This window comes from Cucumis melo, chromosome 8, assembly GCF_025177605.1.
Source record: "Cucumis melo cultivar AY chromosome 8, USDA_Cmelo_AY_1.0, whole genome shotgun sequence".
NCBI lineage: Eukaryota > Viridiplantae > Streptophyta > Magnoliopsida > Cucurbitales > Cucurbitaceae > Cucumis > Cucumis melo.
This window is the reverse complement of record NC_066864.1, coordinates 20,557,673-20,626,852: the sequence shown is the minus strand read 5'-3', so window position 1 is coordinate 20,626,852 and position 69,180 is coordinate 20,557,673. Positions and strand designations below refer to the sequence as shown.

The window sequence follows — 69,180 nt, the reverse complement described above, 5'->3', positions numbered from 1 at the left end:
TAACTTTTCTTTCTTTTATCTTCCTTCTCGTTCTTTTGTTGTCTCCTCGAAGATTATGTTGAGCAGCTCGTTAAGTTTATCCTCGGGCAACTGTATTTTGACCCCATTAATGACCACCATCTTCAATGCTTTGTTTCATTGCTTTCTCTTACTTTGCTCCGTCACAAGATTGCCAAAATGTCTATCTTCAGTTTCTTCACCGGATTGTCTTGACTTAGATGTGGTTGTTTGATATTTCTTGAGGGCTTCAGTTAAGGCTTGCTTTCTAGACATGATTAATGGAAATAAAGGGAAATGAAATGAACTGAGAAGGGAAAGGAAGGTTTTCTTGGTATGCTGGAGATGGTGATTAAGAGGATGTAGAAGGCTCTAAAATTCTTCATAGAGTCTAAGCGACGAGAGTTTGGAATTAGGTTTTAAGGAGGATTTTCAAAACCATTTAACTGTGGTTAGGGTTTGGCTAACCACACGATTAAGGTCACACGTTATAAATGTAAAATGACCATTTCAACATGATGTTTAAGTTTTTGATGCGCGATGCAATCATGACTATTAAATTTATATTTTGAAATGTGACAGTTAGTGTCCCTCAAAACCGTAACTTATACAAAATCCTCCTCACGAAACAATTTCATTGTGCAAAATCCCATTCAACTATTTTAATGATTACGAGATACAACTTGCATTCCCTAACTTGTTAAAAGTGCTAATTAAAATTATGATGTAATGAGTGTCTGATCTCAAGTATGCTATACAAAAATTAATATACACAATTTACGGATGCAAGCTGTATTGAAGATAAGGAAGATTTATACATTACACAAGCATCCTTGCGTTTAGGTTATTTGGCAAGAAAAGTAGTGATCTTATCATGTAATGCTCTGTATAGCCATCTTAATTGCGTTGTTTTATCCTGAACTTCCTTGATCATTTGATGCATGACTCTCTGCATCTTGATCGTTCATCATAATAAGTCTCTGCTCCCAACCATTCATCGCAATATTCAAATGATCTTTTTCAGTCCCTTTATTACGTAGTCAGTTAAGACAGAATGTCTTACTAAACTTGTTGCATGGACATTTTCCTTGATGCCTTTATAAAGGATCTTAAATTAGACTGATTAATTATTCAAGAATTCAGACGTTTGAGGTTCTCAGCTTCATTTGTGACTAAACTCATCCAGTTAGGTTCCTTTTATTATTTTCCAAAAGATGCACTCAATCTTGGGGCTAGTCCATGCAATCACAGGTTACTCTAGTACCATGAACCTCTTCACGCGATCTTAGGTTGAATGCATGATTCACTAGAGTGAAGTGTTTTGCCAAAAATCAAAGTAAAATTCTATTTTTAAGTTTTAAAATCAATTCCCCGGCAACGACATCAAAAACATTTGTTGGTCAATTTGGGCTTAGTGTTTAGTTTTATGTATGTCTATATCTAGTTCTATACGGTGAGTCATTGGTCATGATCATTGCATGCAATATGCTCATTATGTTTATCTTCATCGCGTACTTACTAAGTCCTCGTTGAGTACATGTTTTTCTATTGCTTGCCCAAGTATAAGCGAAATAATAGGTTTCCTGGGTAGTCAAGGGTTGAACACAGGAAATTGATATTAAAACTTAGTTCCAAGGCCTACTTCTTCATTCATGTGATATATTTTTCTATCTATACATTATGTTATTTTATTGGAAATTGTAAATAATATTTTGGTATTTTCTTGATCAAATGAGATTAAATGGATTTATTTCCCATTATTTTAGATCAAGAAGAGATTGGACAAGTTTACAAGCAGAGGGTCTGAGCTACAATTCGTGAGTGACAAAATGATTTCTTAAAGAAAGTTTCTAAACATGTTTTGCAAGCTATTGTTTAAAGTATAATTTGAGTTAAATATTTAGCTTTATTGATTTACAAAGTATATGTTAAAACATATTTAAGTAAAGTATTTAGCTTACTGATTATTTGAGCAAAGCTTATTTAAAAATTAAGATTTACAAGAAAGCATGTTTTTGCTAAGTTTCCAAAATATTTATGTTTGAGAATAATTGTAGTATATTTTAGACTATACCTAAAATATTCTAAGATATATAGAAATCTTATGGGGGATATTGCCTGTGCACAGAGGTTTTTTTTTATGAGGGTATTTAGTAGATACCTATGTTTCCATCAATGGTATTTGTTTAATTAGATGAGGCCTCTACAGATGTATGTGCTTCCACCCATAGTGAGTGAGGGCCTGTATGAATGCTTACGGTTCCATCTTATTATAGCTATAACGAGTGAGGCACTACTAATGCTTATGGTTTTGTCTCATAAATATCATATCATGGGACAAGGACATAATTACCATCTCGTTGATTCTTGTGGTATAATAACTGAATAAGAGAGTTTAAGATAAACTATTCGAATTTGATATTTATTTATGTTAAAGTTTTAAGCTTAAAGATTTACTGTTTGAAAAGCCATATTTTATAAAACCGTCACTCATTGGTCTATTTAGCTCACCCTTTCCAAATGATTTCCACTTTTCAGGAAGAGATCGTGATTCGAAAGCTTGATCCGTTGTCACCAGTCTGTTGTGTGATAACTTGTAAAAATACAAGTTATTGTGTTCTTTTAGGTAAAATAATGGTAGTTTTTAGTGCAAATTTACAATATCACAAGAATACACTTTACATTAGTCATCACGCCTGATTAACTATGCTTCCAAGTATTTTTCTACTAAGGTTGGAAAAAAGAAGAAATGAAGTAAGGATTGCGCATGTGAACTCAGGCAAGAAGTTGTTTGGCGAGTCGTAAGGTGAGATGCTAGCACATCATTCAGCAATATAATTCACTAAAAGACAAGAGCGATGGTTAGGGTTGATGTGACAAGAAATGGATACTTTTTGTGTTGACATTTGTAGGCAAGGACAAATGTGCAGCATAAGTAAGAACGGATGTGCAGCATAGCATAATTAATTTTTTGCTTAAAGTATGCCTACAAAAGAAGTCAACTCCACCATGAACAAGACATCAGCAAAGGAGGCCGACTTTAAGGAGGCCAGTGAAGGACGAGTTTTGGAGTCCGTCACCATCTGTAATAGTTCTTCTTGTACCTCTTATCCGATCAATGTCTGAACAAGAGTGTAGAGAGAGATTAGAGAGAGAGAAGCTCACCCCACCATTCCCCTAACTTGTAAAAGAGCCAAGGAATGCATGATAATGCATTTTGCGGCTCGACACATCTCTTTACTTTCCATTTTTTTACTTTGTAATCTGTTATATGAATATTCTTATTTTTATGGCCGAGAAGCCTACATTTATGAATACAATGCATGTTTCATCTACTGTCTTTCTTCCATTTCTTGACTATTCATCTTATTGAAGTATTTTAAGTTCTTTAAGTGTACGCTATGTATTTGATAACAATTCTTTAGTTATAAGACTCATCGTGTTTAGCTTAAGCTTACCTCAATTGCTTGGCCAGTGTTAGTTGCCAACTGCTTGAAAGAGTAAGTAGCAAGGACATAGCTAAACACGTGCAGAAGGGAGTTTGGAAACAAGCTTTATTCTATCATTTTGTCTCTAATCATTTGTATTCTGAAAGCAGAACAAGTGTGGTGTTTAGGCACTGAGAGGTTGCTTGCCTTAAATAGAGAGTCAATATGATGCTTAAGTAAAGAAACCTAGATATATATCACTTAATCTATCTTTACCATTTATGTACTGAAAAGAGAACAAATGTGTTTAGGCACCGAGAGGTTGCTCGCCTTAAATAGAAGATGGTTAATAGATCTATATCACATTAAAAGCATACCGCATGACTTAGATCGCCTAGAATACAGAAATGTTCATTCATCTATCTTTTAATGCAAGTAAGTTCACATCTCATTCATTCCACTCTATTCCTTTCTACAGAATCCTATGTGTAAATAAGTAGGTTAGTATAGTTTTATACTTATCTTGTATAGAATTTATACCACCTAGTTGAGAAGTGAATATTTAGCTAAGCTTTGATAGATATTCCCCATCTTCAACCTTATTTTATCAAGAAAACCTCTCGCTTCGCTTACACATGGACAAGCGTGAAGAAAACTTGTACTAAACATTGATTATTATGCATTTAGCAATGCATAGGTAGGACACTTTTATTGCATACCCCTAGCCTAGACGCAGATCATTAGTTGCATAATTAGGACCTATCATGACATATTCATGAATGAGTTTAAAATAACATAACAAAAATACAACAAGCACTGTGCCAGTTTGTTTCTTTTGGATAGTACTTTAAGTTAAACCATGTCATGTATATATGTCTAAAGTGAACTTAGTCAAGTTGTTTGGTTTTTGTTATTTTGAAGCGTCGTTTGTAATTAACGGCTTATAGCCTTGACTTATCTTTAGAAGTTATGTAATGAAGTTTGATTAATTTAAGATTATTGTGTTGGCCCGCTGCTTAAGTTCAAAAATAGTTTAGTTGTATAGTATTTTAAGTGTTCAATAGTCAAGGTCAGCTGGTGTCATTCAAAAGGGGAGTGATATGGGTTGACTTCATGTCGTCTTTTAGGTTGAGAGTAGGTGATAAGGGAGGGGGTGTGACAGTTGGTGGGCAAGCTAGGTAATGTTATGTGGCCAGCTAAGTGTCTTTAGATCCTTTAGGTATGGAGTGTGGCAGCCAACAAGAAGCCTTAAGCAGGCATAATGGGCTAGGTGTTGAGTAAGGTTGGGCTGCTAAGTGAGAGTCTTAAAAACCTTTAAAGGGTTGTATGGTGTGGTAAGGTGTGGTAAAGAAAGGCCGATAGGCGCCCAAAGTTGTTAGGTGACATGGAAGTTAAGTCGAGACAAGCCATGTGGCCAAAAGGTTGTCTATAACCTCCGTGAAGCAAGACTAACAACAAGATAAGACATGTTATGCATTGAGGCTAGGCGAAAAGGTGTTTAAGTGACGAATGCGACCAAGTAATTAAGTCCCATTCGAGCAAAGTTATTGACCAGGTGGCTAAGTGAGTCCTAGGCATTCTAGTAGTGCTCGATGGAGCAGAATTCAAATGGCTAGGCATGCAAGGATTAGAATTTTGGCAAGCAGGATGTGTCATGAGGCGGTCATGCAAGAGTCATTATATAAGATAATTTTGAAGGACAATTTCTCCTATCTTACTCATGCAAATTGAGTGATTCTAATTGTAAATGAACCTTAGGCGAGTTTACTTTCTAAGGTAGGCTACTGGATGATGAAGAATCGAGTACGGTATTAAGTTGATGAGGAAAAGCACCAAATGTCATCTCTTGGGTGAATTTTGAGCAAGTTTGAGTGTTTAGAGGTTATAGAACGTAATACTTCGAAGACACTTCTAAGCAAATTTTTTGAAGGCAATTTCTCATTTTGAAAAGTATATTTAAAGTTATGAGCCGTAGAAGTTGGATTTTGATTATTGGATTTCATTAGGGCTTTTGAATAAAGAGATTATGTGTCACACCCCCATCTGCAATGCCACCTCCTCACTTTACGAATATGGGCCCGACCTAGACAGCCCTTGTAAACTGTAGATCTAAGAACCTTGAGTTTTCTTAAGGGTGGCTAAGACGTGGTTATTGAGGCTTTGTAGAGGCCTAGGTGTTGAAGCTAGGAGGCCATGAGGTTGGACGAGGAGGCCTTGTATGCGAGGAAGGATTGCGTGGCCAAGCAAGAAAGGTTAGCTAGGCGAGTTGGTTGAAGTTTTGGGCATGGAACTCTAAGTTTGGCAAGGTTGTGAAGCTGGTAGGCATTCAAGGCAGGTCGGTCAAGTGGTTTCCAGGTGCTCTGTACGTGCAAAGGTTAAATTACGGCAAGCAGAAGGTGTCAAGAGTTTAACATGCAAGGCTCACTATAAATAGGTAATTTTAGAAGAGGAGAACTTCCAAACCACTCATGCGTTTTGCCTCAAAGCATTTACAAAAGTTTACATTTTGAGTCTATTTTCATATCAGGGCTTCCAGTTAAAGTTGAGGCAAGGAAGATTAAGTTTGGACTAAAGAAAGAGAGAAAATTCATTTTTTGGAGGAATCTAAGTAGTCTTGAGTTCCATAAAGCTACAAGACGCATTTCTTGGATTTTTAAGCTGAAAGTTTGAGGTAAGCAAGTTAGACAATTCGAAACAACTTTTTAGAAGTAAGTTTGCTCATTTGAGTGGTAGATTTTAAGATATTAACCACCAAAGTTGGACTTAGGTTCTGGACCAGAAAGGATTTTTTGGGAAAGTTTTCAACTTGGCCGAGTGTCAAGAATGGCATGACGAGCTGGGTGTGCATTTTAGGTTAAAAGAGGTTAGTTTGGGTTCTAGAGCGTGTAAGACACAAGATAACGCACAACCAAACCATATGATGTACGTGCCTATGTCATGCAAGATATCCTGTGTGTAAGGATGCATACACTGTGTGGGGTGCGCAGCCATGATGCACGCAATGCGTCAGATGTGAGGTTAGCATGCAGCAAGACCTATGCAGGCTCTGCGCATGCGCTGTCATAATCACAATCTTTCAGATACAAGATAGACGTGTTGAAAATTAAACATGTTTTAAATAAATAAGTTATATGTGAATTAATTTATGAGAGTTAAGATATTAAAGGATATGAGAGTTAAAATGTTAAAGTTAATTTAGTAAGAGTTTCTCCTTAGTCAAATTTAGGATTTAAATTGTTGTATTTAATTATGGTATGAGTTATGCTCATGACAATCCTATAAATAGGATTGAAATGTTGTAAACTAAATCATCCAAGTGTAAGTAGAATACATAAAAAAATTCTTCAAATAAGATTTTATTTCCTCTCAAATATTCTATTTGGAGATTATTTAATTGGGATGTTCATCATACGCTTCCAACAAAGTGGTATTAGAGCTTGAGTTTGGAGTTTAAAAAATTGTTTTTGTAAATGGCAAGCAACAATTTAGTTTCCTTCCAAGTACCTCGGCTTACGAAAGAAAATTATAGCAGTTGTTGTATTCGAATGAAAGCTCTACTTGATTCACAAGATGTATGGGACATTGTTAATAATGGTTATGAAGAACCAGAAAGTGATGCGGCTTTGAGTCAAGCTTAATGAGAAGCTTTACTAAATGCAAGGAAAAAAAGATCAAAAGGCTCTCACTATCATTCATCAAGCCATTGATGATTTCAATTTTGAGAAAATTTCTGAAGCAACTATTGCACATCAAGCATGGCAAATTTTGGTGAATACGCAAAGGAGTAGATCGAGTAAAAAAGGTTTGTCTTCAAAAATTGAGAGGTGATTATGAATCACTGCATATGAAGGAGTCTGAATCAGGTTTATATTATACTTCAAGATTGCTAGCAGTAGTAAATGAAATGAAAAGATATGGTGAGACAATAAGTGATGAGCAGGTAGTAGAAAAGATACTTTGCTCATTAGATAAAAGATTCAATTTCATCGTTGTAGCTATTAAAGAATCAAAGGATTTGAGTACAATGGCCATTGATCAACTTATGGGTTCTTTACAAGTCCATGAAGAGAAGCTTCTTAAGAAGAACAAGCAGATGACTGAGCAACTTTTTTAATCAAAGTTGAAATTAAAAGACAAGGAAGACAACCTAGAAAAAGGCAATCGAGGTCGAGAACGTGATGATTTCAGGGATCGAGGTTGAGAAAATTACGGTCAAAGAAAATTTGATGAGAATAATTTAAACTCAAATTCATTAAGAGGTCGTGGAAGATAACATTATTCGAGGTCAAGTGGAGAAAGATCAAATAATGACAGGAGGTTTGACAAAAGACAAGTTGAATGTTATAATGGTCATAAATTCAGCCATTTTTCTTGGGAATCCAAAAATAGAGTTGAAGAAAATGAAAATTATGCTGAGAAAGATATGAAGAAAGCGGTAATTCATCGTTGCTTCTAGCATGCAAAAGATGCAGAAACATGTGAAAAAAGTGCATGGTATCTTAATAATGGTGCAAGCAATCACATGTGTGAAAGTAAATAAATGTTTGTGGAGCTTAATGAATTTGTTGGTGGCGATATCGTATTTAGTGATGCCACAAAAATTCCAGTTAAAAGGAAAGGTAAAATTTTGATCAATTTGAAGAATGGGAAGCATGAGTGTATCTCTAATGTTTATTATGTTCCTAATATGAAGAACAACATTTTAAGTTTGGGACAACTCTTAGAGAAAGGCTATAATATTTTAATGAAGGATTATAGTCTTTTAATAAGAGACAATCATGACAAAATGATTGCTAGAGTGCAAATGATGAAAAATAGAATGTTTCTATTAAACATTCAAACTAATGTTGCTAAATGTTTAAAGTCATGTTTAAAAGATCCAAATTGGATATGGCACTTGAGATTTGGGCATTTGAACTTTGAGGGCTTGAAACTATTAGCCAGGAAGAACATGATGAAAGGGTTGCCAAATGTCAAACATCCAGATCAATTTTGTGAAGGTTGTCTTTATGGAAAATAATCAAGGAAGAGTTTTCCACAAAAATCGTCTTCGAGAGCAAGGAGACCACTGGAGTTAGTTCACACTGATCTTTCTAGACCGATCAAACCAAGTTCTTTGGGTAAGAATAACTATTTCTTATTATTTATTGATGATTTCAGCCGAAAAACTTGAGTTTACTTTGTCAAGGAGAAATCAGAAGTATTTTTCCTGTTTAAGAGATTTAAAGCTCTTATTGAAAAACAAAATGGTTATTACATTAAAGCTTTGAGATCAGATAGAGGAGGTGAATTTGATACAAATGAATTCAAATTTTTTTGCATAGAAAATCAAATTCATCGACCTATGACAGTTCCATTTACTCCTCAACAAAATGGTGTTGTTGAGAGGAAGAACCGAACAATACTTAACATGGCTCGAAACATGTTGAAGAGTAAGAAGATGCCAAAAGAATTTTGGACACAAGTTGTTGAGCATGCAGTGTACTTGTCAAATCGTTCCTCTACTAGAAGCTTATGGAACAAAACTCCTCAACAAGCATGGATAGAAAGAAAATCATCCATTGCTCATTTGAGAGTATTTTGATGTATCACTTATGCAAAAATACCTAATCAAAAGCGTAGTAAGCCTGATGATAAAAGTGAGAAACATGTTTTTGTTGGCTATGATGTAAGCTCAAAAGGCTACAAGCTTTACAATCCTGTTACAAAGAAGACAATGATAAGCAGAGATGTTGTGTTTGATGAAGAAGTATCATGGAATTGGAATGATAAACCAAAAGACTATAAATTTTTGCTTTTTCTCGAGGATCATGATGAGCCTAGTGACATTGTTTCTCCATCAACACCACCAACATCGTCAATCACTCCACAACAAAACACACCTTTATCATCTACAAGTTCAAGTGAAGGGCCCCGTGGCATGAGAAGCTTACAAGACATATGTGATGAAACTAAAGAGTTAAGTCAAGTTTTAATAACCTCACTCTTTTTTGTCTATTTGGTGATAGTGAACCTGTGAATTTTGAAGACGCTTCACAAAAATGACAAATGGAAGATGTCTATGGATGAAGAGATAAAAGCCATAAAAAAGAATGATTCGTGGGAACTTTCTTCTCTTCCAAATGGAAAGAAAGTAGTAGGTGTCAAATAGGTGTTCAAGATAAAAAGAAATGAAAAGGAAGAAGTGGAGAGATACAAAGCAAGATTAGTTGCAAAAGGATATTCTCAAAGAAAAGACATTGATTACGATGAAGTATTTGCTCCTATTGCTCGTTTGGAAACCATCAGGTTGTTAATTGCACTTGCTGCTCAAAATAATTGAAGGATCTTTTAGATGGATGTCAAATCAACATTTTTGAATGGATATCTAGAAGAAGTCTACTTAGAACAACCTCCTGGTTATTATGTGAAAGGCCAATAGGATAAACTTCAAGGCATTATATGGATTGAAACAAGCACCAAGAATGTGGAATGGCAGAATCAACAAATATTTCCTTGATAATGGGTATTTGAGGTGTCCTTATGAACATTCTCATATTAAGACAAATGATCATGGAGATATTTTGGTGGTTTGTTTGTACGTGGATGACTAAATTTTTACAAGAAATTGTGCAAGTCGGTGAACAAGTCAACCGTACTAAATCAGAAAGTCATGGAAAAACTCACGATATGATGTAGCCTCCCAGCTTCACGTTTTGAGAGAAAATTATTTATAAAATGTGAGAGAGAAAGAAAAGCATTGAAAACATTATTAAAGAAAGCATTGAAGACTGTCAATTGTAAATAAAGCTTAGATCGCAAAGAGTACAACAAAGCTTGGTCGGTGATTCAACAAGTGGTTCTCCCCTATAATACATTTTAAACATTTTAAGGTTTAACGGGCTTGCATATGAAAATTGCAAAATGTCACACATGATGCTCAAAGGTCAACGACATCAAAAGGAACATAAAGATAAAGTGGTTTGAATATGTTTGGGCATGCGGTCATAGGCAAACCATGCTTTGGACAAGCATACTCATGACATGCACCAACCCCTTGGCGTCATGCTCTACGTGCCAGGACGCCAAAATATGCAATTTCGGGCCATTTTTAGGTGATTTTGTCATTTTTAGAAAAGTTTGGATTTTTCTAAGGACAAGAGATTAATTCAAGTTTAAATGCCATTTTTTCAGGAGAAGAAGAAATTAGACAAATTTACAAGCCAAGGGTCTAACTACCATTTGTGAGTGATAAAGCGAATTTCTAAAGAGCTTTTTATTCAAAAATAAAAACTTGTGATTCTTCCAACTAAATTTGAAGAAAATAAATCCATGTGTATGGATAGTATGCATCAACAAAGCTAAATTCAGTCCGTAATTAGATTAAAATCTTTAGTCTGCAAGCTTTTTTAACAATTTGCTTCTAACGAATTTTAAGGTTTAAAGACATGGATTTGAGGTGCCTGAGTTATGTCAACGTTGCAGTAGGGATGATGGAAAATGTGATGCACACTTTATGGTACTTCAACAACGGATGAAATACGCATTGAAAAGTTATCCATCCCCCGTTTGTTTTTGGAATGGATTGGTTTTTTCAAAAAGGGATGTTGAGTTTGTAGGGAGGTTCTAGTCCTGATGTGGTTGTCCCTTTGGAATTTTAATATGAGAAATAAGGCGATTGTATGTTTATCTGATGAATTTTGAAAAATGATTCTGGCAGAAACACTTGGAAAATAGGTGTTCAAAAATACGACTCAATCGTTAGTTAGCTGGTCCATGTTTAATTTTGTATATCAATCGGTGAATTTGAACATGTTACCGATATTAATATTTTTTTTTGTCAATGATTGTTATATATCGATCATATGTAGATCAATGATTGATAATGTTAATGATACAAATGAATTGAAGTGTGTTCTCAATACATTTTATTAAACTATCATACAATATATTAATTCTAGAGTAACTTTTTCTAAAAAAATTAAGAAAATTTCATAATTTTCAATTGGTGATGAGAGCATACCTTTCCACGTATCCCATTTTAAGCTTTTATTGGACTTCTAAATGATTTATCCAAAAAAAAAAAAAAAAAAACCATTATCAAACAAAACCTAGATAACAAAATTAATGGAAATATGCCACAAAATTAATACATGGTGCTTAATTCCTGGAATCTTTTGACATTCCACAAATTGGATGTGTAATATAACTATAACCTTTTCATTACTTTACCTCAATGGTTGTGAATCACGAGAGATTGGATTAGATTAGAATGGATCCAAAAAATCAATAGCATTCACTACCCCTTTGAAGTAGAGCCACAAATAGTGGTAGCAAGTCTATTAAGAATATATGGGAAGTAGGAACTATGAGGACAAAATTTCTTCATCCCTTCCCCTTAAGAATTTGTCAGGTAAATATTACAGAAAACTGGATGATTCTTTTCCAGTTGGTAAACAATATTGTTCAACCTGCTTTTGATGATCTTACCACAGTTGGAAGTACAACTAAATCGAGGTTTCCAGGGTAAGGAGTCCACAATCCTAATCCTTCCCTAGTCTTTATCAAACTAGTTGATGCGTTACGCTGCTTCCATTTTTTATACTCTTTCATATTGCTCACATTCCCCTTAAGTTGATCCCAATCTTTACCCACTCTATCAAAGAAGAGTATTCTCTTGTATGTGGGTGCCAAATAAAAAGCAATACTCACAATTCGATATTTGTGCTCCATTCCTTCGTATCGGTAAGTTTTCATGTGAAGATCGATAAGAGGGCGTGCATATCATTTCCTTAGTTTATTGGCATCGGCCTCATCGTAGATACTACGGTGATGCTTATGTTGAGCAATGGCAAAGGCATGCTTCCCACGCCACAAGTATCTGCAGGTTAGCATGAAAAGTAATTTAACAAGAACATTCATAAGATTTGAAAAGGTATTTGCGAATATTCGATCCTTGATCCTGAATTAGCACGTCTCAAAATCCCACTTGGTGCTTATAAAGTAAATAGACTCCCCTCCCCACACCCACAGCAGCTAGCAAAAAGCTGGCTTCATCTGATTAGGTCAAATTATACATTCTTAGGTATATTTTGAAAAGAAATGGGAATTTATTTATAATTAGAATACAAAATATATGTGTAGAATCATAAGGCTAACAGTTAATAAAAAAGTAATACCTTTCTAGAATGAGCAAAGGGTCTACTATCAACTCCATTTTACCATCCATCCAGATACTATATTGTGCTTGTGGGAATAACCGATGAGTTAATATCTTTGGAACCTTTCCATTTCTTCTTGTCTCATCATAGGGTGGATACTTTAGTAAAACATAAGGCGCCAGATACCGACCCATTTTCCTCCATCATTATCTTCCTCAATAGCAACGTTTTCTCTTATAAATTGCATAGAAATCTCATCCACCACCATAAGAAAACAGAATAGATCCTTAGAACGAACGCTTATATATATTCGAAGGCTGTCGAGGAACATCATATCCATCAAAAATTCCTGAGGCAACAACAAACCTACACTTCTTGACATACTTGATATCAGCAGGAACCATTTCAGCCCCACCATTTCGCATAAAACCACAATGGACCTGATTCGACAACAAAAGCAGTGACGAATTAGCTTACAATCAACTCCAAAAAACAGAGGAAAAACATTCAAGATAACTGGGTTAGGATATGGACAAAAAAGACATTTTGTCCCACCTTCACGGTTGGTTTTAGTTTAAAGCTTTCCTCTCTTTGTGTCCAGTTCTGAAGTCCTCCAAACAGTGGCGATGTTTGAGATCCATTTATTGAGTACTCAGCGTCAGTGATGTAGACAAGTCATTTGAAAATTTCATCTGGAGTTCTTCCTTTTGGGATGACTACTTTATCGGCTTCATCCATCAAGGGAATTGAACAACCTAAGTAAATAATAATTAAACATTACACTAAAGTTTTCTGCACATCATTTTGATATGACAACTAAAAACAAAATTCAAAACACAAAAGAGTGGATAGCACTTACTTGTGCCTTTGCCATTATTCCCATTGAGTCTAAGATCGTGAAAACCTTACTTTCTTTATTACAAATAGCTGTATATCAAGAAACAAAAAGAAATCACATTAAACATCGAGTCAGAAATTAAATGATCTTGAAACAAGACTAAAAAACACTAAAGACGCAAAGTTTTCTTTACAAATACCGGAGAAAAAAGTGATAGAAGAACGGCAAGACCAAACATGAAGGAGGGAGGCAGTGAGAATCAGCAACATCCATAAGATTCCACCCACAAGAAACAATCGAATAAACACCTTCTTCCATACTATCTTCATTGGGTAGTCTGAAGGCAATTTTTCAGGAGAAATGAAGCCTCCTTCAACATCTTCAACCATAACAACCAAAAATCTTCATTTTTCTGGAATAATTTCAATTTTATCTATCATGCAGCACAAATATCCCATACAAGACATCGAAAATCTCTCAAACAAACATCTATATCTTTTTTTTAATATTAAAAACAATTTTGGTACCCAAACTATAGTAAAATTATCCATTTAGTCAAACAATTTATTCTTTGAACATTCAAATTTGTAATAATTTAGTCCCGACCTATAAAAAGATTCTGACAATTTTTATTATTTTATAAGGTAGACTTCATATTTATAAAATTATAAAATCTCTAATTATAAATTTAAATCTTATTACAATTTCATACTAATTAATTTATACGGGTCTCTTAAAAAATATAACAAAAAGGTAAAATATTTATATTATATATAACAATTCCGAAAATAGAAAAAGCCCACAAATCCACCGTATAAAATACAAAAAATGCCCCATCAACCATGCTGTCAACAACGTGCGTAATATATTTGGTATACAATCATTTAGATTTGACTATTGTTTGGTACACAATCGTTTAGATTTTACTATTGTTTTGTACACAGTCGTTTATTTTTTCAATTCTATCGTTTAATTTTGTTACACTATTGTTTAATTTGGTTATATTTAAATTTGATTACACGATCGTTTAAATTTAGACCAAATCTAAACAATTTTTTTTTCAGAATTTGGTACACAATCGTTTTTTTTTCACACGATCGTGTAGATTTGTTTACACGATTGTTTATTTTTTCAAAATTCTTTAGTACACGATTGTTTAGATTTGGTTGAACGATTTTTTTAATTTTTTTGGTATACGATCGTTTAGATTTTTCTACACGATGATTTATTTTTTTTACACGATTGTTTACATTTGACTATTTCAATCTAAATGGTTTTATAATTTTATAAATATGAAGTCTACATTATAAAATAATAAAAATTGTTAGAATCTTTTTATACGTTGGGACTAAATTATTACAAAATTGAATGTTCAGGGACTAAAAAAGAAGAGGAAAATAAGAAAGACAAGGAAAAAAATCGCAACTAATAAAAAAGAAGAGGAAAAGAAGAAAGACGATGAAATAAATCGCAGCAAGGAGGAAGACGATGAAATAAATCTCAGCGAGGAGGAGAAAAAAGACAAAAAGGCGAACTTAGAATATTTAAAAAATGGCTAACTTCATCGCCTTTGTTACATGAGCCGTGAATAGTTTTGATGTTTTGTTACATTTATGAAAATTAACCAATTTCCACCGTAGGAACTAACCCGCTGAAATTGTTATGTAGAAAAGTTTTAAGACTAAATTGTAATGAAATTGAAAGTTCAGTAACTAAATCGTTACAAATCAAAATTTAAGAAATAAAAGTAATTTAAGAAATAAATGATTACTTTTATAAAAATTTAGATTATGGGGGGGGGGTTAGGGTTATGTAATCCAACCCCCGTTCGGGGGAAGGGTTATGTAACCCTAGTTTTAACTCCTTAACCCTTCCTCAACCCTTCTTCAACACTTCTTAACCCTTCTTCAACTTTTCCTCAATCCTTCTTCACAACATTATCATAACACTTTTTTCATAACCCTTCCCCCAAACACATCTTATCATAACACTTCCTCCATAACCCTTCCCCCAAACACATCTTATTATAATCCTAGGTTTATCTTAACACTAGGTTTATCATAACCCTAACCCCCCGTAACCCAGCCCTTCCCCCAAACGGCCCCTTAGGGGATTAAATGCGGTGTTTAACCCTTTTTTATAAGCCAAGAAACAAAAATCTTAAGCTTCAACAAAACCCACCGATCCCAACACATCTTCCATAACATAATTCACGGTTCAAATTGCATAAAATTAAAGTAGAATTGGTCTAAATATTTCTAAGTACCTCTAGCATGCAGATTTTGAATATTTCGCTCCCCTCTACGGTTTATTCGTGAAGAAAATGATCTATGTGAACTCGCTATCCATAAGTACTATCTCAACTGCTCATTCGTGGAATAACAAGACATGCAAGAAGAAAAAAAATCAACATTTATATGACATCCTCAAAATGAAGATCCCTTCACTCAACTAATCTTCCGTTCCAATATCTATTTCGTCTTCTGTTATTATCACATTCAGAAAATAAAAAGGTATAATGAAACATAAAACTCAGTTTTGGAGAACACATGGAATCAATAAAAAGGTGATATAGTGCTGAAATTCGAGCAGCAATTGTTGCCATCTCAAATCTGAAGCACAAAAGAGAAGTATGAATTTGAAGAAAACATACTCAAACTTTCTTTTGTCCTTTTTGATGGGAAACAAACAATTTGATTGATATAATAAAAGGAATACAAAAGGATGCCTTGATAATTAAAGATATTTGTTAGTGTAAAAGATGTGTTAGATATTAGTTGTACAAAGTAAAAATAGGTCTAACGTTTGTTAAAGATGTATCAAACACTTGTTATGTATATTAAATAGACATGTATAAGAAAAATAATAATTTTTACTATTGATTTTGCTACATGGACTTCGAGATATAGGACCATGCATGAATTGCTTTTTCTCTTATAGAATATGGGTATATTTTCAATCAGCTTTCAGTTGGTCCATGTTTTCCCCTCTAACCTAAGGAACTGGCTTCACACATTCTTTAGAAATCATTCTTACCTAAGAAGCATCGATACTCCTAAGATGGCCAAGTGTCAGTGTCGGACATATGTCCAAGATCGACACGCCCCCAACACGTGTTAGACACGCCAATTGCCGTATTGATTATTTTTGTTAGAATTTGTGGGATTGATCATTAGGGTATTTACGGAAAGATTATGGAAATATTTACCATAATTCCTCAATCTTTTTCGTTTTTTATTCCTTTGTGTATTCTATTTATTTTCCCTCACTTTTACCTGTTGTAAAATTTATCAAAAAATAATAAGATCACAATATCGTGGTTTTTCTCCTAGCACTCGAGTTTTCACATAAATCGGTGTGTGTTTTTTGTCTCTACTTTCAATATGCTATCAGAGAGGGACATTAAACAAGCCCTAAAAGACAACTACTGATGAAAATCAAATAGAGGAGATAGTCGTTAATGCTTGGATCAGTGCTGCCTTAGACGAATGGTTCTACCACCTTCAGACAATGCCAAAAAATGTAATCCCGTTGGTTTCACTATCGTCCGAGTTGCCAAAGACCCCTTACGCGCTGCCATGCGCCGCTGCCAAAGCTACATGTGTTGGTCCTTCCTCCTCAGACAGTGTCGACTATCCCATTTGTCCAACCCTCTTCTTCATCCATGGCCTATATTGGTCCTCATGCCCCAATTTATGTACTGCCACCTAATTTCGGTCGGCCACCATCGCTTCTATCGTCAAATCTGTATGTGTTGCCACCCACTGACCTAAATTATCATTCCGATGTTAAGAATCCTCAAATTTACTCAACATTTGAGGTTGGTGAATCTTCGACAAATTTCACCCTAACATGCAAGCTTCCTTGAGAATAGCTAAACAACAACTAGAAGGGCTTCGACAACAAATTGCAGCAATTGAGGCTACCTTAGGGACGAAATCTAATACTCATACATCGATGTATTCTAATAATAAAAAAACCTCATTTCCTACTTTATCCTCTCCTTATGTGACTAATACAGTGACTTAGTCTATATAATATCACCTTTAAGGGAAAAAGTTGAATGGTAGTAATTATTTCTCATGGTCTTAATCAGTGAAGGTGGTCCTTGAAGGACAACATAAATTTGATTTTTTGCCCTCTACCGAGCGACCCACGGGAACGATACTGGAAGGTAGAGGACTCTATACTTTGATCCATATTGATCAATAGTATGGAACCCTTGATCGACAAGCCAATACCATATGCTGCAACAACCAAAGATATTTAGGACATGACCTAGACACTTTACTTCAAACATCATAATGCCTTTTACCTGTACACGCTAAGGAAATAGGTTCATGAGTGCAAACAAGGAACCATGTGTTGGAATTAATCTCCTAAAACTTGTAGTTTGTAAATTACATTCAATAATGTGATTATTGAATTATTTATTAGTGAAATAAAATATTATAATTTTGAATCCAATAAACTAAGGTTCCAAGGCTATCTTGTAGACTTAAACTTTTATGTAGATTTATAAATGTAGATTAAGTTCGAGTTCATAGCCTAAACGGTCTATAGTATATGAATAAAGTTAGGTGCCTTATTTTGGTAATTACTCTATGGATGCGGCCTACTTTATAGTTAGTACAAACGATGTGATCCTGAATCGTTCATATAGAGACATGAAAGTAGAGATATCCTATGTAAAGAGTTTGCATAAGATCAGACCATTAAATAGCCACTTTTATGTCATAACACCGTTGACGTTTTAAAACTGACTATTTCTTTCAATTTGATGACCTAGGTAACTTAGCCTTAATCCTGAGCTAACTATGAACTCCTGTCCACATGAGACTATCCTTTGATCTGCATAGGTGAGGGTGGCTCGTCAACTCTGGACCAATATCGAAGGGATAAGAGTCCTACGCAGCGGAATAAATAACAGAAACTATAACTCAAATTAATTTAAAAACCTAAAAATATCAGTACATTAGCAAAAACTAAATTTACTTATATAAAGTTAAGCATGCTAAAAATTACATACAGAGAGGAGGAAGACACTTATATACGTTGACAACTCTGGATCTGCCAATCACTAAATTGGGCACCACCACACGAAAACCTTCATATTCTCTAAGAATGGATTTGGTTTGTGGGAACCAAAAAATTGAAAAAAAAAAGAACCTTTTGGAGAGTTTTCTTCTAGAGAGAATATAGAGAGCATAAACAGATGTCACAAAAAACTTTTGTATTTTTGCCCTAGGTATAACTCCGAGAAGTTGGAGAGAATCAGGGAACGTGGAAAAACTACTCACCTTCCCTATTAATTTAATAAATTAAAATAATAATAATATTAAATTAATTAATTAATTAAATGAATTATCAATTAAATTATATTTTAATTAATATTTCATTTAAATCATATTTAAATGAATATCTCTCACATAACCTATAGTTTTAATTTAATTAAGGTGTTAATTAATTCTCTAATTAATTAATTTCTAGATTAAATATCTTATATTTAATTTAATCCAAATTTGGATCATATTCAAATATAAATTTCTCTCATAACATTTAGTTTTACTGTATATTGTATACACATTAAATTTTAACCTATAGTTTTAATATGAATCTAATTCACATTAAATTAATATTTGAACTCATTCAAATATTTTATTCTCTTATAAGTTAATTTTGAATCACATCCAAAATTAATTTTATATAATAAAGTTTAATTAAAATATAAACATTATATTATAATTTATTTCCACACACTATATTAATACCCAAAGTAAATTTGAACATTTCAAATTACAACAAATAAAAATAATCTCATTATCCTTTACGAGTTAAGAAGGAGACCTAATGGACCTATAGATCAGAAGTTACAATGATACGAGATTAATTCGCTAAACTCATTAACCATATTAATCAATATTCATTAATTATGTATACACTCCACTAAAGACTCACAACTGAACTCTTCTCACTATAGATATATTTTTGTGCTCACGGATATAGACCAGTACCAGTAAGTTAGTCTTTCACAAGTGTTCATAACACCAATTGGGTAAAATTATTGTTTTACCCCTGGGTTACTTATAGTTCTTAAATACTAGTGCTCCTTAAATACCAGTGCTCCTCTAATGAATAACCTGTTTATGGTTCAAGCACTAAACAAAAACCTCTCTCGTTTTATAGAGAGGATAGGACCCTTTATTCAAGTCCCGGAACACCATTTAAGGGAACACTTATCTACTTACCCTAAAGTCGGGAAGGAGAGAATTCCATCTTGTATTTCACACACCATATTTAACTTTATAAATTGCTAGAGGAAAATTGAGAAACACCAAATCACCTGTAGTGGGATATGGTAAACAATCCATTTCATCCTTGACTGCAATTGGAACACCATCTAGAATTGAAAGGGGTCTTCATGTGATGAGTGAAAATAAAAAGATAAGAATGAAAGGAAAAATTGGAACTGTTTCTCACAATATACTGTTAGGTTCCTTGGCTGTAAAACACAACAATGTCAAGAAAAACAAGGAGAATGCACACCCTATTATATTTCTAGTATGACAATGAAAGCTGCCACCAAATACTTACAATGACAACAAGACTCAAACTCAAGTAATAAAAAAACAAGCTTCAAAATTCCATGTTCAACATTCATCAATTCCTTCATTTTTTAGTAGACATAAGTATATGACAACAACCTCAACTTAAATTCCAAATTCCAAAAACAAGTTCTTTTTCGATCTACTCTATTTTTAGTTATAAGAGCTTTATCAAAAATTCAAAAATAACCAACATATATATATCAACTTAAGTTGTAGATGGTAATAATTAAAATAGATTCTCCATCAACCTTAGAATCTTCTGTTAAATCAAGTTGTTTCCTCACAATTTCAACCACCTCGTTCAATGTCTCGGGTTTCGCCTGTTCAAAAATTTTACTATGTTACTAACATTATCATATCCATGCAAAAAATGAAATGAAAGAAGCCTTCATTGTTGGAATTATTGTCCTAAAACTCGTAGTTTGCAATCATATTCTTTTCAATAAAGTTGTTATCGAGAAATTGAATACTATATTCTTAAATCCAATAAACATAGACCCCAATGCTATTTTTGAGTAAACTTGAACTTTATGTAGAGACATAAACATGGATTAAGTTCGAGTAAATAGTCTAAATAGTCTATAGTATATGATTAAAGGTTGGATGCTTTATTCAAAGATACTATGGATGTGGTCCACTTTGTAAATAATACAAACGATGTAATCATGAATCGTTTATGTAGAGACATGAAAGAGGAGGCATCCTATGTAAAAGGTTTACATAAGACAGAACCATGAAATAGTCACTTTTATGTAATAACGACGTTTACCATTTAAAACTGACTATCTCGTTTATTGATGACCTAGGTAACTTTATCTTAATCTTGAGCTAACTGTGAACTTCTGCTCACACGAGATTATCCTTAGATTTGCATAGGTGAAGGCAACTCATTAGGCGTTGGCTCAATAAGCCTCCCATTTCAGGGATAAGATCAGGTGAATAGTTGGGAACATAGGGTGCAAGACGGAATTCACTCCTACCCGCTTTAGGGTTAGTAGATAGGTTGTTCCCTTAAGAACTGAATCCAAGTCTTGAATATAGGGGCCCCAACCTCTCATTGGCCTGAGAGGGATTCGGTTTATAGGTTGGGCCTTAAATCAAATGTTCAATAGTGGATTAGTAGGACTTGAAGAACAAGATGTAGTCTCAAGGGTAAAAACGGTATTTTAACCCAGCTGAGGTTACGTACAACCTGTGAAGGATTAACTTACTGATCATGGTTATCGAATGTTGATTAGCTTGGTCTAAAACGGTTTAGCCAGTTAATCTCGGATCGTTGGAGCCCATGATCTATAGGTCCATTAGGTTCCCCTGCTAGCTCATTTGGAATTAACTTAGAACAACATGTTGGAATAATTCGAATTGTTCGAATTAGGTTAAGAGAGAGAAACAAACGAATATATGTGATATAGTCTTCGGTTATAGGACTTTATATTCAAATGTGATTTGAATTTCAAGAAAATGAATGCGGATCCATGCTTGGGAGGTCAAAATTAGTCAAGATGGACAAAATGGTAAAAAGTCAAAATGTTGACTTTTGACTTGAAAAGTCAAAGTTTGACTTTTATTAAAAAGGTCAAATGACCATTTTGCCCTTGACTAAAATTAATGAGAATATCCAAAAAAATCCCACTAAATGGAATGATGAGTAATTCCACTAAATGTTAGTGGAATACAAAGTGTTGAGAAATTGTCCAACTAATTACATGCAATTTTACATGTAATTAGGTTATAAATAGTTTTCTTTTTCAAGCTGAGAAAAGGGGATTTTTGGCTAATTATTATCAAAATGTCATTCCATATCTCTCTCTAATTCCTTCATTCGACGAGTACCACAACCCGGTTCTTAGTCCGGAGTATAGCGGGCGACTTCTAGTGGTGGTTCCGAATTTGTTATCCTGAGAAGATTTGGAGCATCAGGGAGCTTCAAAGGTAAAGAATTTCTTTTAACCTTAATTAGTGTAATTAGGGTAGTCTTAAACATGTTAACTTCTAAAGTATTTGGTTGCATATAGAGTAATTTTTTCAATCTTGTTTCTGCTGCGTTTTTATGTTTTCTATCATTCATCTTCCATTGAAATACAATTTAGAGTAAAAATATTAACACTACTGAAGACTTTATTTTCATGGTGTGGATTTTAGGAATGTAGTATAATCTGTTAAAAAACCACATTAGTAGAATATTTGTTTGATTATTTGTCGTTTTTGTTTTATAAATAATCAAATCTTTTTTAAAGTAGCTCCTTCATAATAGTGAAAAAAATGATTGTTTCCAGTTCAGTCTCTAATAAACTAATACTAGTAGAAGGAAAGTTTTGATTACTTCTTTCTGAAAACCTTTTCAACTAACTCACATCTATTTTTTGTCATTTGTGTATGAGAGTTCCAGATACTCTGCTGCTGAGTATAATTGTGCCCTCAGATTCTTTAAATCCTGAAAATCAAATGTAGAAAGAGGGTAAGTAATGGATGAAGACTTGTTCTTTTTCGAAAGCCTTTGCGAAGGGCGAATGAGTACCTTGAAACAATTAGAGAAAATCAAACTGTACTTTATAGAAATCTCATCAAAATTGGATGTTTCTTTTGAGATAGCCATTGTACAAGATTTGCTTTTAGTCCAGAAAATGAGATTTGCATATAAACTACTAAATCTGCAACCATTAAATTTCAAAAGCCAAGAATCCAATCAAATCAAGCCAAAGAGAAGAAATGAAGAATCTTGCAGGAAAAACATTCATAAAAAATTCAAAACTAACTTTAGAATCCTAAAAGTTTTACACAAGAGCCTGAAAGGAAAAGCTGAACAAACAACAAAAGTATTTATTTTAGTAGAAGAGGGACAACATTCCGTTTGACAAGTTACAAGTAATTAGAATTCTCAGTTTAAATTAATAAATTAAAGAATAGTTGACTTGTTGTCTTATACATTAAACATATACCAAATTCAAATCAATCATACACATAAAAAATAAAAAAACAAAGTGTGTTGCCATAATTCAAGTAGAGAAGGAAAAAAAAACTCCCCAAAAAGATAAGCAAGGATTGTTTTTGAAAGAGGAAACGATAAAGTACTTGGAAATAAGCCTGTAGTAAAAAACCCAGAAGTTAGCATCGAAATGTAAATTTTCCATCTCAAGATCTTGGAAATAAGCCTTCTTTGAGCTCTATTTCTCCCCAAGAGCAGTTACATGGAGGAGGTGAAATGCTTTAGAGTACTTCATACATTCGTAAAGGTAACAGCCTAGTTTGAAAGCCTTCTCTAGTTGCTTTTCGAGTTTTGGGCTCTCATGATTTGAGGTCTAACAACAAGCTTATGGTCACTAACTCTTCTTTCCATTCTAAAGCAAGGGGAACTGATGCTAATGTTTATAAACCATATCCTACCGATTATCTAGTGGGTCTAGGTCGCCCAATTATTTTGTTCCTATGGGAGATTGTGCCCCATCTCCTTGCCATGAAACTTACTCAAATCTCATGAAGTCTAAACATGGTAGTGATTTATCAAAGTCCGTTGGGGACTTACCGAAGATTTTGTTAGCTCCTAAAAGTCAGGTTGTTACTGCTGAAAAGATAAGCAAGGATTAGAATTCCAAGTATTGAAAAAACGCATTATATCTGAATCTTAAAAAAAACTCAACCTATATTGAATACTTAAAACTTAAAAGCAACCCACTAAAGATAAACAAGGGAGATTTCGCTTCAGATGTTACGCGGTGGAGTAAAGAATCGATGGTAAGGGTTTCTCTTCGCTTCATATGCTATGCGGTGCACCTGCAAATTTCGACAGCGGCAGGAGTAAGGAATTGACGGATTTGGATTTTTCGATGTTACCCCTATTTTTGCATAGGGAAAAATTTTGGAGAATGTTTACATTTTTTTGCGAGAAAGAGGGAAATACATAATTTAAAATTTTTGAAATACGAAATTTAAAATTTTTGGGATTAACTTAAAAAGGGTTTCTATTTGAGAAGTTTTTTAATGACGCAATAATTTTGTCATTGATTGATAACGCGAAAATTGTGTCAAGAAAAATTAAATTGTGTCACAAAAACTGTGTCGATGAATATTTATTATTTTTTATTTTTAATGACACATTTTACCCCACTCCACCTTTTTTTTTTTAATTTTCAACGACACAATATCTTGATTAGCAGTGTTGTTACAACCCATTTTTCTAATAGTGGATTGTGCCATTGGTATGTTTTAAATAACTGTTCTCAAATAAAACCAGATCACAAGTACATTTTGTATAATCACAAGTTCATATACCCATTTACTTTTCAGTTCATATTGTATGTGACTAAGTGAAATTTCTTTTTAATGTTTGATATGAATACTAAGAAGAGAACATTTGAGCTTGATAAATACAAGAGGAGAGGATGAATTACATTTATTTAGAAGGCACCAATTAAAATTTTCTTATTGGGTTAGAGCACATGCAAGTGTTATTTTCAGCTTCAAAGTATATTTTTTTTAGTATTGAGCTATTAGTAGTTATTCAAACCTACATAACATTATGTAGATGTATTCACTACGTGAGAAAAGGTGAAGCATGTGATGATCTTTACTCCATAGCGTTGGGGCCTATTAATCAAGTTCGCACTTACAGTGGTTGCTTTATAAATGTATTACATTTTCATTCAATATAGCGTGGCAATCTTCGGACTACTCAAAGTAGTGGAATCATGGCATATGGAGAATCCAAAGTCGATGAAACAAATTAATATGGTGTATTGCAAGAGGTCTTGAACCTAATATCCTAAGTGTAGACATGTATGTCTATTCAAATGTAATTGGTTTGACATAAATGTTAAGAAGAAAAAATTTTGTTGTGATTTAGGGTTTAAACTAATCAATGCTTTCCATTTTTGGTACACTGATGACTCATACATATTAGCTACTCAAGTTGTGCAAGTTTTCTACATTGATGACCTAAAACTTCGTATTAATTGGAACATTGTGTAAATTGCAAAATAAACAAGTATGGGATGTTCCAGAAGTTGAAGAATTAGAAGATGATATGCTTAAGTTGTTAGAAGCATCTAGTTTAATTGGGGTCGATCAATCCATACACGATATCACATTTTGAAGAGGTGACGTTGAGCTTACTGTTGTTGGTCATCAAGAGATAGATAACTAAGATCAATCCCTAATCAATGACGAGTTTATAAATGATGAACCTGAACAACTAGAATCATATCTCGAAGAGAGCTCAGAAGGAATTCAATATTTTGATTCAGATGGTAGTGAATAAAAGGTATATATTATATATTCAATAAATTTACTTATGACATGTTATTTTAATATCTAACCACTAATAATTGATTTTGCAACGTAATGGTACGTCCATATCATGCATAACTGACATTGACTGAAGTTGAACAAATGAACACTCCACTAGTCGATCTTTCCACTAATCAAGACGACTCGAGAGCATCAAGTATTAATATGATATGTAAGTTTATTTCTTATATGTTATTGAAATTATCTAAAATTTGTTTTTCTTTTAGGATCTCAATCACGAACTAAAAAATGAGGCATGAGTGTGAGAGGATATGGTTGAAACATAAAATTGGACAAGTTTATGGAAAAACATGAAAAAATCAAGATTGAGATTAACAAAGATGAAGGAAAACCAGTAAGTGCTTTTGCTCCTAAAATTTCATTAGGCATTGGTACTACAGTTGGAAACACCATTCCATTAAATTTTGAGTGAAGGAATGGAATTCCCAAAGCGGAAGCGTATAAATACCGTGCAAATGAAATTCAATTTGTAAAACCCAAAAACAACAATTCAGAGAAAAAAAAAACAAAACTCAAACCTAAGCATGCTTCTATGGAGGAAAAAGGGTAAAAAAACTAAACTTTGTAGAACCTTAAACAACTCTTCTTCCAAGCTTTCAAGAACACCACGAAGCCTTACTCGTTATTCTCAAGGAAAGAATCTAACAGAGGGGTGTGGAGCTTCTGTAATTTTGGTGAGGGAAAAGTTTTGGGAGAGAATTTTTTTTCTTTTCTTTTTGGAACACAGAGCACAAAAAACAAAAGCAGAATGAGAATACAACTATCGTATATCTCAACAACTTAAGAAAGATGGAGGAAAGTTATTAAAATAACTCCTTCACTCTCTCTACACGTAAAGTAACTCCCTTGGGAGTTATCTTCTTAATTAAATATATATTAATAAAATAAAATTAATATAAATTTAATTCATATTATATCGCATATAATATAAACTTTATATTATATCATATATAATATAAGCAATGGTTTAAATCTCTCATATAATCTATAATGCTAATATGAATCAAATCCATAGTAATTTAACCTATAGTTATTTATGAATCTTATTCATATTATTATTATTATTTGAATCATATTCAAATATTAACTTCTCTCATCAAAACTTTATATTATAATATGTCAAATATATTATATTAATTGTATCATATACAATTTATTCCCTTTAATCAATTTGAACAATTCAAATTAAACCAAAATAAATTTGATTCTCATTTATCCTTATTGAGCTAACAAGGGGACCTTATGGACCTATAGATTGAAGCTCCAACGAAATAGGATTAATTAATTAATTAAACTCTTTAATTAAATTAATCTCTATTCATTAACTATTAGTCATTCCACTAAAGACATAGTTGCACTCTTCTTACTGTAGATATATTTTTGTGTACATTAAATATAACCAATCAACAGTGCAATAACCCTTCACAAATTGCTCGTAAGTACAGCTAGGTCAAAAATTACCATTTTACCTTATAATTACATCTAACTCCTTAAGTACCACTGATTCCTCTAATGAACAATAATTATAGTCCTACTATAACTGAACTCCTCTTAGGCCAAGAGATGGTGTGGCGCCACATTGTTTAAGTCTTAGAATCAGCCTTTAAGAGAGCAATTTCTCTACTTACTCTATCTATAGAGAATGAGTGAATTTCTTCTTGTGTAGCTGTGTTCCCAGCTCCCTAATCAGACAAATCCCCAAAATGGTAGGTATATTGAGTCGGCGACATAGGTCACTCTCACCCATGCAAATCAAAGGACCGCCTTCATAGGCAGGAGTTCACAACTCACTCAAGATTCAAATCAAGTCACCTATGGTCATCATAGTGCAATATAGTCTCAACTAGTAACAGTGTTAATAAGAGAGACTATCTATTTCATGGTCCGGTCTCATACAAACTCTCTGTATAGAATACCCCCACTCTAATTTCTCGACATGAACGATTAGAATCAAATCATTTGTAGCACTTTAGAACAATTGTAACAACTACAAAGCAGACTGTATTCGTAGTGTCACCAGAATAAGGTATCCAACTTTATCCATTTACTACAGACCATTTAGGTTATCACTTAAACACGATCCACTTGTATGTCTCTATATACATGTTTAGGTTACAAAAGATAACCTTGGATGTTAGTTTATTGGTTTTGTGGGTTAATGCAACTAAATGTCAAATAAAATGAAACACTTTATTTTATTAGATAAATAAAATGTTTGTATAAGATATACAATTACAAACTACAAGACCATGAGATTTAGGACATAAATCCCAACAACCTCTCACTTGTCCTAAAGCTAGTGAAATGTACAACATAAAAGTTAAAATACTATAATAGTACACAAAACAAGAAACTAGGGCATACAATACGCACCCAGTAAATCTCCCACTTGCCCTAGATTAAATGTGGCATCTCACGTAGACCCAGACTCTCTAAGTAACCCTCAAACACCTTAGCCCTGAGGGGATTTGTAAACGGATCAGCAACATTGTGTGTTGAAGCTATCTGTGTGATGATCAAGTCCCCTCGATGCACTATCTCTCGAATCAAGTGATACTTGTGTTCAATATGCTTTCCACGCTTGTGGCTTCTAGGCTCGCTAGAATTAGCCACAACCCCACTATTATCACAGTAAAGAGTAATTGGCTTTGACATGTTTGGAACTACTTCCAAATTAGTCAAAACATTTCTAAGCCAAACAACCTCTTTGGCAGCTTTCCAAGCTGCGACATACTCTACCTCCATGGTGGAGTCAGCAATACATCCTTGCTTGATACTTCTCCAAACTACAACTCCTCCGTTAAGAGTGAACACTGAACCTGAAGTAGATTTCCTAGAATTTCTATGAGTCTGAAAATCAGAGTCTGTGTATCTTGTAAGAATCAAATTCTTAGAACCATACACAAGCATGTAGTCCATCGTTATCCTAAGATACTTGAGGATAGTTTTAACGGCAGTCCAATGAGCTAATCTTGGATTAGATTGATATCTACTGACTATCTCCACAGCATAACAAATGTCAGGTCTAGTACATAACATCGCATACATCATGCTGCCAACATCTGATGCATAGGGGATATGTCTCATTTCCTCAACCTCTTGAGGTGTCTTAGGACACTGTTCCTTAGACAAAGTAACTCCATGCCTGAAAGGTAGTAAGCCTCTCTTGGAGTTTTTGCATTGAATATTTAACAACTATCTTGTCAATATACGATGCTTGAGACAACGCTAGTGTTTTGTTCTTACGATCTCTAAAGATTTGAATATCCAGAACAAACTGTGCCTCTCCCAAATCTTTCATTTGAAGTTAGGCTACTAGCCATTGTTTGATGTCAGTTAGTAAACCTACATCATTCCCAATGAGTAGGATATCATCTACGTACAGAACTAAGAAAGCTACTGAATTGTTGATGATTCTTTTGTAGACACAAGGTTCATCAACGATTTGATCAAATCTATAAGATTTTATGCGGTATCAAATCTTATGTTCCTTGAGAAGCTTGTTTCAATCCATAAATAGAACGATTAAGCTTGCAAACCTTTTGCTCTTGACCTGAAATTATTAATCCTTCTGGTTGTTGCATATAGATGGTCTCCTTAAGATTGCCATTCAAAAAGGCAGTCTTTACATCCATTTGCCAAATCTCATAGTCAAAATATGCAGCCAAAAGTATTCGAATAGACTTTAACAATGGCAACAGGTGAGAAATTCTCCTCATAGTCAACTCCCTCAACTTGGGTATAATCCTTTGCCACTAGTCTAGCTTTAAAAGTTTGTACCTTACCATCTGCACCTTTTTTTCTCTTGTAGATCCATTTACAACCTATAGGTTTTACCCCATCAGGTTAATCTACAAGATCCCAAACTGAATTGAAGTACATAGACTCCAATTCAAGATTCATAGCTTTGATCCATTCATCTTTATCCACATCCTCCATTGCCTTCTTAAAAGTCAATGGATCCTCAATGTTGCCATCAGATATGACAGTTAAGGTTTCAGTTAAACTCATGTAACGAATAGGTAAGTTTGTAACCCTCCCACTTCGTCGAGGTTTCCTAAACGATTGAGATTGATGTGTCCTAGTAGATGAACCGACATGAACAACTCTTGTTAATGTACTAGGCTCTTCAACAACTCTTGTTGCAGGTTCAATAGTTTCATTGGAAAGCTCATTTAATATTATCTTACTACGCGGTTTGTGCTCCCTTATGTGGTCCTCTTCTAAAAGTGTAGCATTTGTCGATACAAACACTTTATTATCTTTAGGATCATAGAAATAACCACCTCTAGTTCCTTTGGGGTAGCTTACAAATAAACATAATTTTGAACGAGGTTCCAATTTCTTAGGATTAGTTTCAAGCACGTGTGCTGGACAACCCAAGATTCTGAAATGATGTAAACTACCTTTACGACCATTCCATAATTTCAAAGGTGTTTCAGAAACAATTTTAGATGGAACACAATTCAAAATATCGACTGCAGTTTACACTGCATAACCCCAAACCGAATTAGGTAAGTGAGCGTAACTCATCATAGACCGAACCATGTCCAACAAGGTTCAATTTCTCCTTTTTGATACACCATTCTGTTGAGGTGTACTAGGTGCTGAGAGTTGGATGCAATTCCACATTCCATCAAATAGTTTTGGAATTTCAAATCCATATACTTTCCATCTCGATCCGATCAAAATGTTTTAATAGTTTTACTTAATGCATTTTCAACTTCAGCCTTGTATTCCTTGAACTTTTCAAGGGCTTCGGACTTATGTTGCATTAAATAAACATACTCATATCTTGAATAATCATCAGTTAAAGTGATCAAATATTCAAATCCTCCTCTTGCTTTAACATTAATAGGACCACATAGATCTGAATGTACAAGTTTTAGGGGTTCTTTGGCCCTACGACCTTTTCTTGTATTATTTATGAATCTTATTCATATTATTATTATTATTTAAATCATATTCAAATATTAACTTCTCTTATCAAAACTTTATATTATAATGTGTCAAATACATTATATTAATTGTATTATATACAATTTATTCCCTTTAATCAATTTGAACAATTCAAATTAAACAAAAATAAATTTGATTCTCATTTATCCTTATTGAGCTAACAAGGGGACCTTATGAACCTACAGATTGAAGCTCTAAGGAAATGAGATTAATTAATTAATTAAACTCTTTAATTAAATTAACTATTAGTCTCTATTCATTAACTATTAGTCATTCCACTAAAGACTAATAGTTGCACTCTTCTTACTGTAGATATATTTTTGTGTCCATTAGATATAACCAATAAACAGAACAATTACCCTTCACAAATTGCTCGTAAGTACGGCTAGGCCTAAAATTACCGTTTTGCCCCTGTAATTCTATCTAACTCCTTAAGTACCACTGATTCCTCTAATGAACAATAATTATAGTTCTACTATAACTAAACTCTTCCTAGGCCAAGAGAAGGTGTGGCGCCACATTGCTCAAGTCCTGGAATCAGCCCTTAAGAGAGCAATTTCTCTACTTACCCTATCTATAGAGAAGGAGTGAATTCCTTCTTGTGTAGCTGTGTTCCCAGCTCCCCAATCAGACGAATCTCCAAAATGGTAGGCATATTGAGTCGACGACATAGATCACTCTCACTCATGCAAATCAAAGGATCGCCTTCATAGGCAAAAGTTCACAACTCACTCATGATTCAGGTCAAGTCACCTATGGTCATCATGGTGAAATGTAGTCTCAACTAGTAACGGTGTTAATAAGAGAGACTATTCATTGCATGGTCCGATCTTATACAAACTCTTTGTATAGAATACCCCTGCTCTAATATCTCGACATAAATTATTAGGATTAAATCATTTGTAGCACTTTAGAACAATTGTAACAACTACAAAGCAGGTCGTATTCGTAGTATAACTAGAATAAGGTATCCATCCTTATCCATTTACTACAGACCATTTAGATTATCACTTAAACATGATCCACTTGTATGTCTCCACATACATGTTTAGGTTACAGAAGATAACCTTGGATGTTAGTTTATTGGTTTTGTGGGTTAATGCAACTAAATGTCAAATAAAATGAAACACTTTATTTTATTAGATAAATAAAAAGTTTGTATAATATATACAATTACAAACTACATGACCACGAGGTTTAGGACATCAACCCCAACACTATTAACTTTTCGTTAGAGTCTTGTAAAGAAGTACCCCTAAACTGGTGCGTTCCCAAATACACGAATCTAATGATTCCGTAGGAACATCCTTGGTCTTCGGTGAATCCAAAGGAACACCTAGGACAAAACTAGTCTTTCGATGAACTCGAAGGAACACCTAGGACAAACTGGTCTTCAGTGAACTCGAAGGACCACTTAAGACAATTGGGCTGTAAGTGACCCCGTCAGACCACTAATATAAATAACATCTCATAAAACTAGTGAACCCGTCGGACCATAGAGTCATAAAAAGGTGGTGATCTCGAGGGACACCCATATAGGTACTAACCTAACAGATAAAGTTAACAGAACACCCAATGCATAGCATGTAACACATCATAACATCATAAACATGACATGAATATTAATCATGTCTCTCTCAATCATGAGATTAATATTTCATGCATCAGCATTAACATAAATCAGCCATCATCATCAACATAACTCAGCCATAACTATCAGTCATCAACATACGTCATCAATACATTGTGCATTTTAGCTTCATCAACGCATAATAGAGAAATCACATGCAAGCATTTAACTTTAGTACGAGGGTCTAGTAGGAGAATCTCTTACCTCGGTTGGCAGTAAATCTCCAATTTATTCGGTTCAAAACATATACAAAATTAATTTAATTTTGTTAACCTATCTCCTCCAAATATTAAATTAGGGTTCCAAACTTACCAACAAATGAGGTTAAAACCAATTTAACCTTTGAGGCAGAATTTCTCAGATAACTACTCTAAAAATTAAGCCAAAAGATCCTTCAAGAAAATAATCAAACCTTAAGGAAATAATTCAAAAATTAATGTTACTTGCAACAATAATTTATTTAGAGTCCAAAATTAATCTTTAATGGAAGATAAATTGTTTCAACAATTGTTCCAATAGACACCGATAGTCTCCAATTTGCTTCCTTAAAGAAAACCCAAAAGATCAAGATTAATATTTGAGCTCAAGGGTAAATAAGAAAAATTACAACAAAACCCAACAATCGCCAACTCACTGAATCCAGCGACTAACAGCAGTTGGTGATGGGTGCGGAAAGGTGATGGGTGGTCGTCCAGTCTTCAAAAGGACAGTGAAGAATGAAGGCTTGATGGACGAAGACTTGCGTTGGTTGGGCATGCGACGCACGAAGAAAAAACCCAAACGATAATAGGTAAACACAAACGACAGCCGAAAACTTTGACAGAACTGGCGAATGGGCGAAAGAGTTGGTGCAATTAAGTGGTGGTCGGAGATGAGGATAGTGGCGGCTAGAGTTTACTAATGGAGAAGAAGGAAGGTTGAAGAAGATGATAAATAGTGCCCCTATTTAAATTATTGTTATTATTATTATTATTATTATTTTACTTTTAGTTTTTCCTTTTACTTTACAAATAATATCAAATCCTCTTTCCTCATTTAATCCAATCAAAACAACTTTTTCTTTTTTCAAAAGTAATAATAAATCATTTTCTCTTTCTTATTTAATACCCTATCAAATCATCATTTCTATCATCTTCCCCAAAACACAATATATTTCCTCAAATAATTATATTATCTCCATAATATAATTATTCTTAACTTTCATAAATTAATTAATTGTATAATCGGATACATATAACAATCCATAATCTCACCAATATAAATCAACCCATATCAAAAAATTTAAATCAAAATTTTACAACACCAAAAAAATCCAAATCTCCAAACTAATTAAATATTCTCCTAAAATATTTAATTAATCCTAATTTTCACATAATCAAATAAATTCTCAAATTATCACAATTTAAACCAAGATAATTGAAAATAAAATTACCTTAAATTGTGGGGTGTTACAACATTTTAGGAATCTCAAGGTATGACCAAATGGAAGAGACCGCGGGATGTGTTGTCACCTTAATATTGATCCATGCAAACACTCTTCGAAGGGAGTCCGCTCCTATGCACGACCCAAAGCCCTTCATGGACCTCACAGTATGAACTCTTAGGGATGTTGGAGCTAAAAGTACACTACTTTTCTCTAGTTGAAGTATTCTAAGATGGTTTTAAAGGGTACTAAAAAAATAGGATCATATTTAGGCTAACTTAAAAATATCCTAAGTCTAGGTGAAACATCCAAGTTTAACCCTTATACTGGATTTCAAACTATAATGTCTAGGTGATAAACCAATTTTATTACCTCACATCTCTCATGCGTGCTCATAAAACTAGGCTAAAAAATTGATTACGATCTCCAGGTAGCAGGTGTTTCATAAACCGTCAACTTAAGAACCTCAAACTTAGTCATCTTCTCTGACTTGCTGACAAGATCAAATCAGGTAAACCTCTTGTAACTAGTTTTAAACGATATCGACCTAATTCTATGAAATTTGGAAGATATGTTTAACCTAGGTGAGAATGCAACTTATCTTTGTTATAAATTTTAAATGTCTAATTCATCTTATAAAACTTATAAAAAAAATTAGACAAACCTATAGCATCCATCTAACAATATAACCATTATATAAACGAATTAATTAATATAGATTTTTTTATTTATTTAACTTTTAATTAAATCTTATTTAATTAAAATAAATAAATCGATAATTAATTAATTAAATTAATTAAATCATATTGAATCAAAATTAATTTAATTAATTAATCATATTAATTAGTTAACATGCATACTATACATTATAACCATCATAACATACTCTCAGTACTTGAACATGTTAACCTACAGTGGAATCTTAAAACTATATGGCATACTATATGTACATACAATCTAAATATTAACTAAAACATCCATCAAATGCACAATTAATTAAAATGTCCTAAAATAGACTGGTTTTGGCTTCTAAATTAAACTAAAAAGCTAAATTATTAGGATAATAATTTGGTGGAGTACAACTTCCGAACAACTCAAACAAGCAGGAAAACCACCGAAACAGCACTGATCCGGCCCAAAAACTCTTGAACCGGCCCAAAACTCAGCACTTGGGCTTGAACCGGCCAGCCCAACATAATATGTTTCAGGCACACGCGGGCCGGGTGAACAGGGTCAAACCCTCGTCGGAATGAGTAGGCTTACGCAAGCAAACAGGAGATGGGCCGTCAGACAAAAAGGGCCGGGCCAGGCGGGCGAGACGCGGGTTGGAGCGTGTCCTCAGGCGAAACCGGCGCGGGGTTTGGCGTGGGCTATCTGGGCTGAAACGGTAGTGAGCCGCGCACTGGACTGGGCTAGGCATTTAAACGACGTGACCTGCACGCGAGGTGTGGGGCCGAACAGGTACACGATCGCAGCTGAAGGGTTCACGACGGGTCCGGGCCTGGGTTTGGGTCAACATCCGGGTATGAAGTTTTAGGGTAATTACAATGGGTAGAATTTTTTAGAATAATTATTAAGTATATAGCAATATTTTAAAAAAATTGCAAATATAGCAAAATCTATCAGTGATAGGCTTCTATCGTTGATAGACTCTTATGGTTTATCAGTGATAGACCAACATTTGCTACATGGTCTATCAGTGATAGATTCCTATCATTGATAGATTTTGACAGATTTTGCTATCTTTGCAATTTTTTAAAAATGTTACTATGTACTTAATTATTTTGAATATAGTTGCTACATTTGCAACTATCCCTTAAAATTTCGGGTCTGTCCTCCTTTTTCTTCCATTTTTTAGCTTTTCTCTCTCCCGATTGAAGCATTTACAACTTAATTTCTAACTATAATGACTCCAATAAAATTATAGAACCTTTTCAAAATTAAAAAAAGCTACAAATCGGATAAATTACAATAATTTATATAAATTTAAACCTAATTTAGATCAAAACCATAATATATCCATTTTAGTTTAAACTACAACAAATTATCAAATAAATTGAAATACCCACCACAAGCAAATGGGTAAAATTAGCATTCTCTAATACCACATAATGGAAAAGCAAGATATGCACAGCAAAAGAACGAATTAAAAATTACTCTAGATGCATCTAAACTAATTTAGAAGTTAACATGCCTAGTAATTACCTAATTACATTAATTAGGGTTAAGAGAAAATACATATCTTTGTAGCTTCTTAACTTCTCAAAATCTCCTCACGATCACGAACAAAGACCACCACTAGTGTTGACCCACTATTCTTCGGACTAAGAACCGGGTTGTGAGACTCGTTAAGTGAAGGAAATAAAGAATGAGGAAGATGAAATTAGGAAGGAAGAAACCAACAACTTGGTTATGTGAGAGAGGTGAGAAAATTTTGTTAAAAATTTGAATAATTTCTAAAATTCTCCCAAAACTCTCCAAAGAATTTTCAAAACATATTTTTCTATAACAATTACATGCAAAATGCATGAAAAATCTTTACAAAAAAACACCTCCTCCCATTTCTCTTAATCTTAGTTGGCTTGTTATTTACATCATATGTAAACACTTATCCCACTAAGTGTTGGTGGAATTATTCAACAAAATGTTGGATTTTCCTACTAATTTTAGTTCAAGGGCAATATGGTCGATCATATGACAAATTAAGTCAAAGGCAAAGTCACAAACCTAATGGATCAATAGATAAGTATAAGACTAGATTAGTAGCAAAAGGATTTAGGTAGAGGGAAAACATAGACTTCTTTGATACTTTTTCCCCGGTCACTAGAATCACCTCTATTAGAGTGTTGATATCTATAACTGCCCTAAACAATCTCTTAATCCATCAGATGGATGTTAAAACAACTTTCCTAAATGGTGATTTATAAGAAGAGATTTACATGGAACAACTTGAAGGTTTCATAGTTCACGGCCAAGAATCCAAAGTTTGCAAACTAGATAAATCCCTCTATGGCCTAAAACAAGCTCCCAAGCAATGGCACGAAAAGTTTGACAACTTACTCATGCCAAAAGGATTCAAAGTAAGTGAAAGTGACAAATGTATCTACTATAAGACTGAAGGTAGGCTATGTATTATCATATGCCTATATGTAGATGACATGTTAATCTTTGGATCAAACTTGCACGTCATAAATGATGTAAAATCTATGTTGAATGCAAATTTTGACATGAAAGACCTAGGTGAAGCTGATGTAATCTTAGGCATCAAAATTACAAGAACTGAAAAATGGAATTTTCTTAGATCAATCTCATTACATAGAAAAGATTCTAAAGAAGTACAATTACTTCGATAGTAAACCAGCTTGTACACCTTATGACTCTAGTGTGAAATTATTCAAGAACACTGGTGACAGTGTTGACCAAACCGAGTACGCTAGTATCATAGGTAGTTTGAGGTATTCTGCTAATTGCACTAGACCACACATAGCTTACGCCGTAGGATTACTATGTAGGTTTATTAGCAGACCCAGTCTAGAACATTGGAATGCGATAGAGAGAGTAGATACCTTAAGAAAACCAAAAACCTAGGATTACATTATAACAAGTTTCCCGTTGTACTTGAAGGTTACAACGATGCTGATTGGAACTCTCTCTCAGATGACTCAAAGACTGCAAGTGGCTATATTTTTAATATAGTAGGAGAAGCTGTGGCTTGGAAATCCAAGAAACAGACAATCTTAGCCCAGTCAACAATGGAGTCAGCGATGATAGCACTAACTGCTGCTAGTGAAGAAGCAAGCTGGCTTGGAAGCTTGTTATCAGAGATTTCCACATTGGAAAGACTGATACCAGCCATACTAATCCATTATGATAGTACTGCAGCTATCACAAAAGTTCAAAACTGTTACTATAATGGTAAGAGACGACAGATACATCGTAAGCATAGTACCCTTAGAGAATTGCTCACTACTGGTGCAGTGATAGTGGATTATGTACGGTCTGACGATAACTTGGCTGATCCTTTGACGAAGGACTTGCTAGAGAAAAGGTTTTTAAAACCTCAGAAAGAGTGGGACTCAAGCCTATTAAAACTTGAATTACTATGAGGTAAACCCAACTTGAAAGACTTGAGATCCCAAGAAACAAGTTTAATGGGTAATAACTGATCACAAGTAATATGATAAGAATCATGCTAAATATTTAAAAGTCTAATTCTTATGGTTTAGTGATTAGCATGACATTCTGAAGTGTATGATGAGGCTGAACTTTGTTCTTAATGAAATCTATACTTGATATCAAGTAGGGTACCTAGATACACGAGTACTCTTGATAGATTCACCTTTGTGAATGTGGAAGTGAGGGTCGCTTCCTATGGAATTATGGGCAGATTCCTAGATCATTTACTAAGCTGTGATATACGTGTAAGGCCATAAAGCACGGACTATTTTTAGAATTTCACTCAAATAATGCTGTGTGTGCAATAGCATTACAAGTAAAGTTCAAAACTACGAGTTACTTTACAATACTCTAAACTATTGTCACTACGTAAAGGTTCAAGTCAACCAGACATCTTTACTTAAGCACAACATTATAGAGACAGACATAGCTCGATGAAAATGTTTTTAAAAAATTTTCAAGTGCGGACTGATAGTAAAAATATTTCAAGTGGGGGATTATTAGATAAAAATTATAAGGAATTATGAAACGTTTATTACAAATTAATTTTTTGACCGTTAAAAGTTTTATTATAATAAATTTGTAACGTTTCACAATTAAATTTTTTTGATCGTTACTAATCCTCCACAACTATAAATAGATCATTCACTCTCATTCTCACAAAACACAACAAACAATCTTCTCTCAAATTCTCATTCTCTTAAAACTTTTCCGAGTTGTTCTTTTTTTAGTATTTCGGTTCCAATTAGTTTCTGTACAAAACTAATTGACGAAAAAAGGTTTTTTTTTTTTATCCTGGGGACGATGAGACATAATTCTGTTTGCACGATTCAGAGCAGAGCTGCGAAACGTCTTAAAGACAGCGTGTTTCGTGACTCAGCCTTTCACTAATCAAGTTTCTGTTTTGCAGTCTTTGTTTTTTTTTTAATAATCCGTTCAGTTGCGGCCTCGTTTCTTTCATCATTATTTGCCAGACTTGGACAATTTTTTGCATTAAAGACCGAAGTGCACAACAGGGTAATTTACGTCAATGGAGATGAAGAAGATGAATGAAAGAAGGTTTTGGGGATTTGATGGCTTTTAAGTGCTTTGAAAGTTTTGGTAGGGTAAAATAGGAGAGAGCTGAAATAATTGTGGTGAGGAGTGTGATTCAATTATGGGGGTATTTTGGGTTTTACAATAATTGTATTTGAGATGAGAGGTTTTTTTTATTAGAGTAAGGGCATTTAAGATATTTTTGTAACAGTCTTTTTTTCTATTTTTTTTATATTTTAGTATATTGACAATTTAAATTAGTTTTTATCATTTATCCAAAACAAACCTATAAATTAACTATTTTTTTGGTCAGCCCTCCATTCACTACTAGAAAAAGACCCTTTCTTGACGGTTGATTTTTTCTTTTCTTGACGGTTTCTTGAAAAACCGTCAAGAAAGGGGATGTTTAATGAAAAAACCGTCAAGAATTTTGATTAAAAGGCGGAGGGGAGGCAATTTACAGAATTCTTGACGGTTTTGAAACGTCAAGTAATATGCAATGTTTCCTTGACGTTTTGGAACCGTCAAGTTGTTTATTTTACATTTTTGACATTTTTAAAACGTCAAGAATTATCATGAGTTTGATATTCTTGACGTTTTTTTAAAACGTCAAATGTATATATTTATCCTCGACGTTTTAAAACTGTCAAGAAATGTCGTTAAATTCTTGACGTTTTAAAACGTCAAAAAATTTCATTTTCAAATTTATTGATATTTCTTGACGTTTTAAAAACGTCAAGAATGTTTTTTAAAAAAACCTATTTTTTTAAAAATATATTATTATTTTATTATTATTTTATATTATTTTTTAAATTTTTTAAATTTTATTATTATTATTAAATTTATTTATCCAAAAAAAACCCTAGAGGCTTCGCGTGGCTTTCATTCTTCTTCTTCCTCATCGCGAAAGGCCACCGCCTCGCGCCATTCACCTCCGCGTCTCTTCGACGACGACGAAACCTTCGACGACGAAACCTTCGACGACGACGACGACCACCGCCGTATCACCTCTGCGTCTCTTCCGATTCGACGACAGCAGCTTCGACTACAACCGCCGCGTCTCTTCCGCCGCATCACCTCATTCATCGACGACTACCCAGCCGTAAGTCATTTTATCATAGTTTTGATTTCTGAGTTTGAGTTCAAAATTGAAGTTACTTGGCTGCCATGGTTCTGATTTCTGAGTTCAAAATTGAAGTCATTTTATCATAGTTTTGATTTCTGAGTTTGAGTTCAAAATTGAAGTGACTTTGCTGCCATGGTTTTGATTTCTGAGTTCAAAATTGAAGTCATTTTATCATAGTTTTGATTTCTGAGTTTTGATTTTGAGTTCATAGTTCATTTTATCATACTCATTTTGTCATTTTATCACAGTTTTGGAAGGATTTGAAAGAGAGAAGAAGAAAAATGATATGGATGAATTGAGATAATATAAACAGAATAACAAAGAAAAGGGAATGAATGCTGTGATTTCTCTTTTTTTGGTTGAAAGAAAAAGGTTGTTTATAGAAAAACCAAAACATAAAAATGAAAATGGAGAATTTGAACTGAAGGTGAAAGAAATAAACCGTGTCTTCTTTTGGAGTTTTATATAATCTAACACAAGCAAAAAATCTAAGCATTATGTTGGAGACCACATTTCTTGAATCTTATAATAACCAATCCAACCAATTGAAAATTTTTGAGTTGGTCCAAATTCTCTAAACTCAAATAAACCTTTGCACAAAGTATAGATACAAGAATGGGCCATGGTCCAAAAATGCTGAAGTTTTATAAAAAGAGAAAAGGAAAAAAGAAAAAAGTAAATGCAAGTTCTACCTCTCATACTCTAAAGTTGGGTTTGGAACTAGTTAAAAGTGGTTAAACAACAATAATTTAAAATTTGAGTATAGTTGAAAGTAGTTAAAAGAAAATAATTGGGATGATAATAATAATAAAGATGATGACGAATGAATATGGTTTTTTTTTTTTATTTGTTTTACTCTGCTTCTTTTTCCTGATGAAGATGAGAAGGATGGGGAGATTTATAAATGGACGAGGGAATGGAGGATTTGTGAAGATTAAGGTTGTTGAAGTGTTTGGGCTGGGCTGGCCATGTTTGTAGCCCTAACCGATCATTTTACTATTTTTTGTGTTTTATAACCTAATTGTTGGATTTTGACTTTTCTAAATTCCTAAATTTAGGTTTATTTGTTTAAGTTAGTTTTTTGCTTTTTAATCTCAAGGGCACCCACATGGCTTGCTCACCAATTGAATGGTTGAAATAAGGTTACTATGAAAAGGAAAAAAAAAAAAGTATTTAATCTGTGAGATTTTTCTATGACTTTTATATACATGAGAGAATTTGGGTAGAAACAAAGTTTACGTTTATTTGAATGGTAAGAAAAGTATTATAAATACATTTTATATAATTTGTTGTATATAAAGGATTTAACGATGAAGTAAAAACGGTGACTTGTTTGTCAATTAGGTCGTTAATGGTGCATATGAAAGTTTTTATTTTCCTAAAGTAACTCCGTTTATTTTCCTAAAAGTTAATACATGAGAACTTATCATGAAGTGCATCTTTTTTGAAAATTCAAGAGGACAAATAAGGAATTGAGATACAATCCTTAAAGACCATAATGTGTGGAATCCTTAAAGACCATAATGTTTGAAAGCCATAGTTTTACAACTTATTTATATCACAAAAGAGGTAAACAAAAAACAGATATGGACCTTATTTCAACAACATAAATCATAAAATTTGAAATATTTATTTATTGATAAGTTTTAGATTAATAGATTTTGAACTTTTACTTTTATTTATAGTTTTGAATGAATAAAGAATGATTGATTAGTCCGTGGTATTATATATGTTAATTAGCATTAATTGCAGTGTAGTCTCATGTTTATTGTTTCTATCTATTATATATTAGTATGGTAGTGTAGGCAATAGAGAAGAGATGTTTGTTTGTACCTATATGTGGCAATAACAAAAAGATTACTTAAGACGCCACTAATGTAAACTTTTTTAAATGGAAATTAAACAGCTAATTAATTGTAATAATAATAATAATAATAATCAATATCCCAAGAATTATTTATTAATGGATGTGATAATTAAGATGTTAATAACTTAATTTTGGAAACTAACTTTAAAAGAAATTAAAAGCCAAAACACAAAAAGTTATCAAAATTACTTTTTATATGTGTGTGTGTGAATTTATTCTAAAGCTGATTGAGAAAGTGTAATTTAAATTGGTCATGATAATAACTTTTTTCCCATACAGAAAAGTTATTTTCTTTTTCCTCCTAAGATCTAACTATTGTAGATTAAGATTCCCCCATTCATTTATATCTTTTTCTTACTTTTTGACTTTTGTATATATATAGATAGTATATATAAAAACCACAAGTCAACACAAAATTTGCGAGAGATTAAAATCAATTTACATAACTTTTTTAAAAACACAATAAACAATTACAATATACGGGAAGTCATTGCTAGAATAATAAGTAACGATTTAAAAAATTATCGAATATAACAACAACATATGACGAAGAAAATTGAATCGCTAATAGTGTTAGAGGGGATTGAAGAGAAGGGTAAGAGAATAGAAGTGGAGTTGTTGGACAAACCAAAACATAAGGAAAAGAAAGGGAAGGAGGTGATGAAGATGAATGAACCAGAGTTGGACGTCTTGAAGGTATGTAATCCACTATTAAACTCGAATGTCTAATATTGTACGTCTTACTGAATTTGGATGTTCTTGAATTAGGAGAGGGACTTAATAAAAATGCCTACAGAAGTTGTATGTGAATCGACATCAACTTTGCCATTAGCGTTGAAGTCGATTCTCAGATATGCTGAGAAGGTAATGGAGAAAGATTCCAGCATCACTTTTTCACTACCTGCTGACCTTTTTGGCGTTAGTCGAAAGACTTCTGTGCTTCGAGAGGAGATCGTTGATCTTTGTAACATGAACGAAGTGAAAACGTTTACATTGGTGGCCTATATGATGTAAGTCAATTTCATTCCTTTGCATCTAAATTTATGTATCTCTTTTACGAGTTTATATATTTTGTAGGTACTTGTATTCGTCTGTTAGTGGTTCGAAAGAAAATATGCAGTATGTCTTTGTAGATCCGTCCCTGATCTCTTCTGGAAACACACAAGAATCTCGAATTCGAAACTTGTGTAGTAGATTGATGGTGTCCAAACCCGACCAAGTAGTTCTTGCTCCTTTTAATCCCGGGTAAGTTTAGTTAGGGTATTGGTTGCATTTACAATAAAATAGTACTTACATTTTTGTATAATTAGGGGTCATTGGGCACTGCTTGCTATAAATGCGTATGAGGATACAGTGTTTTACCTTGACTCGCTAAGGACGACATCAAAAGCAACTACAAGATATGTAACCGACACGTAAGTTTAATCTTTTATATCATGCAGTGCTCTTAATTCTAATGCATGTACAATATTCTAAGATATGTGCAATCTTATCTTGGCAAAACAGAGCAATAGCAATATTTCACTCGCAAAAGAACATTAATAAAAGCAGGAAACAAACTTTATGGCGAACAGTAAAGGCAAGTATAAATATTTAAATTCAATTGTATTTTGTAGATAACTAGCAATTAAGACTAGTCTGTTATTCTAATTTATTGTTTTTATAGTGTCCACTACAAGTCGGGAGCACTACGTGTGGATACTATGTCATGAAGTATATGAGAGAAATTGTAAATAGGGGAAGCATTGTCATCTCGGATTCGGTATGTTATATATCAAACTATTTCTTTTGTACGTATAATAATTTTCATGAATATTAATTCATTTATTTTGCATGTCTACAGATTGATACACGAAAATCATACTCACAAGCCGAGTTAGATGAGGTGCGGGTTGAGTTGGTAGAGTTTTTGGGTTCGTACATGTGATCTAGGACTTATGACGTCATCTCTGCAAAAGGAAATTAACTTTATTTTTTGTGGCTGATTTTTTGAAATGTTCATATGGAGGGTAGAGGTTAATTGATATACTTTTGAGACTTTGTAGAGGATTAGAGTTTAGGTGAATTGTTGATAGGTGAACTGTTCATATATGTAGGGGGTTGCCATTATGAAAGTTTACGGATTGGGGATGATATACTTTTGGGCTAGGTTAGTTAAATAGATGATGTTTAGTTCAATTCTTGGAAATCTGTTGAAATTGTTTATATATATATATATTGGTTTTGTAAATGATATATGAATATGATGCAAAGTTTTGGAAATGATATTGAATGGATGATGTTTAGTTGCCATTTGATGTATATTTGTTGTTTATATGTAGTTGAATTTTTGGACCAATGGGAGCATAATACAGGAAGAATAATATAAAATAAATTACAATTAAAAAAAATGAAAAGTTGCTTGACGGTTTTCAAATGTCATTAACAATATATTTCTTGATGGTTTGCAAATGTAATAAATAACAAAATTCTTGACGGTTCTAAAATGTCATTAAAAAGCACTCTTGACGGTTCCAAATGTCATGGCAAAGAGTACTCTTGACGGTTATTAAATGTCATGAAAAATGAATTCTTGACGGTTTGTAAATGTCATGAAAATTGAATACTTGACGGTTTTAAAATGTCATGAAAAATTTACTCTTGACGGTTTTGAAATGTCATGAATAATCGTATTCTTGACGGTTTTCGGGCTTCATCATCTCATTCTTGACGGTTTAAAACAGTCATAAAAACGTATTCTCTTGACGGCTCTCAACTGTCATGAAAAATTGAATACTTGACGGTTAAAAAGTGTCAACGATATCAATTCTTGACACTTTTTACAACCGTCAAGAAAATGGCCTTTCTTGACACTGGATTCAACGACAGTTTTGAAAACGTCAAGAATACTCATTCTTGACAGTTTAAAACCGTCAAGAGAGTCAGTTTTTGTAGTAGTGATTGTAAGATCTTTTATGCAGAAGCCCCTGCGAAGATAATACAGAACGTGTCTTGTGAAGGAGTTTTGGGCTCCCTTTTTCTAACAATTCATGGATTTTGAAATTTTAATTTAAATCATACGAGTCCTATATTAGAATATCATTTTAATTAATATTTCTCCCAAATTGTATTATTTTTAATTCAAATTAAATAATTTTATGCTACATATTGGACAATTTAGAGAATATAGTAAATTGCAAATGCATAAAAATAACTGGTATAAATATATTTAGAGTGAAATAAAAGATTTTCCAATTCCTTGCTTAATTAAGTACACCAAGAAAAAGCTGTAAGGGTTAAAATTATATCAATACATTGTCTTGAAAGGCTTATAAACCTTGAGATCAAGCATGACACCACTAATAGAGCCCACAGCTGCAGCAAGAGAGATCAAAAGGCATCCCATGCTCATTGTTTGCACACAAATCCACTTCACACTCCATTTAGGTACCTTCTTTTGAACAACATACATCTGGACTGGAAAATAGACGGTCATCGGCCAAAATTGAAGTGCCCCGATGATCCCAACGATGTCGTTGAAGAAAGGGAGCAACATTGCGACGATGGTGGTGAAGCAGACGAAAAGAGTTCTCCATACCAGTCGAAAGAGGTTGATGTTGTAGAAGCGAGAGGAGAAGAGAGAGAGCTTGTACTCTTTGGTGAAGAAGGGGGTGTCTGGCCATGTTTGGACGACCTTCTTCTCTACAAAGGCATAGACGGGTTGGCTAAAGACTTGGTAGGCACCAACGAGGTGAACAACAATGGAGACATTGGCGATGTCGAGGAGCCAAAAGGGGTTGTAGAAGCCAAAGCCAGTTAAAAGGTTACCGGGGGCAGTGTTGCCAAAGGCTGCATAGCCCATGCATCCACATAGTATGTAGAATATGGTGGTTAATGTAATGCTGAATCCTGCTGCTTTTTTCATTGTCTTTGCTTCTGAAGGTGGACATCTAATTGTGTCCTATAAATAAAATTATTTCAAAACATGTATTTCAAAAATTCAAATTTTAATAAAATTAAATTTTGATGTACGATTTTACCGTACCGAATTATTAGAAATTAACATTTATAAGTAAAAAATTGTATTTGAAAGTAAAAAATTTAAAACTAAATTAACTTCAAGTATACTTCGGAATGACTGTACTTTAAAAACAATAAATTGTAAGTGAAGGTTTGGCTTTTGAAGTAAATTCCCTTACGATAATATTATTTATTTAGCAAAATAATTAAAGGAAAGCGACCATACAAATTAATATAATATAATCCACTTGAAGGATGTTAAATCTAAAAGCAATTTTTGTTAGGTTTGGTGGTCAACTGTCAACTAACAAGCAGTAATTTTAAATTTTTAAAAACATTTTTTTTTCTTGCAATAATACACAAAGATTTAATTAATTCTACTCACTTAAATTTGTACACTTGAACAGGTTAAGCCTCTTTGTTAATTTGGAATATCCTGTTCTGTATTTTTCATTAAAAACAAAAAAACTGATAATGAATTTTAAAAATATTCTATATTTTATTTTTATAGTAAAAGAGAAAACAAGAACTTTCACGCTTAGAAATTAAGCTCTTGATCATGAGTATGCTTTTATGGATCTATTTTAATTATAAATGAATTGTAACGTTATCTTTTAAGATTTTATTCTCTCATATCTATTCTTTTAATGATAATTGTTTTTAAAACAAAACTTAGCTAGAAGTATTTTTAGCTATAATAAAATATCAATAACTATTAATGAAAGATACAAATACAATGTGTGAAGCTCATCGTCTGTGATTTAAAATTAAGTTCAACACCTTTGACCTAGTAACACTATACATTCTTAACTTGTCTTTATTAAATTCTCATTCAAATTTATATTGTTTCTTGAAAAAATTTCCAGAAGGTCATCTAACATAAAATTACTCGAAGCTAAACGCTTAATTTTGAAATTTCTAAAAATGATTCGTCAAAAAAGGAATATGTTTTTTTATTGGCATAGATAGTATCTTTAATTCATTTTTGAACATTTATAACTATACTTTTTTATGTCTTCGTGAGGACATTCTATACTTTAATAAACAAGTTTTATGTGATCTCGATAATTTTATGTTCGCTCAAAAATTTGTATCATTCCACTCAGGCATTTCATTATATTTAAAGATAATTGTTTTTCGCAATATATATTTTTATTTTCTTATTATAAAATATTTTTGTTAAATTTTATTTGGTACTTAATCACATCAAGTTGTCGCGATGTGTGCGAGAATCAAAGCAAACAATTCAATTAACTTTTCTCTTTATATTCCTCTTTATTAATGTCTTTTATTTTTGTATATTTTTTAGATTTTGCATTAAAAGTATAAATTATTTTACTTAGTCTTTACGTTGACTGTACTCAATTTAACTTAAGAATATTTCATGTAATCTATTATTCACGTAATAGTTAGATGTTCATAAATAATATATATATATATATATATATATATAGATAATGAAACCTTTTATTGTATATTATTATACACTAATAAGATTTTTTTAAATATAGAAAGCGAGTCAAACAATTTACATTGCGTAACAAAATTTCTACATTCCTTATAGTTTAGAAAAACGCTGATCGGTGATAGACGTTCGTCTATTAGTACTTATTAACTGGCAAAAATCTATCATTAATAAAAGCGAATAGAAACAAGTTTAATAGAAATGAGTAGAAGTTTATTATAATGGATACCACAAGTGATAAAAACTGATGTAAGTCTATTGTTTATAAAAGTCTACAAGTCTATCAATATATATGTTTATATTTATATATTGTTATTTTTGTTGTGTTTTTATGGAGCTTATTATCATTATTATTATTATCAGTATTTGAAGCACTATCTTTTGACCATGGAGCATATGTCAAAATTAAAGTTTAAAATTTCAATCAATTCAATTTTATAAGTGTAATGAAGTTAAACTATTTTTTTTATATATATATTTTGAATGTTTTAAATAGATTCTATTACATTTTTTTCGTATGAAGTTTAATTAGTGTCGAAAAAGTAAATTAAAAAGTGACTGATAATTATATATAAAAATAAAATTAAAACAAAAAAGGGTCGAAATTTTACCTGAACTTCAATAAGGACAATTGCAAAAGAATAAGCAAAAGCAATATCGCCAAGTGCTTGGAAACTTCTCCATATCTTTTCACTTTGAGTTACTGTTCCCACAGTTATTCCACTAAGTGTTCCTTTAAAAACCCCACTTTCTACACATAATATCAAAATTAATTATTAACAAAATTTCAAAATACAAAAAATTAATTACATTAGAAAAAAGGAAGTTTGAAAAGGTTTGTTTTAGTAATAAATTAATTACTTATGATTCTTTTACTTTTATAAGTATTTATATTTTAACAAATCACTTTCGTGCTCTAAATTCTACACTCTTAAAATTTTAAATTAAAAAATTCTTTAGATAATAAATTTTATTTAATAGCATCCACTGCAAAAAAAAAAAAAAAAAAAATCTATTTAGTTTTAAATATATAATTTCACTTTAAAAGTTATTCCAAAACATTAAGTTATTCCAAAACATACACTATTTTAAATCTCTTCTTAAAGATGTGACAATATAAAACATATTTTAAATATCGAATAATGCATTTTTAATATTTTTTATAAAATAAATAAAAAAATCTACATAATACACAAACACACATGTAATACTAGTTTTATACTCAATTGATATTTGTTTCATCCAAATTTAGTAATGTTTAGACGTTCATATTTAACGGAATATTCTTTTTCTTTTTCGTTACAATCAAATTAAATGCACTTCCAAATATGTTTTCTAATAGATAATAAACAAGTAAAAGAATAAATAAACAATATTCTTTTTTGTTATAGTAATATTGATCCGATGGATGAAAGGTTCCATCTCCATTATGATAATTGTTAAAGTTAAATAAGTAAAAAAAAAAATTGGAAATGGAAAGGATGGTTGTGTTGGAAGTAAAAATATCAAAAGATTATTTTTCTATTTTTAAAATGTTAATATGAGCTCGCATGCTTGTACCAAAAACCGCGAAAGGTATCGGATTTAAATCCCTCCACCCCAGAGTTATATTGGTATATCTTCTAAAAAAACCTTTAAAAAATATATATTATTTTTTTTTTCTAGAGAATGGAAAAGGATCAAACCTGCGACTTTGGCTATGCCAAGGGTAAGGCCAATGGAAGAATAGGTAAAAGACATGATAGCAGCAACAATGGAGAGCCACCAAATCTGATCAAAATTTGGAATTTGAGATAAAATTATTTCCACAATTCCGAAGGACAACATGAACGGATTGCTTGAAATATGACATGGATTTTTTCCTCCACTGCTATGAAAGCAATTTGACCGTTTAATTGCCCTGCCAAACACCACCAACAACAGAACAAACTACTATCACTAAACTTCAACAACATCCCCTTCCTTTTAATTTCTTACACATACACACAGTTGAATCTTTAGCTGAATCTCAAAAAAAAAAAAAAAAAAAAAAAAAAGTTTTTGAAAACTAATAAATAAAATTAGATAATCTAAAAAATTTAGAAGTAGAATGAATGTTTATAGAGTTAATTTTAAAATACTTAAGAAAAATTAAAGATGGTAAAGTTATATTTATCGAAGAGGAGGTAAAATTTTTTCTAATTGAATGACTTGTACGCTCTTTTATTTTCTATAAATTAAACCAAGAATTCGAAAGTTACTTTTGTTATTTGGTAATCATTTATTTATTTATTAATTTACAAACCCCTAAGCATGCACTTTTGTTGTTCTTAACAATGGTTTTCGTCAGTTTAAATTAAAGACATAGTTGCATATTGTTACTCAAACTATAGGAAGAAAAAAGGTTGTCTAGTTAGTAACATAACAAACAAACTTATGGTAATGATGTGCTCATTAAGCATAGTTTAAAAAAACAAGAAATGATTTCTTAACGACTATAAGTGTATCAAATAAATTATTTAAGTTCTATTCTTTTTTTAACCATTTTAACTTTTTGGTGTTGTTTTTAAAATTCTATGTTTGAATTTTTGTTTATTAGAAAAAAAGTAATATATGTTTGAGAAGTGATTTTGCTTTATGTTGTTGTGTATGTTTTGAAAGTTTCTTTTCTTTTTTCTTTTCAATTTTCTTTCATAATTTTAAAAACAAGTTTTTTGTTTCAAAGACCAAAAAGTGAATTAGTTAGTTAACCTACTTATTTTTTTTTTTTTTAAAAAAAAACAAAACAACAAAAAATTAATGGATTATAAGACATGCCTTCGATTTTTAAAACTTGACCTAATTATTTAAAACGTGTGGTAGAAAATATATAACAATACCTTGAAAGGAATAGGACTAAATGTATAGTTTATAGGCATAATTTTTAAAAACTAAATATAATGTTTATCCAACAAACTGTCTAAAAGTATAGTTTCTTGTCGAGTCTCGAACTCACATCATGCTGATTGACGATGCAATTGTATATCCGATTGTTATTCCGATCAGGTTTATGTACTGCATTATTCCACATGCCACCATGTGTGTTTCACCTTTATTGAAAAAGAGAAAGAAAAAAGAACTCAATATTGTTCAAAGGAACATTGATTGATCAACAACATCATGCTTTTAATTCTTTATGTCTTTGTTTATATCCATACCAAGGAGGGAGCGAACTGCATGCATGTAAGTGGGGTTTCTCTTGCCACTGACCGGGTCGCCGGACCGATAACAGTCGGCGAGCAAACAAGAGGTATAGTAACCGATGAAAGAAAACAGCAACATCACTGAAGGACCAGCGATCCATCCGAGTTGCGCAATCGCCCATGCCAATGACAACACCCCCGAACCAATGACCGCAGTTATTATATGAGCACTTGCCGTCCAAAACGTACCTAAAACATATCGTAAACAAAATCCCAAAGAAGAAATTGAGAGCATGTTTGAACTTACATACAAGCAAGATTTTATGAATGAAAAATTTGAGAAAGTCCGGTGGGTCATATTGTACCGGTTCGTTTGGGGCGACCATCATCATCAAAGCTAGCGGAGTCATTGACGGGAAGCACGGCCATGGCCGCGGAGTTGAGGAGAGTGGAGGGTAGCCAAGGAAAGAGTGTTTGGAGAAGGGAAAGGGAGAAAGGTGTGATGGAGGGAAAGGGAGTGGAGGTAGCTGTGTTTATATAAAGTTTCGAAAAGGAAAAATAATATTAAATAAAAAAATAAAGAAAAAAGAGGAAATTAAAATAATATAGAGAAAAATACAAGTTCTAAGAAGGATCCCAGTTTATGAGATTTTCTATACTTCAATTATTACCATTAAAATCAGGAAGTGAACAAGTCAATATTTTTCTTCTCTTTTCGAAGGTTTATTGGGTTGGAGAAAACTTTCTGACCCTCCCACTACCATCATGATAGTTTGAAAAGAAAATTAAAAACCCAAAAAAACTTTGTAAATAATTGCACCAATACAAAATATGTGTTAGATCTTTGGTTTGAGTTTGACTATTCTTATTTTAATTGACAAGAACTTATTTCTTAAATAAGAGGTTTCAAGTCTCTATATATGCTCTACATTCGTTAAGATAAATAATAATTTTCAAAATAATACACCCTAATTCTCAACAATTAGCTAGTCTTAGAAATTTTGGAATAATTTTGCGGGTTAAATAAGTTCTCAATTAATCTTCTTAAAGTTAATTTCAAACTCATACCAAATGTCTTTAGCTTTTTATCCCTTTGAGTCCTTACTTTAGATCAAATATGTCAGAAATTTGTTGACAAAAGGATATGCGGTGAAAAAATTAATTTACTACTTTATTACTTGGATTGATATGATATTGTATTATGTGTTTTAGATTGCTAAAATATCAACCTGCTATAATCCTAAATTTGAGTATAATTCAATTGGTCAAGGAATAATATATTATTAATTACTGTTTAAGTTTTTGATATAATATAAAATTTATTTTCATTCGATAACACATAAGACATGCATATTTAGAGTGATTTTTTAATGACCAACATCACTATTGGCATACATAGAATAACATTTTTTTTTTCTAAAATTTATGTAGTTTGACAATGACGAGAAAGTGATTTTAGAGACATCCCCGTATGACACTACAACAGATTAGGCTTTCAATAACATTTTTTAATAACTTGTATTATAAAATGTTATAAAAAAAATAAGAAAAGCGGGCGCGAGAGAAAAAAAGAGTAAAGAAATAAAAAAAGATAACCGAAATGTTATTAAAAAGAAAAATAAAAGAAAAGCGGGAAAGATTTGGGCGAAAAAATTAATTTGGCTCTCTATCGTCTTCTCCGTCGTCTTCTCCATCCTCTTCTCTCCATCGTCTTCTTCATCGTCTTCTTCATCGTCTTCTCCATCGTCTTCTCCCCATCGATCGTCTTCTCTCCATCGATTGTCTTCTCCATCATCTTCCTCCTACTTCGTCTTCTCTGTTCTCTTCAGTCCATCACCTTCGTTTCAAAGCTCCATTTATTTCTGTAAGTCTCCCTGCCTATCACGAAATAATAAGGTAGAGTAGCATAAGTTTGACGTGAAGGGCTCTTTCGGATTATCAATCCATCTTCATCTGGTATGCTCAATCATCTTTCTGTTGCCCTAATTTGTCTATTCTTTGACTATCTTTTTTCTGTTTGTGGTTGTTTGATGTCTGTGGTTGTTTGGTGTTTGTGTTGAATATAATGTAGGTTATTTTGCCTTTAGTTGTTTGATGTTTATGGAAAACCTTTCAATTGATGTTTAAGTATTGGCAAGGATATTTGTGAAAAAAAATTAAGTTGATGTTGATTATTCCCAAGTCTTCTGTCTGTATCAGTTTATTTTTTCTTGAACCCTTATGGAAATTAGGTATGTATATGTATACATAGATGACTGATTTACGAAGAATGAGGCATTAAAACTATCTCCCTTTTTCCCTTGTGTTGATCTTCTCATCTCCCTCACCTCATCTCACCGTCTATCTCTCTCACAGTAGTTCTTTCATTGCAGTTCATCAATTTCTAGTGGTAGTGAAATTTCACTCTTCCCTTGCTGTCTTTCTCTGTTTTCTTTTTCTTTTTCTTTTTTTTTTTCTTTTGTAGATCTCATTTCTGGATTTTTAAACTCTCTCAGAGCCTTTCAATGAGTTTTCTATGATTTACATGTTTGTCTCTTTACTGGGTATTTGTTAAAGGGAGAGTCTCTACCTTGAGTTGTATTCTTTTAACTAGCATTCTTTACTTCCATTGATAGCTACTCTGCAAGTTTTTGCACTATGGTAAGTTATTTTAAAAAAATTGGAGTTAGGTTGAAGAAGTTTGATATTTGATCTTTAATATTTATATCAATTCCTTACTTCCATTCCTTAACTAGTCAAAAAAAAAAAAAAAGGGAAGAAGAAAAGCACAAGCTTCTGATTATAAAGACATCAAAATATCAAGTTTGGTTTTGGTCTCACCATTAATAATCTTTTGGTAGGATTTGTTTGTAGCTGTCTTGTTTCAGATTTTTTTTTTAATCTTTGGTCGAAATTAAGTGTAACAATATTTAGATGACGTTTTCGTTTGTTTTGTTTAGCTTAAGATTTGAATTTAATCAAATAGTTTGGTGCTCCCTTCGTCAACTATTTTAATATACAGATTTTTTGCTTTGATTTGCTTTTGCAGTTTGCAAGAGCATGATTTTTTAGTATAAAGATTTCTATTTCATCCTCGTGTTACAACGTACCTTAAAATTAAATCAGACGTTCAAAACTTACAAATTTAAATGATCTTAATCACACTAAAAGAGAGTGCCCTTTCAAATCTATTTGTAGAAAAACTATAATGATTTTACTGAACCTTTTTTTTTAAAAAAAATAATGTGTTTTTTAAAACCATTTTTGGAAATTGTCAATAGTTTTCCTTCTACATTACTTTTGAAAAAACACATTATTTAAAAAAGAAAATCATTTTAAAGAAACAATTGTTTTGCATAACTGTTAAAAAGTATTTACAAAATATCTACCACTAATTTGCAATTTAGTTCATTAAGCTACAAACATTCCACTAGAATTTGATAACTATTTTACATATAAATTCATTACAAGTATTCAATATCATTCTAGTATTCAATATTTCATTATTAAAAGTATAACACCAACCTCACTTCATATTTCACATAATCCACAATATTTGATTTCATTAATTGCTCCTCAATTCCTTGTAACTGCACAACCTGAATCATTATCCAGAATAGAGTAGGCTATTTCATTAAAATTACATTATAGAATAACTGTTGGATGTAGATTTTTGAAACTATATATGTGTGTGTTCTGATATTTGTTGTATTTTAGTTTGGGATACATTATGTTTAATCTCTCTTTTATGTCTTCCAATTGCATTGTCTGATTTTGGACTTGAAATGATGTAATCAATGTTTTATATGTTAACAATATTTGGGACAAAATGGGAAGACATGTTTTGTTAGGTAAGCTTAGTCTCATATTTCATTTTTCAACGTTATGGTGATGTCGAATATCTATAACCCATCGTATGGGCCAATATCAATGCTTCTATTTTTCCTTTTCTCACTTATTTTAAATCTCTAAATCTAGTTTTATAAAAAAGTCGAGACTTCAATTGAGGGTAACGATAACCTAAAATGATATGATTGTACCTTGCGTTTTAATTTTTGTTTAACATTGTAGTGAATTTCTACTTTAAAAGTAGTTTTGAAATGTTTATACAAGGTTAAAGGTTAAAAGTAATGTTGCAACTTTGAAAGAATATGAGTACATCATATGAAAGAAGGAGGGAAAAGTTAGATAATTATCTTTTTTAATTTAGTTGACAAAGTATTTTCAAAACAATGGGATAACGATAATCAATCACTTTTGTTGTTTGGTGTAAACGTAGTCCCATATTGACTAGGAAGAAGAGAGTGGTCATAGGTATGAGGTTTTCTGAGTGGTTCCAAAAGCAAAGTCACAAGTGTTTATGTTTAAACTGGATATATCATACAATTGAAATGTGGAGGCTTCGTTGCGTTTCTATGATGATTATATCCATGAAGTATGCTACAGCCTATCATTTTTCACCTTTTAGATTTTCTCTATTAAAAGGTTACAAGTGGTATGTAACTTTCTTACTAGAAAATCCTAGTTATGCAGCTGACCTTAGCATGATTCTTAGTTCTCGTATACCCCGCTATATTGATTTTGCATATTGTTATCATTCATATGATTGATAGTTTTAGTGTCATGTTTTAGTACTAAAATGCAATTTGTAGTCATTGCAAATTTCAGCTTCAATTTCACCTTAGGTAGAGTTGGTTCTTAATTACATTTCACATTAATATTGTAGCAATAAGTTGAAGATATAATGTTTCAAAAAGATTGGGTTCATTTGAACAGGTAAGGGAATGTCAATTTTTTAAGTAACTAAAATAGATTAATATATTTAGTTATATTAATTGCAAAGTTGGGTCTTTTTAATAGAGCAAGCAAGGAATATCTGAAGGGAGCATGGAACTTTGTGAAACAAGTAGAGAACATGTTGGGTGGAATAGACAAAATTCCGTGTCCATGCAAGACATGTAGGAACATGAATCATCAAACCTTTGATGTTGTATATGAACATTTGGTTATAAAAGGAATGGATCCTACTTATAGGTTTTGGTACCATCATGGTGAAGAAGTGCCAGTAAAGTGTATGTTTGATGGTCAACCCTTTTGTAGCAGTTCTTTCATGAGCGACGAAAAGGTTGATGAACCATGCGTAAACGATGATGTTAATGAAAAGGTCGTAGATGCAAACACTTCCTTGTATCCTCATTGTACAAAATATACAAGAATGTAAGCTTCGTATCTTTATATAAGGTAAAGGCTACGAACGATTGGACCGATAAAAGTTTCACAAGCCTTTTAGAGCTATTGCATGATATGCTACCCCCTAACAATGTTATCCCAAAATCTACTTACGACGTAAAGAAGTTCTTAAAAGTATTTGATCTAGGATATGAAAAGATTCATGCTTGTGAAAATGATTGTTGCTTGTTTACGAAAGAGAATAAAGATTTAGAGACATGCCCAATTTGTGAACATTCTCGATGGAAGGTGGATAAACGCACGAAAAGAATGAAACGGGGTGTTCCAACAAAAGTATTAAGATACTTTCCGTTGATTCCAAGATTGAAACGAATGTTCCAAATGCATGATGTAGCTGAATTATTGACATGGCATATGAACCATAAAAATAGTGATGGGAAGATGCATCATCCAGTTGATTCTGTTTCATGGGACTCAATTGATGCAAAGTGGCCTGACTTTTCGAATGATCCACGAAACTTGAGGTTCGGTCTTGCAACCGATGGTTTCAACCCATTCTCTAATCTTAGTAGTCGATACAGTTGTTGGCCAGTCATGCTTGTGACATACAACCTACCTCCTTGGTTATGCATATCGAAAGAAAATATAATGCTAACTTTACTGATTCCTGGTCCTAAACAGCCTGGCAATGACATTGACATTTTCTTGCAACCATTAATTGATGACTTGAAATTGTTATGGGATGGAGTTGAAGTTTACGATGTAGTTAGCAAATCAAACTTCAATTTGAGAGTTGTGCTTATATGGACAATCAATGACTTTCCTGCTTATGGAAATCTTGCTGGGTGTACAACGAAGGGTAAGACGGCTTGTCCAATTTGTGGGGAGCACACACATTCTCAGTGGTTGTACCACAGTAAGAAATTAGTCTATATGGGTCATAGACGCTTTTTACCTCCATCTCATCCGTATAAAAGAAAGAAGTCATGGTTTGATGGCAAAGTTGAAGATCGACAAGTTCCTAGGATTGCAAATGGGAATGCAATCGATACCCAACTTAAAGATTTTCAAAATTTCTTTGGAAAAGTTGATAAGAAAAAACGAAAGAGACAAAAAGAGTTGAAAGGAATGTGGAAAAAACGATCCATCTTCTTTGACTTACCATATTGGAAGGTACGTACATTTTGTCACTAATGTCGTTTAATTGACTAGTCTTCCATTGTACATTAGGTAATGCACTGACGTGTTTTACGCTAATGTAGGAACTTGTATTACGTCACAACTTAGACGTCATGCATGTTGAGAAAAATGTATGTGAGAGCATAATAGGCACATTGTTGGATATTAATGGAAAATCAAAAGATGGATACAATGCTCGTAAAGATTTGCAAGACATGAATATACGACATGACTTACACCCAGTAGAACACGAGAGTCGAGTATACCTTCCTCCAGCTTTACACACTTTGTCTAAATTAGAGAAACAACTGTTTTGCAAGAGGTTATACGAGTTGAAAGTACCTGATGGTTATAGTTCAAACATTTCTAACTGTGTTTCAGTGGAGGAAACCAAAGTAATGGGATTAAAATCTCATGACTATCATGTGCTAATGCAACAACTTCTACCGGTTGTCATTAGGGGAATGCTTCCAAAGGGCCCGAGACATTCAATAACACGAATCTGTGGATTCTTTAATAAAATCTACCAACGTGTAATTGATCGAGAAAGTATGTTGGAAATTGAAAAGGAGGTAATCGAAACACTATGCCTTTTTTAGAGGTATTTTCCTCCTTCATTCTTTGACATCATGACTCATTTGGTCATTCATTTGGGTCGTGAAGTTCGTTTGTGTGGACCCGTTCAATTTTGTTGGATGTATCCATTCGAAAGGTATGTTATTTTCATAACATACATTATTATAGGTAACATACAGCTAAACGTCTTAAGTATCTTATAATAGTTATGATATTAACCTTAGGTACATGAAGACTCTAAAAGGGTTTGTTAGAAATCAGTCACATCCAGAAGGGTGCATTGCAGAGCGTTATTTAGCCGAAGAATGCATCCTCTTTTATAAGAATTGTGTTCAAGGTTCAACAAGACTTGATGATAAACAACGTCGGAATGAAGAATTTAATAATGATATCATTCTCGAAGGACGTCCAATATCTACTGGAAAGGAAATTACATTATCTGATGAAGTGCTCAACCTTGCACATCAATATGTCTTGTTCAACACAAAAGCAGTTGAACCATACATAGAGTGAGTGATGTATCAATTATACACTATTTATCATCCTTTGAAGATTGTATTCGAATGTTAATTAGTGATACATCAAATATTTTAGAATGCATAGGAACGAGTTGATCCTTTCAAATAAAAGACTTGCAAATGATGACACTCAAGTAATGAAGGTTCACTCAGAACAATTTCCTATTTGGTTGAAAGAGAAGGTAATGTTTTGCTTACTTATGGTATTGGTCTCAATCATGAATTCATCTAAATATATAGCTTTTCATTGGAACAGATTTCATTGGATGTTGGTAACAGAAAAGACTCAGATATATTGAAATGGCTTGCAAATGGACCTCGCAAGACCGCAATGTCATTTTCAGGTTATATTATAAATGGTCAACGGTTCCATATTAAAAGCATAGAAAGATCGACTCAAAATAGTGGTGTTTCAATTGATGCAAGTGCAATATGTAGATCAAGTGATGGAGATGGATCTCCAAAGTTTGATGTGGTTACATATTATGGAGTCCTAACCGAAATAATTTTATTAGATTACTATGTCTACCGACTTCCAATGTTTAAGTGTGATTGGGCAAAAATCCATAATGGTGTTAAAGTTGATGATGGATTTACACTTGTTAATTTGCATTAAAACCAAAGTCAATTCTCAAGCGAGCCATACATTCTTGCATCACAAGCTAAACAAGTTTTTTATGCAAGAGAAAATGACAATTCTCCTTGGTATGTTGTATTGAAAGCACCACCGAGAGGATTTCATGAATTAGACAAATATGATGAGAATGTTGATACAAGCTTTGTGGGTGACGGATCCTCCCTAGTGCTTGATGATATTGATGATGAGTTTGAATGTCGCAACAATTCACGGGACGATTGTGAAGGCATCTTATTATGATAACTTATGACTTAAAGTTATTTTGTAAATATGCACTAACACGTCACTTTTGGCTTTTTTTTGTGAATATAGTGCTAGCCATTCATTTTATAATATTAGTTGGTTTTTTGTGAATGTAGTGTTAGCCATTCATTCTCTAAATATGTACAGATAATTGCTAGGTTGTGTGCATTATGAACTATTTCAATTTGTAACATTCTACAGATATTTTATATGGATAATCAATATATATAAGTGTTCTCTTTATTCTATGACTTGTACCGCTTTACATATATTTTAAACTTGAACCATCACTATGCATGCTAGTGTATTTTTATTTTCAGGTTGTGTGTGAACTATTTGAGTCGAGGAGCTTCAACCATTGACTAAGACATGAAGTCAAATATGCATGTAAGTTATCTTTAAATATATATTTAGATAGAAAATATCATATATGTACATATATTATTATATTAATTTCAATGTTTTATGTTTTAGGATTTTGAGAAGGAAAAAAGTGGACAAACCGTTGGTAAGAAATCGAAAAAACCTCGTTCCACAACACATATATTAGAATGGCGACGATCAGATCGAACCTTGGTCAAAACATCATGGAGATTTGCAAAGTCATTCAGTATGGACTTAACTCAACCTTCTACTGATGACGAGGAGAATGAAGGAGAAGCTCTTCATTTGAGAGAGAAAGAGATTAGGGAAACATCACCTCTTCCTGACCCACTTCCTGAGGAAGCTACTACTCCACTTCCATCTTCACATGTTAATGCAACCATTCATCCACAGTCTAAAAGACCACCAAATAGGCCGTTAGACTCACCTGCTGGTTGTACTAGATCAGCTGTTCGTAAATTACCCGTTGAAGAGGTTGAATCTCAGTTGGAAGAAAATGAAAATGTGGATTGTGAGGAAGTTCATACGAAGGAACCAAGTCCCAAAAAGACTAGAGGTCGTACGAAGATGCAAACAATAGCTATGGAGCCAGAAATGAAACTAGATATAAGGTACAATGGATATGGACAACCTATTGGAGAAACATCAGTTGGGTTGTCCTCATTCTTGGGTACATTAGTCAGAGAAGTGGTGCCAGTGAATATTGAAACTTGGAAGAAAATTTCAACGAGACAAAAAGAAATATTGTGGCATTCTATTCAAGTATGTAATTTATAGTTATATATTTATATAATGAGTTTTATATGATCACTACCTAATTGCTTTTATTATTCAGGCACGATATAATGTTGATGAATGGCAAAAGAAATTTTTATTCCAAAAGATGGGTGGACTATGGAGAGCAAGCAAATCTCACCTAGTGAGTAAGATTGGGGAAGCCTCAAATGACGAGGAGTTGAATAAACTCAAACCGGATAACATTTCTTCAATGCATGATTGGAATGACTTCATCAAACATAAAACTAGCGCAACCTTTAAGGTATGTTTGTAGTATGAAAGTGGATGCCATTTATTTCTTTGGTTCAATGTATAGAAACAACTTGTCTTAAAATCTTCATTCATATCTCGTTGAGTATGATTTTCAGGCAAAGAGCAAGAAATTTAAAGATATGAAACAGAAGCAACTTCCTCACACATGTAGTCGTAGAGGCTATGCTCGACTAGCTGAAGATTTGGTATAATTTTATGTAATTAATAACTTTATTATATTTAGCATATATATGTAGCTAATATATAACTTACTATTGTGTTTCAATGTAGAAAAAGTCTTCTTCAACTCCGATTACACGAGTAGATGTTTGGACGAAGGCACATGTGAAGAAAGATAGAACACCTATGAACTCGCAAGTGGCCGACACTCTGGTTGGTTTATCTTTTGTTTGTTTATAGTTGCTGCCATACTTCATAGTGGCTACCATTTTCTTAATATGTTACTGCCATATTTTATAGATGGGTAACTACATCTTTTGCATAGTTAATATTATGACCAAGTGTTATTGCTGCCATTTGTTGTGACTGTCTTATGCCCCTCCACTCACCCCCATCTACCATGACTTTTGCATAACTTTTGCATACTTAATGTAATTTTTGGTTAAGCGCATATTGAGTAGTGTTGCTGCTGCCATTTTTTATGTTTAAACACTTGTGAGCTTGCTGGCCATTGAGTAGTTGTTGTTCATTGAGTAGTAGATTGTTTCCTTTAAGTAATTTGCTTGTTGTGATTGTCATATTCCCCTCCACCCACCCCCACCATGACTTTTGCATACTTAATGTGATTTTTGGTTAAGCGCGTATTGAGGAAAATCGTATGGCTTCTTTGAGTAGTGTTGCTGCTGCCATTTTTTATGTTTAAACTCTTGTGAGCTTGCTGGCCATTGAGTAGTTGCTGTTCATTGAGTAGTAGATTGTTTCCTTTAAGTAATTTGCTTGTTGTGACATTCTTATGCCCCTCCACCCACCCTCCATCCACCATGACTTTTGCATACTTAATGTGATTTTTGGTTAAACGCGTATTGAGGAAAATCGTATGGCTTCTTTGAGTAGTGTTGCTGCTGCCATTTTTTATGTTTAAACTCTTGTGAGCTTGCTGGCCATTGAGTAGTTGCTGTTCATTGAGTAGTAGATTGTTTCCTTTAAGTAATTTGCTTGTTGTGATTGTCATATTCCCCTCCACCCACCCCCCATCCACCATGACTTTTGCATACTTAATGTGATTTTTGGTTAAGAGCGTATTGAGGAAAATCGTATGGCTTCTTTGAGTAGTGTTGCTGCTGCCATTTTTTATGTTTAAACTCTTGTGAGCTTGCTGGCCATTGAGTAGTTGCTGTTCATTGAGTAGTAGATTGTTTCCTTTAAGTAATTTGCTTGTTGTGACATTCTTATGCCCCTCCACCCACCCTCCATCCACCATGACTTTTGCATACTTAATGTGATTTTTGGTTAAACGCGTATTGAGGAAAATCGTATGGCTTCTTTGAGTAGTGTTGCTGCTGCCATTTTTTATGTTTAAACTCTTGTGAGCTTGCTGGCCATTGAGTAGTTGCTGTTCATTGAGTAGTAGATTGTTTCCTTTAAGTAATTTGCTTGTTGTGATTGTCATATTCCCCTCCACCCACCCCCCATCCACCATGACTTTTGCATACTTAATGTGATTTTTGGTTAAGCGCGTATTGAGGAAAATCGTATGGCTTCTTTGAGTAGTGTTGCTGCTGCCATTTTTTATGTTTAAACTCTTGTGAGCTTGCGGCCATTGAGTAGTTGCTGTTCATTGAGTAGTAGATTGTTTCCTTTAAGTAAATGGCTTGTTGTGAATGTCTTATGCCCTTCCACCCACTCCCCATCCACCATGACTTTTGCATACTTAATATGATTTTTGGTTAGGACCGTATTGAACAAAATCGTGGGGCTTCTTCAAGTAGTATAATTGATGATGCAATTAGTAGAGTTCTTGGGCCCGATCAAGCTTATGTAAGAGGACTAGGATTTGGTGTGACTCTATCGAAGGTGTCTACATCAATTCAGAAAGATAAAACCATTACATCTCTTGAAAAAAAAATGTGACAACCTTACTTCGGATGTAGATGAATTGAAAAGTGTGGTAGCTTCCTTATTAAAGGACAAGGTAAATTTGTCTTAACACTCTTAAAAGTTCTTAAATTTTGTTTGTAGCACATTTTGACATTGTTGTTTATATAGGAAAAAACAAGTGATGACAATTCTAATCATCTTGTTAAAAGAGTACCATCATCGGCACATATTCGTACTCCTACTCCTACTCCAATCATAAATTCTCCACCGGTAAATCTAATCATCTTTGCTATTTTAAATTATTATTGTTTGAGAATTTTCTAACCATAATATTGTTGAAAAAGAGTGTTACTACCAACACTCCCCATAAGTGCTTGCTACTAGATTGGATTGGTTCAGGAGAAGTCATTGCTGAAGGTAGATGGTCTTCCAATGAACCATCTGTTCTTGTCCACCATGTACCTCTTGGCCCCAATGCAGTTCGTGTGTGGGTTGATACGGTGAAAATACCAAATTCCTTCTTATGGAGGCCTACCTCCAACATTATTGTTATTGATGATGCTCTGGGCACTACTGTAGCATGGCCAATGGATAAAGTCAAACTATGTAAGAAATTTTATTTACTTTGTGAATTAGGTATTTATTAAGTTCTTCAACTAATAATTTATTGTTAGAATTAGATAATGATTTTTTTTTTGTTAGGTGATTGATGTGTGAAGAAAACAATGGAGCAACACATATATGATGTTATGAAATTAGTGTTGATGTTAATTTAACAATTGCTACAATTTGAACATCCTTTTTATCATCTCAAAATTTTAGGACTTTAGAACTTAGTGTTGATGTTATGAAGTCATTTTAATTGAATTAACAATTTACTTATTCTAATAGTTAAGGACTTTGAAACTTAATGTTGATAATTGTATGTTATAAATTTGAATATTTTGGTTGTAATTATGATTGTATATTTTGATGAATGTGAATTAGACCATAGTATGACATATTGCGACGACAACCATTTTTGAAATGTTATTAAAAACGCTATTAAAACCTTTTTATAGCGCTTTTCTAACACAAATCAAAACGCTATACAACGTATTCTATAGCACTTTCCCAATGTTATTGAAAACGCTATTGAAAGTTTATAGCCATTTCTCGACGCAATAAAAACTGTTATAAAAACGTTTCGATAGCGTTTTTCCTCACGTTATAAAAAGCATTTAGAGCATAATATTTGTGCTATCGCTGACGACATATTATAGCAGTTTGCATAGCATTGAGAAAACGCTATGAGAAGTCATGGACTTTCGATAACATCGACTACGACAGCATTTCGAAAACGCTATTGAAAGTTTATAGCCATTTTTCGACGCAATAAAAACTGTTATAAAAACGTTTCGATAACGTTTTTCCTCACGTTATAAAAAGCATTTAGAGCATAATATTTGTGCTATCGCTGGCGACATATTATAGCAGTTTGCATAGCATTGAGAAAACGGTATGAAAAGTCATGGACTTTCAATAACATCGGCTACGACAGCATTTCCAAAACGCTATCGAAAATCATCTATAGCGTTTTGTTAATGCTATTGTTGCTGATATTTCTTGTAGTGTGAATTAGTTCCAAAGTGACTCCAAGTTATTTTTGTTGGGTAATTATGAGTGGCTTACTTTCTAAAAATAATTTTGTTTAATATACAAAATTGTTTAATATTTCCTAACCTCCTTTGTGAATTTATCTTAGTTTCGTTGCACATCTAAATATTTTCAGATGAAAAATATTTAGCTCAAGAGCATAAAGCAATTATAATGGCAAAATAATTATGATAAGCTATGGATCAAATACGTACAAGTGATTGATGCGTAGAATAGCATGACCCTATACATATGTCGGAAGCTTAGCTCTCATAAACAACGGTCTATCAATTAATTGTAAATGTTTAATCAATGATTATGTTAAACCATTTTGCATTTGAACATGAGCTGCAAGATATACAAATTAATCCCTATTGACATACAATAATTGTAAAAAGATCTCCCACATCAAAAAGTCTCTAAAATTGACTTCCAACAAGTAGGTGGTCTCATTTGGAGTAATGTTAAAAAATTTTCCCCATAAAATAGACCATCAAAGCTCATACTCAGTTTTTATTTTTGGCACAAAAACTAGTCTTACAATGGTTTCTTTTATTTGTTTTGGTCTTGCCCTACTATAGTTCAGTGATCAAGGACCGATAAATGTGGATCGCGATTGGTGCTCCTTGGTGGTAGACTATGGTGACACCCAAAAAGTCAGAAAAATGGCCTATGCTATAACCTTCAAAAAATGACTCAATTTTTGCATGTATCAAAAAGTCCCTAAAATTGACATCCAGCTAGTATGTTGTTTAATTTGGAGGAATGTTGAAATTTTTTTCCAAAAAAAAAAAAAAGGACGAAACCCTAGACTTGTTTTTTTTTTTCTTTTTGCGTCAAAACTAGTCTTGCATTTTCTTTTATTTGTTTTGGTTTTGCACCCCTATAGTTCAATGATAATGGGTTGATAAATGCGCTATCGTATTCTATGGCAAGATCTATGACACAAACAAAATGAGCCAAGGGTCGAATTGGTGCTCCATCATTGTGGACAAAGAAGGCATCCAAAATGTCCAAAAAGTGGCCTATGCTAGCCTTCAAAAAATGACACAATTTTCGCCCATATAAAGAAGTCCCTTAAATTGACATCCAACTAGTACGTGCTCTTATTTGGAGAAAAGTTAAAGTTGTTTTTTTCCAAAAACTAGACCAGTGAAGTCCAGATTTAGTATTTTTTATTTTTTGCGCCAACACTTGTCTTACATGTGAGACTCATATCTGAATAAAATGGGTCATTTTGGGAAACTTAGAGGCTGTGTAAAGAATTATGGAGAAGGAATTCTGGAGGATTAAGGCGTTTTTATGTTTCACTACAAGAAACCAAAATTCTCTCGATGCATAAACCAATGTCGGAGAAAACAACATCGAGAGACAGGTGTTCTCCCCAATGCACTATCCCTTATGTCAATGAAGTTCACATATCCCGATGCTTATGAAATCGAAGTCGAGCTAAGGTAGACCTCTCCTGACCCAGTAACATGAATGTCGGGAACGTTGGGGAACGTTTGACAATTAGATATATATTTGATTTTTCTGGATGCCTTTTGAGAGACATCAGGATAAGCTTCTGTATTTTTTATGCATGTGAACAAGGCGTCGGAAAAAATCAAATATATTATTTAATTGCCACATGTTCCCTAACACCATGCAGCAAACGTAGGGACTTTGGCTCTAATTATTGACGTTTTTAGAACCTGCGTCAGGGGATAGAAAGCAACAAAATAATATGTTTGCTTTCCCTTGATAGGCCATGCACAACATTGGGACAGGGGCTAATATATCTTGACGATGCATTAGTAATGCGTCAGGATTATTGTTTAATAATACCGACGTATTACTAATGGCATCAGGACTAGACATCTTCTTCCAACGTTTTTGTGGTGCATCAGGAGTGTCCTTATAAAAATAACTTTTTCGATCTATTTTATAAATCACAAAACCAAAGAGAAAGAAAGAAAGAAAACGAAAGAGGCCAACAAGAAGAAGAGAGTTGCTTGCCTGCTGCTCACTGTCGTTCATCCTCTTTGCCACCGCCACCGCTCCTAACTCCGATAAGTAATTTAGTTTTTGTTTTGGTTTAGTTTAGGTTTTAAGATTAGTTTAGTTTAGGTCTAGGTTTTGTTTCAAATTAGTTTACGATATAGGGTTTGAATTTGTTTTGTGATTTAGTTTTTGAATTAGTTTTGTAATAAGTTTTAGGATCCAATTTGAATTTTATGTGTTTTATGGATTTGAGAATTGAAATTTGAAGGGGGTTATGTATTGAAAATTTAAATTTAGGATGGGGGGAGGGGTTTGAATTGAAGATTTGAGAGAGGGGTTGTGTTATATTGAAAATTTGAAGGGGGTTAGTTTATTTTTTACGATTTGAGGGGGGGATTTGGATTGAAAACTTGAGGAGAGGCGAGTTGAATTGAAAATTAAAGGGGGTAGTATTGAAAATTAAAGGGGTAGTATTGAATTTGAGGAAAGGGGTGTAACGATTTCAATATTTATCTTTGTGAAAGTTGTTATAGTTTTATAATGACTATAATTTGTGGTTGAGATTCGTTTTGGCTATTCTGCAGTTATGATAGCCTTTAGTTCAAACTTGTTTTTTCTTAGTAGTTTTGTTTGCTGGAACAATTAGATAGCTTGTAAATATTGAAGTAATTTATTGTTGATTTGTTATGACTATCCTGCAGTTATGGTAGCCTATTCAGTGTAAACTTAGCTTTATATTTGTCAATATTTTTTAGGGTTTGAAGCTGTATAAGAGGAGTTGTAAAGTATGTTGGAAGGGATAAGTAGGTTCAAAAGATTGAAGTTGTTTGTGGTGATTATCCTGTACCATGTAGTTTAAACTTAGCTTTAGTGAAAAGTTTGGGAGATTCGACATAGCTTATTCAGAGAAGTAAGTTTAAGGTTTGAGAGGAGGAATATACGACTAATCAAACCTATTTATGTTTTAGGTCTTTAATGATGAACAAGAGTTGGATGACACTTAGGAATAAATTCTCGGTTGAGTATAGAAAGGAAGTGACCCAACTTTTAGAGGTATGGTGTGATTGATATTCATGTTATGTTATGATATTTATGATATGCTACATGTTATGGTATGATGTTCTATTAACTTTGGTTGTTAGGGTTGTACCTATATGAGTGTCTCTTGGAATCACCACCTTTCATAGATTTATGACTGTGTGAGTTCGACAAGACCACCAGTCTGTCATGATATGTTTTATGAGTGATCTGATGGGGTCACTTACAGCTCGATTCTCTTTGGTGTTCCTTTAGGTTCACCAACAACCATTTATTTTTTGTACACGATCATGTAGATTTGGGTACCCAAATCTAAATGATTTTTTTCAAGATTTTTTGGTACGTGATCATTTAGATTTGGATATTTTTGATACACGATCAATCTAAATGATGTTTTTTTTCAAGAACTTTTATATTTAGTACACGATCTTTAATAACCAAATGACAGTTTGAAAGAATAATAAAAAAACAGACCTTTTATATTTGGTACACGATTTGAATCAAATAACAATTTGAAAAAGAAAAAAGAAAAAGAGGAAGAGAAAAAGACGATGGAAAAGAAAAAAAATCGCAGAAGAGGAAGAGAAAAAAGACGATAAAAGGGAAGGGCAAACCTGGAATATCTAAAACATGGCTAACTTCATGGACTTTGTTATATGGGTAGTAAATATTTTAACGGTTTGTTATATTTATGAAAATTTCCCTTAATTAAATTAAAGAAAATTTAATTAAGGAAATATTTTAACGGTTTATTATATTCATAAAATTTTTCCATAATTAAATTTTAAGGAAAATTTTTATAAAAATAACAAACCGTTAAAATATTTACTGGTTGTGTAACAAAGCTCATGAAGTTAGCCATCTTTTAGATATTTCAGGTTTGCCCTTCATTTTCATCGTCTTTCTTCTCCTTTTCTTATGTGATTTGATTTTTTTTCTTTTCATCGTCTTTCTTCTCTTCCTCTTCTTTCTTTTTTTCCAAACTATTATTTGGTTCAAGATCATGTATCAAATATAAAAGATCTATTTTTTTAAACTGTTATTTGGTTGTTCAAGATCGTGTACAAAATATAAAAGACTTGAAAAAAAACTTCATTTAAATTGTGTACAAAAAATAGCCAAATTTAAATGATCGTGTACAAAAAATCTTAAAAAAATCGTTTGAATTTAGGTTGCCAAATATAAACGACCGTGTACAAAAAATAAACGATCAATAAATCTAAACGATCATGTAACAAAAGAATCTTGAAAAAAATTGTTTAGCTAAATCTAAACGATCATGTACCAAAGAATCTTGAAAAAATAAACGGTCGTGTAGACAAATCCAAACGATCGTGTACCAAAAAATCTTTAATAAAATCGTTTAGATTTGACTACCCAAATCTAAACTATCAAATCTAAATGATCGTGTACAGAGAATGTTGAAAAAAATCGTTTAGATTTGGTTATTCAAATCTAAACGATCGTGTATTAAACAATAGCCAAATCTAAACGATCGTGTACCAAATTGTTAGAATTTGTGTTCTAAAACTCGTACTTTGTTATTTGATTCAATAAATTTTATTATTAAATGCTATAATCTTAAAACCAAAAAATTTAGGTCTCGAGGCTATTTTATTGAGTTTGTCAAATACACTTGAACTTTATGTTGAGAAATAAACATGGATTAAGTTTAAGTTAATAGCCTAAATAGTATATAGTATATGAATAAGATTGGGCGCCTTATTCTGGATAAACACTATGGATGCGGCCCGCTTCGTAGTTAGTACAAACGATGTAATCCTGAATCGTTCATGTAGAGACATGGAAGTGGGGACATCCTATGTAAATGATTTGCATAAGACTGGAATCACGAAATAGTCACTTTTTGTTATAACATCGTAAACTATAAAACTGACTATTTCATTTATGATGACCTATGTAACTTGATCTTAATCCTGAGCTAACTATGAACTTCTGTTTATTCGGTAGTATCCTTAGATCTGTATAAGTGAGGGCAGCTCATCATCGCTAGCCCAATAAACCTTCAATTTCAGGGATAAGACCGAGTGGGTAGCTAGGGACATAAGGTGTAAGACGGAACTCACTCCTTCCCATTTCTGGGATAGTAGATGGGTTGTTCCCTTAAAGACTGAATCCAAGTCTTGAACAAGAGGTCTCACCTTCTCATTTCGCCCGAGAAGGATTCAGGTTTATAGGTTGGACCTTAAACCAATTGATAGTGGATCAGTGGGTCTTAAGGAACAAGATGTAATCTCGAGGGTACAATGGTATTTTGACCCAACCAAGATTATGAACAACCTGTGAAGAATCAACTTACTCATCATGGTTATATCAGGTGGACAGAAACATATCTATAGTGAGGGGAGTGCAACTAAGAGTCTTTAGTGGAATGACTCTTTAGTTAACGAATATTGATTAAGCTTGGTCTAAAAGAGTTTAGCCAGTTAATCTTGAATCGTTGGAGCCCATGATCTATAGGTTCATTAGGTTCCCCTACTAGCTCATATGGATTCAACTAAGAACAAAATGTTGAAGTAATTCAAATTGTTCGAATTAAGATAAGAGAGAGGAA

The 69,180-nt window shown here is 33.0% G+C and overlaps 4 protein-coding genes and 1 pseudogene across 4 annotated transcripts; 2 read left to right on the top strand and 3 right to left on the bottom strand.

Moving 5' to 3' along the window:
* Positions 1-11,582: 11,582 nt before the first annotated feature.
* LOC103486201 (probable hexosyltransferase MUCI70) lies at positions 11,583-13,828 on the bottom strand (annotated as a pseudogene).
* A 13,881-nt stretch (positions 13,829-27,709) lies between these two features.
* Positions 27,710-28,402, bottom strand: LOC127150675 (secreted RxLR effector protein 161-like). The gene has a single exon (XM_051089178.1). The coding sequence runs from the start codon at positions 28,400-28,402 to the stop codon at positions 27,710-27,712; it is 693 nt and encodes a 230-aa protein (XP_050945135.1).
* Positions 28,403-41,639: 13,237 nt separating this feature from the next.
* LOC127150579 (uncharacterized) lies at positions 41,640-43,821 on the top strand. Its single transcript, XM_051088456.1, has 7 exons — positions 41,640-42,227; positions 42,300-42,541; positions 42,609-42,776; positions 42,842-42,946; positions 43,038-43,110; positions 43,198-43,293; positions 43,375-43,821. Exons 1-7 carry the CDS (start codon positions 42,075-42,077, stop codon positions 43,456-43,458), a joined length of 921 nt encoding a protein of 306 aa, XP_050944413.1. The 5' UTR covers positions 41,640-42,074; the 3' UTR covers positions 43,459-43,821.
* Positions 43,822-44,717: 896 nt separating this feature from the next.
* Positions 44,718-50,668, bottom strand: LOC103486106 (amino acid permease 4-like). The gene is made up of 6 exons (XM_008443951.3): positions 50,522-50,668; positions 50,172-50,405; positions 49,970-50,063; positions 48,681-48,895; positions 47,607-47,746; positions 44,718-45,471 (listed from the first exon to the last, which is right to left on the bottom strand). Exons 1-6 carry the CDS (start codon positions 50,583-50,585, stop codon positions 44,818-44,820), a joined length of 1,401 nt encoding a protein of 466 aa, XP_008442173.1. The 5' UTR covers positions 50,586-50,668; the 3' UTR covers positions 44,718-44,817.
* A 4,771-nt stretch (positions 50,669-55,439) lies between these two features.
* Positions 55,440-57,103, top strand: LOC127150674 (uncharacterized). The gene is made up of 2 exons (XM_051089177.1): positions 55,440-56,498; positions 56,588-57,103. Exons 1-2 carry the CDS (start codon positions 55,440-55,442, stop codon positions 57,101-57,103), a joined length of 1,575 nt encoding a protein of 524 aa, XP_050945134.1.
* The last annotated feature ends 12,077 nt before the right edge of the window (positions 57,104-69,180 follow it).

Bases quoted from the DNA above. Each gene is read 5' to 3' on its own strand.
- LOC127150675 (XM_051089178.1), bottom strand. From the start codon at position 28,402: ATGAGACATATCCCCTATGCATCAGATGTTGGCAGCATGATGTATGCG.
- LOC127150579 (XM_051088456.1), top strand. From the start codon at position 42,075: ATGACGAAGAAAATTGAATCGCTAATAGTGTTAGAGGGGATTGAAGAG. The intron at 42,228-42,299 runs GTATGTAATCCA...TTCTTGAATTAG, and splicing joins CAGAGTTGGACGTCTTGAAG to GAGAGGGACTTAATAAAAAT. The intron at 43,111-43,197 runs GCAAGTATAAAT...TTGTTTTTATAG, and splicing joins CTTTATGGCGAACAGTAAAG to TGTCCACTACAAGTCGGGAG.
- LOC103486106 (XM_008443951.3), bottom strand. From the start codon at position 50,585: ATGGCCGTGCTTCCCGTCAATGACTCCGCTAGCTTTGATGATGATGGT. The intron at 50,406-50,521 runs GTACAATATGAC...GATATGTTTTAG, and splicing joins TGGTCGCCCCAAACGAACCG to GTACGTTTTGGACGGCAAGT. The intron at 47,747-48,680 runs GTTTGATCCTTT...TATTATGTGTAG, and splicing joins TGGCATAGCCAAAGTCGCAG to AAAGTGGGGTTTTTAAAGGA.
- LOC127150674 (XM_051089177.1), top strand. From the start codon at position 55,440: ATGCTACCCCCTAACAATGTTATCCCAAAATCTACTTACGACGTAAAG. The intron at 56,499-56,587 runs GTACGTACATTT...ACGCTAATGTAG, and splicing joins TTGACTTACCATATTGGAAG to GAACTTGTATTACGTCACAA.